Genomic DNA, 72,089 nt, shown 5'->3' with positions numbered 1-72,089 from the left:
GATTGACTTCAACATGGAGACCAATTGATCTTCTATCACGGAGAACAGACACGGTGACTATGGATTTTATTACTCTATCGGCTTCTCTAATAGCCTGACATATATTGACCAACTTATTTTGGATGAGAAATCACTATCTTTACCACAGACGAACGCTCCTCAGCTGGAGATCTATGGCTATCACATACAGACCAACAGATTGAATCTCATTTCACATTGGAGAGTTCTCTGTGTGATCGGGTATCAGTAAGTAACCACCATGTAAATTTATTATTACAATTGCTTTGATGGTATACCTACATGCTGTGGGAACCTTGGCCTTTGGTTACACTGACGGTGCCTATGTGATCGTTCCTTCCTGTGCTATATACCTGACAAGGTTGGGATTGAAGTGTTTAGTGATCCATCCATCCGTAAACAGTGTCTGTCATCATTTAAACCACATGTTTGTTACCAATCAAGATTATACAGCAAGACTTTCCACACATTTGAGGATACAATAACAATTTTTCTTTTTTTCTTTGTGAGGAGAATTTCTCTCCCCTATTTTTCTTTAATTGTTGGATTATCCATCATCCCAGTGTGTCCCCCTTCTATGATCATTCCATCTTTGACTGACTGTGTGACCGACTGTGGTATGACTTTACATTTCGTCTTTGGTCGTTTAACTGTATCATTTCTGGAATGTAACAGTGTGGAACACTTCTATGATTACGGAATCACACTGTTCCCTTCAGGAATTATCCAGCTTATTCCCTCGCCCCAGGTGGCTTGGGGTACTGCTAGGTGCTTATAGGGGGTGTTTTATATTGGGGGAGGGAGGGATATACCCACTGCATTTATTCCTTTCAATAGTTGTAGAGATATTTTTCAGTCACCCATTTATCTTTGGGGAATTGTTTGTATTATTAGTAGTTTACCCCTTTGTAGGGGCTCTTTAGGGATTTAGGGATTTAGGGATTTAGTATTGGTGTTGTTTGTATTTTGCTCTTTCTTAGCGAATTAAAGATTTTTGTAGTACAACTCTTCAGGGTGTGTGTTTTTATCACTCTGTTTTTTTTTGTGTTCTTTGCATGCTGTGGGCATGGCCTGTCACTGGCTGTGTCCACCTGGCACAGTGGATTACTGATCGGTGTACAGGTCCACTGCCATTACCATGTGATTGCGGTGACCAATCACAGCAGATCACATGACAGTTGTAAAAACAATGAATGGCTTCCTTTCATGGCAATCATTGTTACAATTGTGTTGTTAGCTGTGATTGGTCACAGTAATTACATGGTACACACAGGGCCAATCACAGCCTATCTGTACCATGTGATTAGCTGTGGCCAATTACAGCTAATCACAACAAAAGAAACTGAATTACTCTATTTTATTCAGTAAAATGCTTGCTTATAGCAATGAAATTCACTGCTATAAACAACCATAGTTTGTAAAATAAAAAAAAATCCTGATCACTTCCCCTGAGTAGTACAATGTTACTATGGTCACATTATATTGCTCTGGTCACAGCATGTTAAAAAAACAATATTAAAAAAGAAAAAAATGTAATAAAAAAATATATATTTTTGATACTGTCACTAGTCAGTGTCCCTTTACAACCGACACGCCAGTTATATGATGACACAGTACTGCACTGGTAACAATATTTTTTTTTAAAAATTGATACCATTTTTTTTTTAATTTCTTCATTTTCCAAAAAAATATGACAAGAAATTAAAACTGCCATGCCTCTTACTTAATGCCTTGGACTGTCTACTTTCCAAAAAGGAGTCATTTGGAGGATATCTATACTGTCCTGCAAACAAAGAAAGACATGTCAGGGTAAAAGTGCCTGATATTGAAGTGATTAAAATGTAGAAAAAATATCTGTTGAACCTTCCAGAAATATAGTAAACTGATATATTCCTATATGCCCTATCTCAAACAGCATTATCAGCCATGTCCAGATTTCTTATAGCGCTGCTCCTCCATAGATTCAGTACAGTGCCATCACCATAGGATGGAAAGGGTGTTCTTGGCAGGATCACTAGGTGAAAATAAAGGAAAGAAGTCTGAAATAAAGAAAACAAATGGAGCCACTACATAGAAGTACTGTTAAAGAACAATATATTACATTTTTGTTCTTTGGTCTGGATACACTTATAGGGCGTACACACGGTCGGATTTTCCGATGCAAAATGTCCGATCGGAGCGTGTTGTCGGAAATTCCGACCGTGTGTGGGCTCCATCGGACATTTTCCATCGGATTTTCCGACACACAAAGTTGGAGAGCAGGAGATAAAATTTTCTGACAACAAAATGCGATCGCGTCAATTCCGACCATGTGTGGCCTGTTCCGACGCACAAAGTGCCACGCATGCTCAGAAGAAATTCCAAGACGGAACAGCTCGTTCTGGTAAACTTAGCGTTCGCAATGGATACAGCACTTTCGTCACGCTGCAATGTTAAAAATGGTTTAATACAGCGCACTCTCTTCTTCTTTATAATGTGACAAGAATAAAGTAGTTTTGCTGTTCATATTCACACACCCTTTAACAAACTTATTTCGTTACTATTTATCTGGATTCCCTCAATATATTTTGATTTCTCACATCTGACAACATATTTTTGTATACTTTTTATTTTTTTTGGCTTTAATGTAGATTATTTTTTTGTGTTTGTATTTTTTTTTTTTTACTTTTTTTTGGGGATTTTGATTTGTACTCCCCGAAAATGTTTGTGTGTGTTTTTTGTGACAAGTTCCCACAACACCATTGATATGTTGTTCTATTTAATCTGTAAGAGATTGTTTGGTGTTGTTGTCCCTTGTTAATTTCACATTTTATGTTAGAAATGTACCTGAATCCTCACCAACAAACTGTCTTTTTTGGATGAAAACACACACAGGAGAGTAGAATTTACCCAAAAAATTTTGATAAAGGGCTCACAAATAAACAAAGAGGGAGGCAACGCTGGAGAAACTGCAGAAGTGGGCGAAGCCTTGGACCCCCAGGGCAAACATCAACTATTTTTAAGCAAAATTGGTGGCCTGAGGAGTCCATATCTAAGGGAGGGCAGTCTGGTCCAGAAGTCCCAGAGATCCGGAAAGCAGCAGATGACATCTATGTCCCCAGGCTGTGGTCATACGAGAGACTGCATCTTCTGTCAGACCAGACTGAACCCAGGTCAATCACTCTCAGGTCTTCCTTCCACGCTTCCTTGACACGCGGTGGCTGTGGTGGTGGAGTTGTGGCAGCAGGAGGAAGAGGAGGATGGTCCAACTCAACCACGTCGGTCTGGGGTGTTAGTTCCCCACTCACCCCCTTACGTAGGACTTTGTACATAAGGTCCTCACAGAGCCTGCGTTGACCCTCCTGCATGCCCTGCAATTTGGTGGCAAACATGCAGGCAAAGGCCTCTTCAGGAGTTGGTAAGGCTCGTAGGGACGCCGAAGCCTCCTGGATCAGCCTGAATGCTGAATCCTGCATGGGACTCGGAGTGGCCTTCCTGGCTCGTTTATATGGCAGACGGAGGGGAGGGACCTGAGACTCAGTCAGGCTGCGACTGGTCCCAGGCTTCTCCTGGCTGCCACTTAGCCCCGCCTCCTCCTGGCTGCCACTAATCCCTGCCTCCTCCTGGCTGCCACATTCCACAGCCTCCTCCTGGCTGAGGTCTTCCTGTGTATGAAAAAGGGACATAGTTTTAGTATTTTTTTCATCAATCACACACAATTTTCACCTCCTGACTGCTGCAAATTGAATGTTAACAAATATAACAGACTATCCTTCTGAGCCCAGCAGTTTTCATTCTTGTCCCAATTTTGGGTGCCCACTACTGTCTATTGATATGTAAAACACTTTCAAGCAGCAAAGAGTGATCAATAATAACATCTAGTAAACATCATTTATTTATTGACCAGAAAAATGTTGAACAATGCTATACCTGACTCCAGCTGGGCTCCTCCACTTCTTCCTGGCTGGAAGGCCCAGGTTGGACCTCGGAAGCCTCAGCTGGTATGGAAGGAAGCGTGGAAGGAAGAGTAGAGAGTGATTCCCTGACTTCAGTGTGGTCTGACAGAAATCGCAGTCTCTCATAGTACCACAGCCTGGGTGCATAAACGTCATCTGCTGCTGCTCCGGACCTCTGGGAATCTGTGACCTTCTTGCGCTCCCTCAGATATGTGCTCCTCAGGCCACCAATTTTGGCTTTTAAATAAGGGATGGTTGCTGTGGGGACCACCGGCTTCACCAACTCCAGCAGTTTCTCCAGCGCTGCCTGCCTCTTCTGTTTGTGATTATAGTGGGGTAGTCTGACCTGCCACAGACAGGGCAGCTCCCTGTACTTGTCAATGAACAGGGGCAGGAAATTGTGGTCGTTGAACCCATCCATTTTCTCTGCAAGACACAACACAAGACAAACCCTAATGTCAGGCCAAACTCCCCTAATCTTGTTACAATATAGGCTTCCATTTCGAAGCAGTATAGGCGCAAGTTTAGATCTTACCTTCGTTAGCACGATTGACGTCTCCGATGCTCCTTCCTCCGCTCACAGATCGTACGTAATACGCACGTGTGTTACGCTTTATACACACTGCGCATGCGTATAACTCTGCCCGCCCCTGACGTTCTTTCTAGTCTATTCCCCGCCCCTTTTCGTTCGGCGCAGTGGGGGAAGAGCACATGGCGGATAGACAGCAGGTGCGTGCTAATTGTAGCAACGAGGAGCAGGAGGAGGAAAGGCCGGAGCCAGAAACGTCCCGATCCAGAAGGAGATTTAAGGACTCAAATATGTCCTTTGGGGAGATGTTGGATATGGTGGACATCCTGAAGAAGGCCGACTATGATGGGAAGTATGGACCTTACCCCAACCCCAATGTCAGAAAGGCCAAGATCATGGCGAAAGTGGTCAGGAGTCAGGGGTATGTCGATCGAAAGATCAGCTCAGGAAACGGTGGTCGGACCTCAAATTACGAGAACATGAGCAGTACAGAAAGATCCGGAGAGTGCTGCAAAAAAGTAAGTAGTTGTGCTGTGTTACTATTCTTTATGTTTATTACGTTCGTGCTGCTCCATGTGCTTTTAGGAACTGTTGTAGTTTAAAATGGCAACTTTCATGTTCATAAGCACATTATTCATTCGGATGCAACATTTTTCTTTCCAACTATAAAATACCATTGTTTAGCCCTTATGCATTTGGCCACCATTTTGACGCCCTATACTTGTCTGAAAAGAATTGGGTTGTGTAGATGGCTTTGTTACTAGAATGAAATGCTAAATAGATTCTGTGTAAGGAGAGGGCACTCAGCAGCTGTTTACACATCTGGACACTGGAGCACTAGTGTGGGACACAAGAACACCATTTTTATTAGGGGGCCACACAGGTGCTCCAGTGTATACTATAGGGGGGGGGGGGGCTACATCTGTGAAGCTTGTACAAAACAGGTAAAGTATTGCATGTTGACAAAGGACACTAAAAAAGCTACATCTTGGAACTCTGCTAAAATTGACAATTTTACCCCACTTCCAAGCAATGTTTCATCTTTATAGTTCTGCCATCAAATATCTGTGTGCTAATTATACCATTTTGTTTTACATAGGGGAGAAAAGACACGGAGGACACCCCTCATCTGAGGAGAACAGAGCCCCCCCCCTCTGGAAGAAGGGGAAATCCCCCCAACACAATCTGAGCAGGAGGAAGAAGACGTGGTGAAAATAGTCACCACAACAGGTGAGTGTCTGCGACCACAGGCTCAGATAAGAGATGGATTGCAGCATTTTTTTGAAACATAATTTATTTTGGGGTTCCTCTCTTTTTAGGTGATCGTGAGGGTGTGGATCCAGATCCTTTCACATCCGAAAGTGCCCAGATCCTGATCGGGGAGATCATGGGGTGTAATTTACAATTGGAAATCATCAAGCAAAACATTAATGATGTTATTCCAAAAAATAAAAACATCATTGATGTTTTGGGGCGAGTTTAAAGCCCCTCCAAATCACTTTCTTCTTTTGTGTGCTACAATGTGCTAAATGTTTTTGTGATTTTTCCCAAAGCCAAATTTGGAGGATGCACACAGTGTGCCAACATGTGCTATCTGCCATCACGGGAGATCAATGGACGCGTTTTGGGGGTGCAACCCCTTCCTCAATAATAAAGTAGCAGTGAGGAAGGGCTTGCTCCCCCAAAACACATCCCTTGATCCCCGTGATGGCAGGTCGCACATGTTGACATTGTTAAATTGGTGTGCATCTTCCAAATTTGGCTTTTCCTGGGGTGACTTCACCCCATCTGAACGCAATATCAAACACAGTTCCTAAATACTCATGTCTGATATTGCCTTCAAGTTCTACCAAATGTGACGTTTGTAAGTTCAAGATTTGTGTCTTTTCTTGCTGGTTTTACACAGGCCTGTTTTATCTAAAATGGAAATTTTGAGTTTTGATAATGCCACCACAAAAATTGGTATACAACAAACATGTTGGTTTTTTGGAAAAACCTTTGGTAAATGCACATGTGAATGTGCAGGTATTAAAAAGATTGTTAATCAAGAATGTGTGGATTATTGTCTCAAGCTACAACACTTTTGGGGTGATGTAATTGTTGTTTTCTGAGAAAATGGGGGTTATTTCCTAAGGGCAAATCCTCTGGGCACTACAAGTGCAGTTGCAGTGCAGTTGCAACTGCACTTGTAGTGAAATGTGTTTTTGCATTTTATTAAATAACAGCCAACAGTGCTTTGTATAAGGTTACCCAATCACGACATTTTCTGGATTCTACACATTTCTGTCAGGGTCAGCTAAAACAAACACAAGCAGTAAATGTCCACAAAGAATTTCTTTTTTGGTTTTATTATAAAAAGGCTTCACATATTTGCTGGCATATTGATGGCCCCCCTACCCGCAAAGAACTCCTGGTATCGTAACCAGACATCACGGGCACTCAGGGAGGGCAAGCCAGGACGGCCGCTTTCAAGCGCTGTCAGTGTGGTTTGATGTATCATTCCGGCCTCAGGCCCAACTGAGCCAGCATAGTTGGCCGAATGTTTCCTTAAAAAGTTATGGAGAACACAGCACGCAAGTATAATATGGTTTAGTTTATACTCCGCCATATGGATGGGTGTCAGAAATAGGCGGAACCGGCTGGCCAGGATTCCAAATGTGTTCTCCACCACTCTTCGGGCTCTGGCCAGCCGGTAATTAAAAACCCTCTGTTCCGGTGTGAGGGTCCTCATTGGGAATGGCCGCATCAGGTGGTCCCCCAGCGCAAACGCTTCATCAGCAACGAACACAAATGGGAGTCCTTCAACATTGTCCTCTGGAGCTGGCCAAGCTGCCATTCTGGAGACGCCTGTAAAACTCCGTCTGGGCGATGACTCCACCATCGGACATCCGGCCATTCTTCCCCACGTCCACATACAGGAAGTCGTAATTAGCCGACACCACCGCCAACATCACTATACTATTGAACCCCTTGTAATTATAATAGTACGACCCCGAGTTGGGTGGTGGGACGATGTGGACGTGTTTCCCATCAATTGCCCCTCCGCAGTTAGGAAAGTCCCACCGCTGGGCAAAGTGCGAGGCCACAGTCTGCCATTCCTGTGGCGTGGAAGGAAACTGTTGAGGAAAAAACAATAAACATTACTATTTTTTCACAGAAACATGGCAAGCAGATTAGACACAAACATTATGGGGCAACCTCCAGATAGCATTTAGTAAGGGGAATTTAACAAGGCCAAAGTATAAGGTACACCTATCATATTCCCCCCCTCCCTCTCATGGGCCATTTCTAACATTATAGGGGGGAACTCTTGGACAGGTAACCCTCTTCACTTCATTGAGAGATGAATGCCTAAATAATGGGTATTACTTGGAACAGCCCCTCCTTAGTTACACTATTGCAGACCACTGGACAGGTAGATAGTGTCATAATACAAAGATATAAATACACACTGTACACATTTGAGGACATTTGGACATTCTGCTATGACCTATCAAGAGAATAATAGGATACAAAAACTGGAAACAGTACCATTTGAAAGTATACAGGCAGGCCCTTGCACTACATGCTTTGGGGAATTCATCCATAAATCTGACCAGTAAAGAGATGGGTATAGTGTGTATGGGTTTGGCAAAGTCAGCAGATAGATGATTGAGGATACATAGAGAATTGGGATCAGCTGACTTAGCCGTTGGGGGAGGGAGGGTTACTAAAAAAGATTTGGGGACACCACCAAAAAAAAGCCTCTGGCACTCTGCCTGAATTTAAATCAAAAATAACATTTCCAAACATTTTAGGGGGTGTGTGGGGTAAAGCACTACTATGGAGCAGATAAAATACATTGTTAAGTGACTACATGAGGTGAATATAGGGCCAGGAGACACCATGCTGGGGAGGTTATTGAAGGGCAAATATGTATGAAGGACCTAAAATAATAATTATCTAAAAATCCAGCATGCATGAGGGCAAAGGGGACATTCACAGCATATTACAATCATGGTAATTAGGGAATGAGGAAAGAAATACAATATATTAGCAAACATTCAATACAATAAAATGTGATATAAAAGGATCAAAATCTTACATTCATATACTCCTTCTGCAGGACCTGGATGATGGCAGAACAGGTCTCTGGGATAATGATCCCCAGAGCCTGGGGGGAGATGCCTGTCGAGAACTTGAGGTCCTGCAGGCTTCTCCCTGTTGCCAAATACCGCAGGGTAGCGACCAACCTCTGCTCCGGAGTGATGGCTTGCCTCATGCAGGTATCCTGCCTGCTAATATAAGGGGTCAGCGAAGCCAACAGACGGTGAAACACGGGGTCCGTCATCCTGAGAAAGTTCCTGAAATCATCAGGATTATTCTCACGGATCTCACGGAGCAAAGGCATATGACAGAACTGGTCACGCTGGAGCAACCAATTCTTGGTCCATGAACTCCTCCCCACCCTGTTCATGGACTGGACTTGTGTCAAGGTCAGGACCCCAACACCAAGCCCCCGCACAGCATGAACTCTACGAGGAGTACGCATACGAAACATGGCTAGAAAACGGTCGGCTGCTCAGAACGAAGTAACAGAACGCACTGAAGAACAGCAAGGCCTGTGAAGAGCGACCTGAAAAACAGTAACGAACGAACAAGAATACAATGACTACTTAAAGTCACGCGGAACTTGCTGCACGCACTGAAGAGCAGATACAAACCCACAAGCACAAACTGAATGGCAGAAAACGATCTGAAAGCCACGAGTCTGAAAAAGCGCGAATCGTCTCTCACCAAACTTTTACTAACACGAGATTAGCAAAAGGAGCCCAAAGGGTGCCGCGCTTGGTTCTGAACCGGCCTAGTCTCGTCGTACGTGGTGTACGTGACCGCGTGGTTGGCGATCAGAAATTCCGACAACTTTGTGAGACCGCGTGTAGACAAAACAAGTTTGAGCCAACATCCGTCGGAAAAAATCCTAGGATTTTGTTGTCGGAATGTCCGAACAAAGTCCGACCGTGTGTACGCCCTATTAAAGTGATGAATATAGCTTTCCTAGGTAGGTTTACTCAAAATAGGTTGACTTAAAAATTGTGATGAACATCAATCAGATTAATTCCCTGAGCTAGCCTTTACCACTATTTAATTAAATCTCAGGTTGCTACTAGGAAAGAAAATAGGTACATTTAACATATGTAGCTTATCTTGCAGTACCTGCCACCACAAAGGATACTAGGCTCTTTTCATAAACTTAACACACAAGGATGAGGGTCCCTATTAAAAATGACAGCTATTTTAACCACTTCAGCTCCAGAAGATATCCCCCCCTTCATGACCAGGCCATTTTTTGTGAAGAGACACTGTGTTAATTTAACTGACAATTGCGTGGCCGTGCGGCACTGTACCCAAATAAAATGTATATCATTTTTCCCCCACAAATAGAGCTTTCTTTTGGTGGTAATAAATCACCTTTGTGTTTTTTTTATTTTTTGCGTTATAAACAAAAAACTATATTTATTACTTTCTGCTATAAAACACATTGAATAAAAAAATTGAAAAAAAAATCATATTTCTTCATAAATTTAGGCCAATATGTCTTCTGATACAGATTTTTGGTAACAATAATCCCAATAAACGTATATTGATTGGTTTGCGCAAAATTGATAGCATCTACAAACTTTGGGATAGATTTGTGTATTTTTTTTGTTTTACTAGTAATGGTGGCGATCAGCGACCTATAGCGGGACAAATCGGACACTAAGTGACACTTTTTGGGGACCAGTGACACAGATACCTTGATCAGTGCTAAAAATATGCACTGTCACTGTACTAATGACACTGGCTGGGCAGAGGTTTACATCAGGGGTGATCAAAGGGTTAACTGTGTGCATAACCTGTGCTTGTGTAGTCTGTGTGGGAGGTGCTTGTACTATGGAAAGGCAGAGTTCTGTGTTCCTGCTTTGCAGGAACACAGGATCACAACCTTCCCGCCTCACAGAATGGTGATCTGCCTTGTTTACATAGGAGACCGCCATTCTGCCTGTGTCCCGAATGATCGGCAAGTCTGCTGATATGCGACGTCCACTGGACCTGCTGACTGGCTCCCGCTGTGTCCAATCACAGCGGAAGCGGGTCGCTGATGGCACGTGCGCGCTCCAGACCCGGAAGTGCAGGATCACATACAGGTACATGATCCTGCCCAGGAGAGCCGCTGTATATATACAGTATGCGGTCGGCAAGCGATTAAGTTAAGCAGAATCAAACCCTTCTATCTCTTTTTCATCTTAGCCTCTGTTTGATCTGCAGCTGCCATGATGCTGCACATGTGATTAGTTATGAAAACAGCTATGTGATGTTAGACAGTTTTGTTGAGAACACAAGCAAATCTGATAGTTAGCAATCCTGGCATGCTGGGAATGTTACAGCTTTTTAAAAACAGTTAAATTAATGGGTTTAGCTCTGATTTAAGTCCAATGAGATTTTAAAATTACAGTCACATGGATATTACAAAGATCTTAAATCTAAACTGTTGTGACCTGAGCCTCATATATTCAAAAACATTGTTTTTTTTAACCACTTGATGTTCTTAGGTTGTATATAACATACTAGACTTCATATGGTTAAAGCAAGCTCATGGCTCATATCTGGATTTTGCAAAAGCATTTGACACAGTTCCCCATAAACGTTTACTGTACAAAATAAGGTCCGTTGGCATGGACCATAGGGTGAGTACATGGATTGAAACCTGGCTACAAGGGTGAGTTCAGAGGGTGGTGATAAATGGGGAGTACTCGGAATGGTCAGGGGTGGGTAATGGGATCCCCCAGGGTTCTGTGCTGGGACCAATCTTATTTAATTTATTCATAAACGACCTGGAGGATGGGGTAAACAGTTCAAAACTCTGTATTTGCAGACGATACTAAGATAAGCAGGGCAATAACTTCTCCGCAGGATGTGGAAAATTTGCAAGAAAATCTGAACAAATTAATGGGCATCTACATGGCAAATGAGGTTTAACCATTTCAGCCCCGGAAAGATTTACCCCCTTCCTGACCTGTCATTTTTTGCGATACGGCGCTGCATCTCTTTAACTGACAATTGCGCGGTCATGCGACGCTGTACCCATACAAAATTGATGTCCTTTTTTTCCCACAAATAGAGCTTTCTTTTGGTGCTATTTGATCATCTCTGCTGTATTTATTTTTTGTGCTTTAACCCTTTCATGACTAAGCCTATTTTTGAAATTTGGTGTTTACAAGTTAAAATCCGTATTTTTTGCTAGAAAATTACTTAGAACCCCCAAACATTATATATATTTTTTTTAGCAGAGAATCTAGAGAATAAAATGGCGATTGTTGCAATATTTTTTATCACACGGTATTTGTGCAGCAGTGTTTTAAACGCAAATTTTTGGAAAAGTGACACTTTCATGAATTTTAAAAAATCCAAACAGTAAAGTTACCCCAATTTTTTTGTATAATGTGAAAGATGATGTTACACCGAGTAAATAGATACCAAACATGTCACCCTTTATAATTGCACGCACTCGTGGAATGGCGACGAACTATGGTACCTATGAATTTCCATAGGCGACGCTTTAAAAATTTTTTACGGTTACCAGGTTTGAGCTACAGAGGAGGTCTAGGGCTAGAATTATTGCTGTTGCTCTGACGATCGCGGCGATACCTCACATGTGTGCTTTCAACACCGTTTACATATGCGGGCGCGACTTCCGTATGCGTTTTCTTCGCTGCGCGAGCTCGCGGGGACAGGGGCACTTTAAAAAATTTTTTTTTTTTTTTAATTTATTTTATTTATTTTTGTACTTTATAAATTGTGTTTAAAATTTTTTTTTTTTTTTTTTTACTTTTATTGCTGTCACAAGCAATGTAAACATCCCTTGTGACAGTAATAGGTGGTGACAGGTACTCTTTATGGAGGGATGGGGGGTCTAAAAGACCCCCCATCCCTCCTTTACACTTCAAAGTATTCAGATCGCCGAAAACGGTGATTCTGAATACTGTGTACTTTTTTAAATTCGGCGCCATTGACAGCCGAGTAAACGGGAAGTGACGTCATGACGTCACTTCCGCGTTTACAACGAGGAGGCTGTAACGAAGCCGCTCGCAGCTTCGTTCCAGCCCGCCCCCAGCCGCCGAAGGCAGCCGAATGGACACCGGGCCTCCCGATCGCACGGGAGGCCCGGTAACAGCGGCGGGAGGCGGCGGGAGGGGGGGGATGTCCCTTCCTGCTCCTCCGGTATAACAGCCGAGCGGCTTTTAGCCGCATCGGTTGTTATACACAGGTAGCCGATCGCCCGCTGTAAACAACGGTACTGGGATGATGCCTGCAGCTGCGGGCATCATCCCGGTATAATCCCGGAAAGCCGAGTACGCATATATGCGTACGGTCGGCGGGAAGGGGATAAACAATAAAAGACAGACTATTTTGAAAAAAAAAATAGCAATATTTTTTATTTTTTGCTATTATAAATATCCCCAAAAAATATATCAGAAATACTAATTTCTTCCTCAGTTTAGGCCGATATGTATTCTTCTACATATTTTTGGTAAAAAATCGCAATAAGCATATATTGATTGGTTTGCGCAAAAGTTATAGGGTCTACAAAATAGGGGATAGATTTATGGCATTGTTATTCAAATTTTTTTTTTTACTAGTAATTGCAGCTATCTGCGATTTTTATCAGGACTGCGACATTACGGAGGACAGATCGGACACTATTGACACTTCTTTGGGACCTTTGACATGTATACAGCGATCAGTGCTATTAATAGCCACTGATTACTGTATAAATTTCATTGGCAGGGAAGGGGTTAACACTGTAGGGTGGCGATTAAGTGGTTAAATGTGTTACCTAGGGAGTGATTCTAACGGGGGGATGGGACTGCCTGGGTGAGGAGACTGATCGTTGTTCCTAAGCATTAGGAACAACAGATCGCTCTCCCCACCCCTGACAGAACGGAGATCTGCCTGTTTACATTGACAGATCTCCATTCTCTCCTTCTCAGGAGCAATCGACTGCAGCTGGTCGGCAAGCGGTTAATGTAGAAAAATAGAAATAGAAATAGAAAAATGTAAAATAATGCATTTGGGTGGCAAAAATATGAATGCAATCTATACACTAGGGGAAGAACCTCTGGGGGAATCTATAATGGAAAAGGGCCTGGGGGTCCTAGTAGATGATAGGCTCAGCAATGGCATGCAATGCCAAGCTGCTGCTAACAAAGCAAACTGAATATTGGCATGCAATAAAAAATGGATTAACTCCAGGGATAAAGCGATAATTCTCCCACTCTACAAGATTCTGGTCCGGCCGCACCTGGAGTATGCTGTCCAGTTCTGGGCACCAATCCCCAGGAAGGATGTGCTGGAAATGGAGTGACAATAAAGAAGGCCAACAAAGCTAATGAAGGGTCTGGAGGATATTAGTTATGAGGAAAGGTTGCGAGCACTGATCTTATTCTCTCTGGAGAAGAGACGCTTGAGAGGGGATATGATTTCAATTTACAAATACCGTACTGGTGATCCTACAATACAAATAAAACTTTTTTGCAGAAGGGAGTTTAACAAGACACATGGCTTAAAATGAGAAGAAAAGAGATTTAACCATAAACTGCGTAGAGGGTTCTTTACTGTAAGAGCGGCCAGGATGTGGTCTCAGCGGGGGGGGCAACTATTAGATAAGCACCTGAACAACCACAACATACAGAGATATATAAGCTAATACTGACATATAATCACACACATAGTTTGGACTTGATGGACTTGTGTCTTTTTTCAACCTCACCTACTATGTAACTATATAACAATGGCTCAATGGCTGCAGCGGTGAGGTTGGTCTTATTTTTTTCAGCCAGCAATAGGCTGTGTAGTTAAAGTGATCACTTTTACAGTAGCGAGAAGATGGATGCCCCCCCACCCAGGCCACTGCACAGTGGTTTCTGGGCTCTCCCGTTCCTCTGAGGAGCCTGGGATTGCTGAAAAAAGAAATCAAGGAATATTCGCTCCCAATACCCCCCCGCGCAAGTAATGCAGTTGTATAGCTGGGACGAGATAGTTTAGACACTTCCAGTTTCAGAAAAACCCCTTATGTCTCCATTAACAGAATGTGTCACCTGCCGATGCTATCACATAGGGGGGTTGTTACCCCCTTATAATAGCAAAGAAAATAAATTAAAAATAAAATGTTATTCAGTATTGTGTGCATAGTCTGGCTCCCATTAACTCTCTGAAAAAGTATGTTCATCAAATACACCATTAACGCAGTCCAAGCCCAATCCCAGCCTAGACTGATATATTAGTCTGGTTCATGTATACCACCAGACCATTGACAGCTTCTTTGGGAAACTGTTGTTTTATATGTATTTCAGATTCTTATACGCATTCTCTTTGACCCAACCACAGCCAAGTTAATGGCTAAAGCAGTATCAATCAACCTACTTTACTTAGGCTGGCCATACATGGCTCCATATTTTCCATTCAGCTATACATGGAACAGCCACCCATGGATCAAAATTTGGATGGTTCCCTCTGAACCAGCTGAATTTTGATCCATGTATCAACAACTTTATGGGTCCTCAAGTGTGGCCTCTGACCAGGGCTGGACTGGGTATGAAAACCAGCCCTGGAAAAAATGTCATACCAGCCCCATAGCATTATAATACCAGCCCAACAGCATAACGTCATTATTTTCTTGTTCATAAAATGGAAAACCATGCATTTTAAAGCACATTTAAAGAGTGCATTATATATAGATAAGACACATATAAAAGCACATATGGCTATATATATATATATATATATATATATATATATATATATATACACTGCTGTGCGTTCGCTGCTTACACAGTGCTGTGTTAGGAAATCAAATAAATCGCTTCCCTAACACTGACCCGCCTCTCAGCCAATCAGGTGCACTGGGTCTGGTTACCTGTCACCTGATTGACTGCGACAAGCGCTGTGATCGGAGGGAGCGTGGAGCAACGCGCTGACCTGAGACAGGTAAGTGCCGGGCGGGGGGGACACTGGCAGGAATTGATGGGGCAAACTGGCGGCAATTGATGGGGCAAACTGGCGGCAATTGATGGTTACAGTGGCTGCGTTTGATGGCATAGTGGCTGCGTTTGATGGGCACAGTGGCTGCGTTTGATGGGCACAGTGGCAGCATTTAATGAGCACAGTGGTGGCGCTTGATGGGCACAGTGGCTGCGCTTGATGGCACAGTGGTTGTGTTTAATGGGCACAGTGGCTGCAATTGATGGGTACAGTGGCTGCGTTTGATGGCTCAGTGGCTGCGTTTGATGGGCACAGTGGCGGGAATTTATGGGCACAGTGGCTGCGTTTAATGGGCACAGTGGTGGCAATTTATGGGTACAGTTGCTGCTTTGATGGGCACAGTGGCTGTGTTTGATGGGCACAGTGGTGGGAATTTATGGGCACAGTGGTTGCGTTTAATGGGCACAGTGGCTGCAATTTATGGGTACAGTGGCTGCGTTTAATGGGCACAGTGGTGGCAATTTATGGGTACAGTGGCTGCGTTTGATGGGCACAGTGGCTGTGTTTGATGGGCACAGTGGTGGGAATTTATGGGCACAGTGGCTGTGTTTGATGGGCACAGTGGTGGGAATTTACGGGCACAGTGGCTGCGTTTAATGGGCACAGTGGTGGCAATTTATGGGTACAGTGGCTGCGCTTGATGGCACAGTGGCTGTGTTTAATGGGCACAGTGGCTGCAATTGATGGGTACAGTGGCTGCGTTTGATGGCTCAGTGGCTGCGTTTGATGGGCACAGTGGCGGGAATTTATGGGCACAGTGGCTGCGTTTAATGGGCACAGTGGTGGGAATTTATGGGTACAGTGGCTGCATTTGATGGGCACAGTGGCTGTGTTTAATGGGCACAGTGGTGGCAATTTATGGGTACAGTGGCTGGGCTTGATGGCCCAGTGGCTGCGTTTAATGGGCACAGTGGCTGTAATTTATGGGCACAGTGGTGGCAATTTATGGGTACAGTGGCTGCGTTTGATGGCACAGTGGCTGCGTTTAATGGGCACAGTGGTGGCAATTTATGGGTACAGTGGTGGCGCTTGATGGGCACAGTGGTTGTGTTTAATGGGCACAGTGGCTGTAATTGATGGGTACGGTGGCTGCGTTTGATGGGCACAGTGGCGGGAATTTATGGGCACAGTGGCTGCGTTTGATGGGCACAGTGGCTGTGTTTAATGGGCACAGTGGTGGCAATTTATGGGTACAGTGGCTGGGCTTGATGGCCCAGTGGCTGCGTTTAATGGGCACAGTGGCTGTAATTTATGGGCACAGTGGCTGTGTTTAATGGGCACAGTGGTGGCAATTTATGGGTACAGTGGCTGCGTTTGATGGCACAGTGGCTGCGTTTAATGAGCACAGTGGTGGCAATTTATGGGTACAGTGGCTGCGCTTGATGGCACAGTGGCTGTGTTTAATGTGCACAGCGGCTGCAATTGATGGGTACAGTGTCTGCGTTTGATGGCATAGTGGCTGCGTTTGATGGGCACAGTGGTGGCAATTTATGGGTACAGTGGCTGCGCTTGATGGCACAGTGGCTGTGTTTAATGGGCACAGTGGCTGCAATTGATGGGCACAGTGGCTGCGTTTGATGGCTCAGTGGCTGCGTTTAATGGGCACAGTGGTGGGAATTTATGGGTACAGTGGCTGCGTTTGATGGTACAGTGGCTGCGTTTGATGGTACAGTGGCAGCGTTTAATGGGCACAGTGGTGGCAATTTATGGGTACAGTGGCTGCGTTTGATGGTACAGTGGCTGCGTTTGATGGGCACAGTGGCTGTGTTTAATGGGCACAGTGGTGGCAATTTATGGGTACAGTGGCTGCGTTTGATGGTACAGTGGCTGCGTTTGATGGTACAGTGGCAGCATTTAATGGGCACAGTGGTGGCAATTTATGGGTACAGTGGGCGGCTGTGTTTGATGGTACAGTGGTGGCAATTGATGGGTACAGTGGCTGCGTTTAATGGGCAGGGCACAGAGCTGGCAAACTATGGGCATAGTGGCAGCGTTTGATGGTATACAGCTTTTCAAAGTTATCTGGCACTTGAACAAAACATGGGGGGGGGGGAGGAGAGAGAGAGAGAGAGAGAGAGAGAGAGAGAGAAATACCTTGACACTGAAATTCTCTCCTCGTGCAGTCAGATAGTGGGCGGTGCTGGCTGGCGCCGCACGGGACGAGGCAAAATGGAGCAGCACGGCGTTCTCCTGCTCCTCCCCCTCAGGCACACAGACAGAGCGAGGCTGAGGCATGATGATGAGTGTGGTGGGCGGCGCGAACGGAGGAGACAGTGAGTGGCTGAGTGACACACAGGCAGCCATGGCGGCGGCCACCGCTGCTGATCTTTAGGTCAGGAGTCAGTCAGGACACAGCCACACAGGCAGTGAGCGGCCCCGGAGAGTGGAGACACACACAGAGAGTGAGTGAGTGACACACAGCTGGCATAGTGCAGCGGAGTTTTTTTTGTTTCATTTCTCCCTGCCAGAAGTTTTATTTGATTTCATGCCTTTTAAATAAACTAGTGAGATTGTCCTACACTATCGGAGCTCTCTTTTTTCCTTTTTGGGGCATTTTTGATTCAATCCCTATTGCATCCGGAGGGAAACACTTGCTACACCTTGTCTGGAGGCCCCCCTTGGCTTCCCATAGGAATACCTGGAGAACATCGGGAAGCATGGGTGAGGACACTATCTGGATTTGTACATCTCTACAGAGCCTGTTTTGACCCCCCTGAATAAGGGTGGTCGCAGGCTGTCCGGTAAGCCTCCAATTTGTCCTTTGGTGGTGGGCAACAGCTGCGGTGGAATATCGAACTGGATTTTGTGTTGGAGTGTTGTCACGTTTTGGGACTTTCGGTTCATTATTTATTGGGATTTTTATTATAATCATTCACCTTAATTTTTCACTTCCATTGTGATCACCAAGCACGAAGGACTAATTAATAATATATAACTGAAATAAGTTCCTTATCACATGTCGACGAAATTTTAATTTTTTTGTTGTCACATCAGATTTATATGATTCATTTTAAGTCTATTATATATTAATTTTCGTTTTGGATACATATAGGTGCACTTGATCCAATTACACGTATATAGACACTTAATTGTTGCAGATTAAGTGGCACATGGTTTTTTTATATTCACTCACAAATATTTGGATCTTGGCTCTTTCGCATATATTATTATATGCGTATTTTTATTAGTCCAGCGCTACACTGTTGTATATATTGTTTTGAATGATATACAATGCATGGAACAACTGACCTTTTCCCCTGGAACAAATTCGAGAAACACAAGACCAGGTGGCTCTATTAGGACCTAGTCTACTGCTCTGATAATTACACTTAAGATGGCCTGTATGACCTTCCAACCTACTTGACGCTGTGGTTTTTGCTTCCAACGCCTTCCACCTGAGGCTCCTTCCCTGGTCCTTACCACTCCCTGTCACATCTTCATCCCCTTCTTTTCTCCTCCTCCTTCCTTTTTTGTTTTCTAAAGACCTTTCCTTACCCCTTCTTTCTTTGATATCTCTTCCTCCACACTTCTGTATTATAAATTGTAAAATTTGGTTTGCTCTGACAAATTTAAATTACTAATGGAACATTCCTCTTGCAAGAAACAGCTTACTATAGCTCAGTTTCTCTCTTTGTGCGTGATTCCGCACATGCTAGGCTTTATGTTTTATGCAATTGTCTTTAGTATTTTGTTTAATATACAATTTGTTCACTAATCTGGGTGACTTGACCATTTTGACCTGTACTTCCCGATATTTGGAACCTACCTTTACATGTGCCTTTATATCACACCTCCCCAGTTGCCTGTCTATTAAGATACTTTATTTTTGTCAATGTATCATAAGCTGTGCTGTTTTCTGTCACACTGTGAATCCCAGATGTAAGCCTTTAAATAAAGGATAGAAAAAAAAATAAAAATAAAAAGGCACTTGTGTTCTAAAAATATCCTCTAGTGCTACTGTAACAATACAGACCAGAAACTGTTGTTCAGAGAAAATTTAATTTATCAGTCCATTGGCTGTACTGTTAGAGGGTGGAATTTAGTTTTGCTTTCTCAAACCCACAAGTTTCCGGTTAAAATAGATATAAGGACAGTGCAGTGTACATACAGAGATATAAAAAGTATCTTAAAAATCTCTTCTGGAAAGTTCAGATGTCTGTCTTCAATGTTCTCTTTTTTTCTGGAGGTAACAAAATACCTTTAATCATATTTTTTGTAAAAATTACATTACTTATGCTTAGAATTGATTAAAGTACTTGTAGTTTTGTTTTCATCTTCAATTGTCACAGATTTTCTATTATTTTGTGATATGATAAAGGAATAACTATAGAAGTTGATTGTAGCATTTTTTTTTACACATACGTATACAAAAATAATTTGCACACTAGTTAAATTGCATAACATTTATGTAACTAAACAGTTGGGATGTTGAGTTACGACACTGTTTAAAAATAAATACATTTAATTTAAAATTAATAAATACATTTACCATTCCACATATACAAAGGTATCTGACAGAAGGAAAATAAAAGATCATGTAATTGTATTACTCTTTCATATGAGCAGCTGCTGTTCTGTTATCTGGCAAGAAAAAGCTTTTCTCCAAGCAAATCTTAGAAATCTTAAAGTTATTTGTAACAAAATATTACATTTTTCAGAGTGAAAAACATATGTACTGTGCTTTTACGTAAACAAAGCCATGTGCCATTATATACTTGAGAAATATGCAATATGAATATACAAGTGTTATTAAAAGCTTTGTTATTTTATGCTGTTTGTAAAATGCTTAAAGGGGATTTTTACTATCAAGAAAGAAAAGTAGAAAGCCTATGTGATGATATATGATTTATGTTATTAAATTATATTGATGTATTTAATTATACATATATTTATTTTATTAATAATTATTATATAGAGTATATTTCAGTATTCTTACTTTGACTAATTTACAGTATTTATTTTACAACTTGTTTCTTATTTATCTTTAGTCAACCTTTATTTTATTATTTATTTTCTCATTCTGTGCTAAAAAAAAAAAAAAAAAAAAAAAAAAAAGATTTAAACGTTTATTAACCTAACAAGTCTGTATGTTTTTAGCAGTTGTTAATCATCCAATCATGTGTAGGGAAATAAATCGACCTTGTATATAATTAAATGATTAAAGTGATTAAATGAACATATCTCATGTTTTAGTAAAACAAATATTAGAATAATGTTACAGTTAGAGTACAGAATTTGTCACATTGCTACTTACCGAATAAAAGAATAGATATAATTGACGTAGACTGGATTGTACGAATCTTTGAGAATGCTGTATTCCAGTTACTACAATGAACCTCTGAGATTCCGTTCTATGTATTTTTAAATGGAGACTCCATTCTAAAGGACTGAATTTGTTTAGTAAATATTATTTAAGTTGATTTTATTAATATTGTATTATAAGTATTTTTAAGTTAAGTATTTTAAATATTTTTTATATTTTTGTAGGTTTTAAATATATATTTTATTTGCCTTCGTTTTAACTTACTTTTATCCTCTCTTTAAAAGTAGGGAAGGGGCAGCTGCAAATAAATCCTTAAATTAGAAATGTTTTTTGCTGACAAGGGGAGGTGTATTAGGACCCATTCACATCTCACAATTCCAAATTGTGTGGCAATCACTGCACAATGTGCAGCATGCCTTTGGGTGCCATTATCTCTTAGGAGCAGATGCTTTTTTTTGGGTGACAAACACATGTAGGGCAGCTTATTGACCTTCACTATGTGACATGCAGAATCATATGAAAAATGTGTATTGGGAACGCTCATTCCGGCTACATGATAATATGAACATGGCCTAATGCATTGATAAAGATTCTACAAGTTGCTGCATGCATTGTGAGAATACAATCACTGTAATCCCACAGTTTCCTGACTTTCTGGCAAGAGTAGAATTAAAGAGTGTTATACCAACAGGCTCTCTTTAAATGCACTGACTACACTGGAGGCAAAACAGGGAATCCCGGGTTACAAGTGATCCTAAGGTTCAGGCAAGACAAACTCTGTGTTTTTTTAAATTAAACTCACAATAGCTGTTCAATTTATTTGGGTCTATTTTGAATAAGTTGTAATTCCTCTAACCATGTATTCACATATCTGCTAGGAATTTTTTTAATCTATTTATTTTTGTATAATGCAATTTTGGATATTTATTTGTGCCTTTACTGGTTTTGTTTACGCAATGGAGATTCAGATATTTTATAGCTGATATACTTCATGAAAGTTTTATCATTTCAGTTTAAAGTTTCTCTTTTTTTATATTAAACAAAAAAACACAACTGAATATCCACTGCTTAAATCTCAGTAGCTGCTGCTAAAGGAATTGTAGGCGTTTAAAAAAATCTTTAAGGTTTGTTGCAATTTATATGTAGTTGCTTTATGCTATAAGTTAACCTTGTATCAATAAGTATGGATTTGCTTTAATGCCTAAATTTTTTTACAATATATTATACTGTATGTGTTGTTAAGTTATATTATATTTCATATATTATTTTAAATTGTAATGTGATTGTATATTATATTGTTATTTTATATTATATTGTATAATATATTGTATTATATTGGCTTATATGTCACTTTTCATTGTTTTATAGTGTTGGTTGTTGGAGAAGTTCTACACCAGCCTCAAGATGTCCTGTATGTTCCAGTTGGTGGTACAGCAAGAATTTCCTGTATATCGGAAAAGCTGGATGATGCAAAGAATTACATTGCTTGGTACAGAAGACCCCATGGAGCGGACAAAGCTCCTATATTTGTTAGAGAATGTGTATGGAAAGATAATACCCATAAATACGATTGTGAATCGGGTTATATGGCAAGAAATGTGAATCTGTTGATATACAACTTTCAGAAAAATGATTCTGGAAAATATTTCTGCAAAACAAATTATAAAGCAGCCAGTGCCAAGCAAGTGATGTCTGTGAATGGGACAACCCTAATTGTTGGAGGTATGAAAAACATGCTCCTATGAGTCATATATACACATGAATGCTTTATAGATTGGAACAATATTTATTCTCAAATGTTTTGCCTTTGTGTTAGCTTTAGATACCTGTATTTGACATTATTATTTTCTGGCATAGAGCTTCCAGCACAGATAACAGGACCCTGCCTGAAGTTTGCCCTCACCATAGACTTCTACTCCTTACACTATCCTCCTATATATACATTTAGCTACTTGCTTTCCTACAAATGTCCTCTACCGCTGGCCCAAAATCTAACAGCCTTTTGTTTAAATACCAAGATTTCAGCACTGAGAGCCCAATCAAGAAATTCATGATTTGCAAAATACGAGTGTTCCATTCACCTGTAATCCCCATTGGAAGGCTTACCAGAACTCTTGTCCTATGGCTCCTTACCTTTGTATAGTAGATTATTATGGTTGCTGTGAAAAAGAAAGATGGCTTTGTATGGTTTGCCATTTTTTATCCAGTATTATTAATATTATTATACAGGATTTACATAGCGCCAAAAGTTTACACAGTGCTTTACAATATAAAAGGGAGACAGTACATTTACAAAACAATAAAATACAAGAGGGTTAAAAGGGCCCTGCTCATAGGAGCTTACAATCTAATAGCGTGGGGCAAGTGGTACAAAAGGTTGTAACTGTGGGGGGTGAGCTGATGGAAGTAATAAAACATCAATTGAATGCATGCTAGGCTATCATGAAAGATGAGTTTTCATGGCCTAAAGGCAGCCAGAGTAGGATATAACTGGATAGATTGAGATAGAGAGTTCCAGAGGATGGGAGAAGTTCTTTAGAAGTCCTGGAGATGAGCATGGGAAAAGTAGAGCTTGAGAGCACGAGGTCTTGAGAGGAGCAGAGGCTGTGGATGGATTTATATGTTGTTGTTAGTATTTTGAATTTAATTCACTGGGCAATCAGAAGCCAGTGTAGGGATTGGCGGAGAGGGGTGGCAGACACTGAGCGGTTGGTAAGGTAGATGAGTCTGGCAGCAGGGATAGGGATAGCCTATGAAGAGGTAAGCCTATGAGAAGGGAGTTGTAAGGCAAGGTGAGAGATGATGAGGGAGTGAATGAGTAGCTTGGTGGTTTCATTAATTAAAAAAAGGGGGGATTTTAGATGTATATTTTTTGTGGCAATGGACTTAAATCATCCACCATTTTTATCCTGCCAACTGGAAGAATGAGCTTTGATAGCAGATAATACAACTCAGGAGGCTGTGATTTTTGGTCACAGATATTAGGCAGAAAGTTGGTTTACTGGTGTAACCATTGCCCTTCAATCTTATATTAAGCAAGTTGAGTAATAAAAGGCAACTCTATAAAACTATAACTTCGATTCTTTAGATGCACTATTCAGTGAAGTGTTTAACAAGAAGCTTTTATTGCTGTTTTAGCATTCAGGGACTGACCCAGGGTCCAACCTCTACACTTTTAGGTCTGACATGGAGGAATCAGATTGCTTATATTCTATATTTTATTTTCACATCTGCAGAGAGAGTGTAACATTCAGCAAACTAATCAACGTGTGGCCTTCAAAGTGTATCCAAATTAAAAAAAAAAATGTATTTACAACCTAGATGTGGTGACTGAACAATGTGACAATGCTCAGTCCTCCACTGCTTGTATGGAGGACCAGAAGAAGAGTCTTAGGGGTGGCATCAATGGAGGGGACCATCAGGGACCTTTTGGCACAGGCACATCCATGGCAATTGATTTTCATTCCCTCACACACAGAAATGCCACCAGCAAGGGGCCTCAATGATGGGCTTGAGTAATTAAGAGGTTTTAACATCTGACTAATATGTCACAAGGGAAAAATTATCTTTGTGAAGCAATCCAGTGGAAACTGGACTTCCCAAAAACTCCTCTAACTTTCCTGAACTGAAATTCACTAACGTTAAATATTTGGTAGACTTTCTATAAAATGATACCTAATATCTAGCTTTTACTGTAGTGTCAGTATTTAGGGACACACTGCTAGATATTTACAGCTCTCAGCTTGTGTTTCATGTGGATTACAGTACTAACGTATATTGTATTACCTTGTTATTCATTCACAGACAATTATACAACCATCATTTCTATCAATCTTTTGGCTGCTTCTCAATTTCTTGCTTCCAACAATGCCATCCAGCTGACTTGTATAGTTAGCGCTTCTCATCCTACAGTTCAGATTACCTGGAACATCTCTGGAACGCATCACAAGGGCAGAATCATTTCTAGGGAGGAAACTGGTGGCACTTGGACTTTTCAAAGCCTTCTCTCACTTCAAAAGGATATTGTGCACTACGGATGTCATGTGATCTGCGAAGTCTGGCTCAGTTCCTCTCCTGTCCAGATACACTGGACAATAAAAGGCAGAGGTACGTGTATAGCCTTTTAAGGGTGGCATTCCTTCACTCTACATCAATGCATTGCTGAAATTGCTACATGCATGATTTTTGTCAGGTGTGGTGCATTGGGCATTCAAATGAATTGGCTGCCCTCCGCAACTTGCATTAACATGCATGTGTTTAAAGCATTGCAGCAGATTGGGCTGAAATGAATGGGTCTTTTTACTATGTCTATATTGTTATTGTGTCCCATTCTGATTACAGGCTTGACCCCTGTTTTTAACAACCAATTTAAATTTCAGCCAGAGGGTCATAGCAGACAGTAGTCAGGGTTTTAACTCTGCCTAGGTGCTTACTCATAATTAGTGATAGTGAAGGAAATGATTCATTAAATAGTCTTCTGCTTCATAAAAGATTTGGTTTATTTTTTTGCCCTTTCTTTCATTTTCTGTGCTTCCCATTCTCTTTTTCCACTTTATGTATTTTTTTCTTCTGTCCTTCATAATAAACCTTACTATGAAGAATATGAGATGTGGATACAGTAATTTGTAAAGCGCTATAGGTCACACTGATCTATAAAGGGACTGAAATGTCAGTGATCTCATTCAGTGTCAAGTCACTGTCTGCAGTCTCTAACCATCTTTTGCAGCATGCCCGTTGTCTCTGACATTTTTTTGTAGCATTACATGCAATAAATAATAGATTGCTCATATGGTAATGTTAGGGGCCATACTTTTGGCCCCTTATATCAAGCAATGAGTCTACCACTGCCCTTGACCCTTGAATGCTGATTCTGACCAATGAACTGATAAGCCTTTATTTCCATCTGGTAATGATTCCAGTAACATACTTTTTATAATAGGGTGACAACGCTCACTCACTGCTACGATGGAGGAACAGTATTGTGACTCTGGTATGCCCTACAGATTTGGATTAAGATTATGTTGGGTGACTAACATTTGATCCGTGGGAGTAGTGTTGGGCGAATGGTTTGGGCCAAGCAAAAGTTCGGCCCAAACATCGCCTGTTCGCCCTTTCGGCAAACACCCAAATTTGCAGGGCGCTCGGCGGGATGTTTGATCTGTCGAGTGCCCCGCAATGCACTGCGCACTGCTCGACGCATTCTAGGCCCCTAATTGGATAAAGCCTTGCACCTGACCTCTGGCACAGAGCACTGTTAGAGCCCTGATTGGACAAAGCGATGATGATTTTTTCCAATCATGGCTCGGTGCTCATAGTGCCACCCCACACTATAAAAGGGTTCCTTCCCATAGGAAGCTTTTGCAGTGTGTTGTTGGAGTGGAGATAGATAGAACAGGGCTCAGTTTTCTACTAGCGAGTTAGTGTGTTCACTTATTGTAGAGTGTTAGTGTAGTGTTAGTATAGTGTGTCAGTATAGTGTGAGTCTAATTTGAGTGTAGTGTGTCAGTATAGTGTAGTGTCAGTATAGTGTGTCAATATAGTGTAGTATCCATTTAGTGCAGCGTTTAACATAGCGTTACATAACATTTAGTGCTATATATATAGTGCTGTATACCTCCCTTTTTTTATTGCTGCATTTTTTTTTACTTTTTTTGCTTTTTTGCTTTTTGTTTTCTTTTTTGTCTTTTTTTTGTCTCCTGCCTGCCCCTTTTTTGCCAGCCACAGTTTTTCTGACAGCGATGCTGGTGTTCCTCTTCTTTTTTTTTCATAGTTTTTACATTTCTGACAGCGTCAGTCCTCAAATTAAAGTGCACCAAACACCACTTTTCATTCAATAAAGTGCATTTAATCACACATTTCCCAGTTTCTATAAATTTGGGTAATAAGCCCCCCATCATGCCTAGGAGGCCAACAAGGAGAGGCAGATGTTTCCATGCCACCATGAGAGGGCCAACAGCGTCTGTGTCCACAGGCAATGGTGGACTTGGTACATGCTCAGGCAGGGCACATTTGTCTCTACTTAGTGATGTTGCCCGTGCTATCCAGCCACAGTATGCAGATGAGGTGGTGGACTGGCTTACTAAACCATCCTCATCTTCCTCATCCTTTATGACCCGAGCTGACACTAGTAGTGCGCAGTCCACTGCAGCTGCCAGAGTGGATTTTTCTGCCTCTAGAAGGTTACGGGGTGAAGGCACCACCAACACCCAAAGACCATTTTTTCCCATTCCTGTTACTTGTAACCAAAGTCTGTGAAAGATACACCAGACTTTAACCACTTGCCGACCGCCTCACGACGATGTACATTGGCAGAATGGCACGGGCTGGCAGAATCACGTACCTGTACGTGATCTGCCTCCCGCGGGCGGGTGGTCCGATCGGACCCCCCCCCGGTGCCCGAGGCGGTCGGCTTCTGTCTGGCAGCGATCAGACGTGAGGGGGAGGCCATCCATTCATGGCCCCCCCTCGCGATCGCTCCCAGCCAATGAGAATCTTCCTCTGCCTCTGTAATGTAAACTGAGGCAGAGGAAGTGATGTCATCACTCCTCGAGCCGGTCTTTTTCGTCCCAGCGCCGAAGAGAGAAGACATCAAGTAAGTGCACCAACACTACACTTACAGTAGAACACGCAGGCACACTTTTCACCCCCCAGTCACCCCCCGATCACCCCCCGATCACCCCCCTGTACCCCCTGTCACACTGACACCAATAGCAGTTTTTTTTTTGCATTGGTGTCAGTTTGTGACAGTTATAAGTGTTAGGGCAGTTAGGGTTAGCCCCCTTTAGGTCTGGGGTATCCCCCTTTAGGTCCAGGGTACCCCCTTAACCCCCCCTAATAAAGGTTAACCCCTTGATCATCCCCCATCGCCAGTGTCACTAAGCGATCATTTTTCTGATTGCTGTATTAGTGTCACTGGTGACGCTAGTTAGGGAGGTAAGTATATAGGTTCGCTGTCAGTGTTTTATAGCGACAGGAACCCCCATATACTACCTACTAAAGTTTTTAACCCCCTGATTGCCCCCTAGTTAACCCTTTCACCAGCGATCACCGTATAACTGTTATGGGTGACGCTGGTTAGTTAGTTTGTTTTTTATAGTTTATTATAGTTTTAGGGCACCCGCCGTTTATTTCCTTATAAAGGTTTAACCCCCTAATTGCCTGGTGGTGATATAAGTTACGTTTTTAGGGTCAGATAAGGTCTGCGTCACCCCAGGCAGCGTCAGTTTAGCGCCAGTACCGCTAACACCCACGCACGCAGCATACACCTCCCTTAGTGCTATAGTATCTGAACGGATCGATATTTGATCCGATCACATCTATACTAGCATCCCCAGCAGTTTAGGGTTCCCATAAACACAGTGTTAGCAGGATCAGCCCAGATACCTGCTAGCACCTGCGTTTTGCCCCTCGGCCCAGCCCTGCCCAGCCCACCCAAGTGCAGTATCGATCGATCACTGACACTTACAAAACACTAAGCACACATAACTGCAGCGTTCGCAGAGTCAGGCCTGATCCCTGCGATCGCTAACAGTTTTTTGTTGCGTTTTGAATCAGTCGCTAACAGTCAGGAGCTTTTTTGCCTGTGAGCCTCACTAGTGTACCCCTAAATTTAGAGCCCAAAATGGCAAATCGAAGGTACACTAGTGAAGAGGCCTACACGTTTCTGAGCATGACAGATAGAGAAGAGGAAGTCACTCATCTGTCAGATTCAGGTTTAGAATACAAACCTGTAGAGGACAGGGGCTCCATGACAGATAGCTCTGACGACGGAGTTGTGGTCCCTGCTAAGGTCAGGCGTACCAGACCCCAATCTTCTTCTTCTGTCCTTGAGGTGCAAGAACCGCAGGTCCCTTGTATGGAGCAGAGAAGTACTAGCGCCGCTATTCCTTCTGGTGAACTGGCAAGCACCAGCAGCCTAGTACACCCTGGTCGTACATCCAGCACTGCAGTATCACTTGGTGACAAGGCGAGTCCCATAAGTGCAGTTCAAGCTGGAGAGGTGGCAAGCACTAGTAGTGTCCCGCTGCCACCAAGAAGACGAACACAGGCCCGTCGCGCCCATAGTGCCCTTCCTGCTGCATTCGCCAATCCGAATTGGGAACCCACCACTTCTGCAGCACCCGTACTTCCCCCATTCACTGGCCAACCTGGAATTCAGTTGGAAACAGTTGATTTTACGCCACTGGATTTTTATTCGCTGTTTTTCACCGAAGATCTCTATAGATCTATTGTGGACCAAACCAATTTATACGCTGGTCAACACATCGCCGCTAATCCCCAGTCCTCCCTTGCCAGAGATTGGAGACTATATACGGTCTCTGAATTTAAGATCTTTCTGGGCCTTTCCCTCAACATGGGCATAAATAAAAAGAGTGAGTTGCGGTCATATTGGCCCACTGACCCAATTTACCATATGCCCGTGTTCTCTGCTTCCATGGCCAGGGCAAGATACAAGCAGATTTTGCGGTTCATGCACTTCAATGACAATGAATTCTGTCGTCCTCGTGGAGACCCTGGATACGATCGGCTCTACAAAATTCGGCCCCTCATAAACCAGTTCAACCAGCGTTTTGCAGACTTGTTTACTCCCCATCAAGTTGTCTGCCTTGATGTGTCCCTGATTACATTTTCTGGCCTCTTGTCATTCAAACAGTACCTTCCCAGCAAGCGTGCCAGATACGGGGTCAAGATGTATAAGCTCTGTGACAGGGCCACAGGCTATACATGTAGATTTATGGTTTACGAGGGGAAAGATAGTCACGTAGGGCCGACGAACTGCCCTGACTACATAGGAAGCGCTGGCAAGATAGTGTGGGACTTGGTGTCACCCTTATTCGGACAGGGGTACCACTTGTACGTGGACGATTTTTACACAAGCGTGCCACTTTTTAGTCACCTTTTTGATCAACAGATTGGAGCATGTGGCACCGTGCGACCTAATCGCCGGGGCTTTCCCCAGCGGATTGTAGATTCCCGTCTTAGGCTGGGGGAGAGAGCCTGCTTGCAGTGTAATAATTTGCTCTCTATGAAGTGGAGGGACAATAAGAATGTTTTCATTCTTACCTCCCTTCATGCAGACACGACGGCCCAAATTACTATGGCGACTGGTGTTGTGGAGAAACCCCTCTGTGTCCATGAATATAACCAAAATATGGGAGGGGTGGACCTCAACGACCAGTTGTTGGCGCCGTACCTAGTTGCCCGTAAGGCCAGACGCTGGTACAAAAAAGTGTCTGTTTATTTATTTCAATTGGCTTTGCTGAATGCTCATGTGCTATACAGAGCTACAGGACGGACTGGATCCTTTCTTAAATTCCAGGAAGAGATCGTCAGAGCCCTTCTGTTTCCAGACGGTGCTCCACCTCACCTTCCCCAACCAAATGCAGTAAGCCGGGTGCATGAGAGGCATTTTCCTTATTTCCTTTCGAGTACCCCTACCCAACGAGCCCCCCAAAGAAGATGTCGTGTCTGTAACAAGCGCGGATTTAGGCGTGACACCCGGTATTATTGTCCCTCCTGTCCTGACAATCCTGGTCTATGCATTGGTGAATGTTTTGAACGCTACCATACACTAGTTGAGTTTTAGCGTAGGGTACAGCATTGCACAGACTAGGACACACTTTCACAGGGTCTCCCAGGATGCCATCGCATTTTGAGAGACCCAAACCTGGTACCAGTTACAAAAGTTAAAGTTACTAAAAAAAGTGTAAAAAAAAATAAAAATAAATAAAAATAAAAAAAATAAGAACACAAAAAAATATAAAATAAAAAAAACAAAAATAGTTGTCGTTTTATTGTTCTCTCTCTCTCTCTATTCTTTCTCTATTGTTCTGCTCTTTTTTACTGTATTCTATTCTGCAATGTTTTATTGTTATTATGTTTTACCATGTTTGCTTTTCAGATATGCAATTTTTTTATACTTTACTGTTTACTGTGTTTTGTTGGTAACCATTTTTTTGTTTTCAGGTATGCCATTCAGTTGCAGCGGGGATTTATTTATCTTGACAGCAACAGCGTTTGCTCCCACGATATATAAAGCCGTGAGTCCAGCGCTGTCGGAGGTGATTTCACCACCACAGTTACATACTTCATCATATATGCCGAAGCATGGGGGCAGCAGTGGGTGGAGGAGCGATTTGCTCCTGCCTTTTGTGGGAGGGTGCCCCCATGCTTTGGCATATATATATTTTAGGCACAGGTTGCGTTAAATGTTTTATTTTTTACTATTTTTTTTTTTGTATTTGCTTTGCAGGTATGGTAAGTCTTACTGTTATACTGTAACGTTACTTTGTTTTAGTGTTAACCATCATTTGCTTAGCAGGTACGCCATTCAGTTGCAGCGCGGATTTATTTATCTTGACAGCAACAGCGTTTGCTCCCACAATACATAAAGCCGTGACTCCAGCGCTGTCGGAGGTGATTTTCACCACCACAGTTACATACTTCAGCATATATGCCGAAGCGTAAGGGCAGCAGAGGGCGGAGGAGCAATTTGCTCCTAACTTTTGTGGGAGGATGCCCCCATGCTTCGGCATATATATACGGTGCATGTATGCCCATCATTAGAAGTGGGTGGATGAAGGGAGGTATTCTAATGGTGGGCATACCCACCGATCAATCTCTTTTTTTCGTTCAGCCCACAGGCTGCATGAAAAAAAAGTTTACAATATATGCCCAACAAGGACCAGCAACGTACTGGTATGTTGCTGGACTTTAAGTGGTTATACCAGAATAATGCCTGCAGGTTTAGGTATCATCTTGGCATCATTCTTTTCAGCCAGCGGTCGGCTTTCATGTAAAAGCAATCCTTGCGGCTAATTAGCCTCTAGACTGCTTTTACAAGCAGTGGGAGGGAACTCCTTCCCCACCGTCTTCCATGTTTATCTCTGGCTCTCCTGTCCCAACAGGGAACCTGAGAATGCAGCCGGTGATTCAGCTAGATGACCATAGAGGTGATCAGAGACCAGAGTGGCTCCAAACATCTCTATGGCCTAAGAAACCGGAAGCTACGAGCATTTCATGACTTAGATTTCGCCAGATGTAAACAGCGCCATTGGGAAATTGGGAAAGCATTTTATCACACTGATCTTGGTGTGGTCAGATGCTTTGAGGGCAGAGGAGAGATCTAGGGTCTAATAGACGCCAGTTTTTTCAAAAAAGAGTACCTGTCACTACCTATTGCTATCATAGGGGATATTTACATTCCCTGAGATAACAATAAAAATGATTAAAAAAAAAAATAAAAATGAAAGGAACAGTTTAAAAATAAGATAAAAGAGCAAATAAAAAAAAAAAAAAAAAAAAAAGCACCCCTGCCCCCCCTGCTCTCGCGCAAAGTCGAACGCAAGCATCAGTCTGGCATCAAATGTAAACAGCAATTGCACCATGCATGTGAGGTAGGTCAGATCGAGGGCAGTAATTAGCAGTAGACCTCCTCTGTAAATCTAAAGTGGTATTTCATCAAACATTCATCAAACATTTGGGCAATATAGTGTGTTTTAGTGCATTAACATTTAAAAAAGTGTGTTTTTTCCCAAAAAAATGCTTTTGAAAAATCGCTGCGCAAATACTGTGTGAAAAAAAAAATTAAACACCCACCATTTTAATCTGTAGGGCATTTGCTTTAAAAAAGTATATAATGTTTGGGGGTTCAAAGTAATTTTTTTGCAAAAAAAAATATTTTTTCATGTAAACAAAAAGTGTCAGAAAGGGCTTTGTCTTCAAGTGGTTAGAAGAGTGGGTGATGTGTGACATAAGCTTCTAAATGTTGTACATAAAATGCCAGGACAGTTCAAACCCCCCCAAATGACCCCATTTTGGAAAGTAGACACCCCAAGATATTTGCTGAGAGGCATGTAAAGTCCATGGAATATTTTATATTGTGACACAAGTTGCGGGAAAAAGACAAATTTTTTTTTTTGCACAAAGTTGTCACTAAATGATATATTGCTCAAACATGCCATGGGAATATGTGAAATTACACCCCAAAATACATTCTGTTGCTTCTCCTGAGTACGGGGATACCACATGTGTGAGACTTTTTGGGAGACTAGCCGCGTACGGGACCCCGAAAACCAAGCACCACCTTCAGGCTTTCTAAGGGCGTAAATTTTTGATTTCACTCTTCACTGCCTATCACAGTTTCGGAGGCCATGGAATGCCCAGATGGCACAAACCCCCCCCCCAAATGACCCCATTTTGGAAAGTAGACACCCCAAGCTATTTGCTGAGAGGTATAGTGAGTATTTTGCAGACCTCGCTTTTTGTCACAAAGTTTTGAAAATTGAAAAAAGAAAAAAAAAAATTTTTTTCTTGTCTTTCTTCATTTTCAAAAACAAATGAGAGCTGCAAAATACTTACCATGCCTCTCAGCAAATAGCTTGGGGTATCTACTTTCCAAAATGGGGTCATTTGGGGGGGGGGGCTTGTGCTTGTGCTAAATTTACGCCCTTAGAAATCCTGAAGGCGGTGCTTTGTTTTCGGGGCCCCGTGCATGGCTAGGCTCCCAAAAAGTCCCACACATGTGGTATCCCTGTACTCAGGAGAATCAGCAGAATGTATTTTGGGGTGCAATTCCACATATGCCCATGGCCTGTGTGAGCAATATATCATTTAGTGATAACTTTGTGCAAAAAAAAAAAATTGGTCACATTCCCGCAACTTGTGTCAAAATATAAAATATTTCATGGACTCAACATGCCTCTCAGCAAATAGCTTGGGGTGTCTACTTTCCAAAATGGGGTCATTTGGGGGGGGTTTGTACTTCCCTGCCATTTTAGCACCTCAAGAAATGACATAGGCAGTCATAAATTAAAGGCTGTGTAAATTCCAGAAAAATGTACCCTAGTTTGTAGGCGCTATAACTTTTGCGCAAACCAATAAATATACACTTATTGATATTTTTTTTACCAAAGACATGTGGCCGAATACATTTGGCCTAAATGTATGACTAAAATTGAGTTTATTGGATTTTTATTATAACAAAAAGTAGAAAATATCTTTTTTGTATATCCCTGTATGTTGCGGTCGTTTAGGCGCTCTTACAGTAAAGGACCCTCTACGTATTTTAAGGTTAAACCGATTTTCTTCTAATTTTAGTGAATGGCCACGTGTCTTATTAAATTCCCTTTCTCGGAAAAGCTTTATCCCTATTGTGGGGTCACCAGTACGGTATTTGTACATTGAAATCATATCCCCTCTCAAGCGTCTCCTCTCCAGAGAGAACAAGTTCAGTGCTCGTAACCTTTCCTCATAACTAAGGTCCTCCAGTCCCTTTATTAGTTTTGTAGCCCTTTTTTTACTTGCTCCATTTCCAGTACATCCTTCCTGAGGACTGGTGCTCTGAACTGGACAGCATACTCCAGGTGCGGCCGGACCAGAGTCTTGTAGAGTGGGAGAATTATTGTTTTATCTCTGGATTTAATCCCCTTCTTAACCACTTGCCGACCGCCTCACGCATATATACGTGAACAGAGCGGCACGGGCAGGCAAAATCACGTACCTGGTACGTGATTGCCTTCCTGCGGGCGGGGGGTCCGATCGGACCCCCCCCCGGTGCCAGCGGCGGTCGGCATTTGTCTGGCAGCGATCAGAGATGAGAGGGAGGCCATCCGATCATGGCCCCCCCCTCGCGATCGCTCCCAGCCAATGAGAAACATCCCCTGCCTGTGTATAGTACACACAGGCAGAGGATGTGATGTCATCTCTCCTTGGCTCGGCAGTTTCCGTTCCGACGCCGAGGAGAGAAGACATCCAAGTAAGTGTAAAACACAAACACACACAGTAGAACATGCCAGGCACACTAAACACCCCCGATCCCCCCCCGATCGCCCCCCCCAATCACCCCCCCCCCCGTCACAAACTGACACCAAGCTGTTTTTTTTTTTTTTCCTGATTACTGATTGGTGTCAGTTTGTGACAGTTAGAAGTGTTAGGTCAGTTAGTATTAGCCCCCTGTAGGTCTAGGGTACCCCCCTAACCCCCCCTAATAAAGTTTTAACCCCTTGATCACCCCCTGTCACCAGTGTCGCTAAGCGATCATTTTTCTGATCGCTGTATTAGTGTCGCTGGTGACGCTAGTTAGGGACGTAAATATTTAGGTTCGCCGTCAGCGTTTTATAGCGACAGGGACCCCCATATACTACCTAATAAATGTTTTAACCCCTTGATTACCCCCTAGTTAACCCTTTCACCACTGATCACTGTATAACCGTTACGGGTGACGCTGGTTAGTTTGTTTATTTTTTATAGTGTCAGGGCACCCGCCGTTTATTACCGAATAAAGGTTTAGCCCCCCGATCGCCCGGCGGTGATATGCGTCCCCCCAAGCAGCGTTAGATTAGCGCCAGTAGCGCTAACACCCACGCACGCAGCATACGCCTCCCTTAGTGGTATAGTATCTGAACGGATCAATATCTGAACCGATCAGATCTATACTAGTGTCCCCAGCAGTTTAGGGTTCCCAAAAACGCAGTGTTAGCGGGATCAGCCCAGATACCTGCTAGCACCTGCATTTTGCCCCTCCGCCCGGCTCGGCCCAGCCCACCCAAGTGCAGTATCGATCGATCACTGTCACTTACAAAACACTAAACGCATAACTGCAGCGTTCGCAGAGGCAGGCCTGATCCCTGCGATCGCTAACAGTTTTTTTGGTAGCGTTTTGGTGAAATGGCAAGCACCAGCCCCAGGCAGCGTCAGGTTAGTGCCAGTAGCGCTAACACCCACGCACGCACGGTACACCTCCCTTAGTGGTATAGTATCTGAACGCATCAATATCTGATCCGATCAGATCTATACTAGCGTCCCCAGCAGTTTAGGATTCCCAAAAACGCAGTGTTAGCGGGATCAGCCCAGATACCTGCTAGCACCTGCATTTTGCCCCTCCGCCCGGCCCAGCCCAGCCCATCCAAGTGCAGTATCGATCGATCACTGTCACTTACAAAACACTAAATGCATAACTGCAGCGTTCGCAGAGTCAGGCCTGATCCCTGCGATCGCTAACAGTTTTTTTTTGTAGCATTTTGGTGAACTGGCAAGCGCCAGCGGCCTAGTACACCCCGGTCGTAGTCAAACCAGCACTGCAGTAACACTTGGTGACATGGCGAGTCCCATAAGTGCAGTTCAAGCTGGTGAGGTGGCAAGCACAAGTAGTGTCCCGCTGCCACCAAGAAGACAAACACAGGCCCGTCGTGCCCATAGTGCCCTTCCTGCTGCATTCGCCAATCCTAATTGGGAACCCACTACTTCTGCAGCACCCGTACTTCCCCCATTCACATACCCAACCAAATGCAGTCGGCTGCATGAGAGGCATTTTCTTTATGTCCTCCCGAGTACCCCTACCCAACGAACCCCCCAAAAAAGATGTCGTGTCTGCAGCAAGCGCGGATATAGGCGTGACACCCGCTATTATTGTCCCTCCTGTCCTGACAATCCTGGTCTTTGCATTGGTGAATGTTTTGAACGCTACCATTCACTAGTTGAGTATTAGCGTAGGGTACAGCATTGCACAGACTAGGACACACTTTCACAGGGTCTCCCAAGATGCCATCGCATTTTGAGAGACCCGAACCTGGAACCGGTTACAGTTATAAAAGTTACAGTTACAAAAAAAAGTGTAAAAAAAAATAAAAAAAACACAAACAAAAATAAAAAAAAATAAATAGTTGTCGTTTTATTGTTCTCTCTCTCTCTATTCTCTCTCTCTATTGTTCTGCTCTTTTTTACTGTATTCTATTCTGCAATGTTTTATTGTTATTATGTTTTATCATGTTTGCTTTTCAGGTATGTAATTTTTTATACTTTACTGTTCACTGTGCTTTATTGTTAACCATTTTTTTGTCTTCAGGTACGCCATTCACAACTTTGAGTGGTTATACCAGAATGATGCCTGCAGGTTTAGGTATCATCTTGGTATCATTCTTTTCAGCCAGCGGTCAGCTTTCATGTAAAAGCAATCCTAGTGGCTAATTAGCCTCTAGACTGCTTTTACAAGCAGTGGGAGGGAATGCCCCCCCCACCATCTTCCGTGTTTTTCTCTGGCTCTCCTGTCTCAACAGGGAACCTGAGAATGCAGCCGGTGATTCAGCCAGCTGACCATAGAGCTGATCAGAGACCAGAGTGGCTCCAAACATCTCTATGGCCTAGGAAACCGGAAGCTACGAGCATTTTATGACTTAGATTTCGCCGGATGTAAACAGCGCCATTGGGAAATTGGGGAAGCATTTTTTCACACCGATCTTGGTGTGGTCAGATGCTTTGAGGGCAGAGGAGAGATCTAGGGTCTAATAGACCCCAATTTTTTCAAAAAAGAGTACCTGTCACTACCTATTGCTATCATAGGGGATATTTACATTCCCTGAGATAACAATAAAAATGATTAAAAAAAAATGAAAGAAACAGTTTAAAAATAAGATAAAAAAGAAAAAAAATAATAAAGAAAAAAAAAAAAAAAAAAAAAAAGCACCCCTGTCCCCCCTGCTCTCGCGCTAAGGCGAACGCAAGCGTTGGTCTGGCGTCAAATGTAAACAGCAATTGCACCATGCATGTGAGGTATCACCGCGAACGTCAGATCGAGGGCAGTAGTTTTAGCAGTAGACCTCCTCTGTAAATCTAAAGTGGTAACCTGTAAAGGCTTTTAAAGGCTTTTAAAAATGTATTAATTTTGTTGCCACTGCACGTTTGTGCGCAATTTTAAAGTGTCATGTTTGGTATCCATGTACTCGGCCTAAGATCATCTTTTTTATTTCATCAAACATTTGGGCAATATAGTGTGTTTTAGTGCATTAAAATTCAAAAAAGTGTGTTTTTTCCACAAAAAATGCGTTTGAAAAATCGCTGCGCAAATACTGTGTGAAAAAAAAAATGAAACACCCACCATTTTAATCTGTAGGGCATTTGCTTTAAAAAAAAATATATAATGTTTGGGGGTTCAAAGTAATTTTCTTGCAAAAAAAAATAATTTTTTCATGTAATCAAAAAGTGTCAGAAAGGGCTTTGTCTTCAAGTGGTTAGAAGAGTGGGTGATGTGTGACATAAGCTTCTAAATGTTATGCATAAAATGCCAAGACAGTTCAAGACCCCCCCAAATGACCCCATTTTGGAAAGTAGACACCCCAAGCTATTTGCTGAGAGGCATGTCGAGTCCATGGAATATTTTATATTGTGACACAAGTTGCAGGAAAGAGACAAATTTTTTTTTTTTTTTTTTGCACAAAGTTGTCACTAAATGATATATTGCTCAAACATGCCATGGGAATATGTGAAATTACACCCCAAAATAAATTCTGTTGCTTCTCCTGAGTACGGGGATACCACATGTGTGAGACTTTTTGGGAGCCTAGCCGCGCACGGGACCCCGAAAACCAAGCACCGCCTTCAGGCTTTCTAAGGGCGTAAATTTTTGAATTCACTCTTCACTGCCTATCACAGTTTCGGAGGCCATGGAATGCCCAGGTGGCGCAAAACCCCCCCAAATGACCCCATTTTGGAAAGTAGACACCCAAAGCTATTTGCTGAGAGGTATAGTGAGTATTTTGCAGACCTCACTTTTTGTCACAAAGTTTTGAAAATTGAAAAAAAAAAAAAAAAAAAAATTTTCTGGTCTTTCTTCATTTTCAAAAACAAATGAGAGCTGCAAAATACTCACCATGCCTCTTAGCAAATAGCTTGGGGTGTCTACTACTTTCCACAATGGGGTCATTTGGGGGGGGGTTTGTGCCATCATGGCATTTTATGGCCTTCAAAACTGTGATAGGCAGCGAGGAGTGAAATCAAAAATTTATGCCCTTAGAAATCCTGAAGGCGGTGCTTGGTTTTTGGGGCCCCGTACGCGGCTAGGCTCCCAAAAAGTCCCACACATGTGGTATCCCTGTACTCAGGAGAGGCAGCTGAATGTATTTTGGGGTGCAATTCCACATATGCCCATGGCCTGTGTGAGCAATATATCATTTAGTGACAACTTTTTGTAAAATTTTTTTTTTTTTTTGTCATTATTCAATCACTTGGGACAAAAAAAATAAATATTCAATGGGCTCAACATGCCTCTCAGCAATTTCCTTGGGGTGTCTACTTTCCAAAATGGGGTCATTTGGGGGGGTTTTGTACTGCCCTGCCATTTTAGCACCTCAAGAAATGACATAGGCAGTCATAAACTAAAAGCTGTGCAAATTCCAGAAAATGTACCCTAGTTTGTAGACGCTATAACTTTTGCGCAAACCAATAAATATACACTTATTGGCATTTTTTTTACCAAAGACATGTGGCCGAATACATTTTGGCCTAAATGTATGACTAAAATTGAGTTTATTGGATTTTTTTTTTATAACAAAAAGTAGAAAATGTCATTTTTTTTCAAAATTTTCGGTCTTTTTCCGTTTATAGCGCAAAAAATAAAAATGGCAGAGGTGATCAAATACCATCAAAAGAAAGCTCTATTTGTGGGAAGAAAAGGATGCAAATTAGCAGTTAAAGCGACACAGTGCCGAATTGTAAAAAGTGCTCTGGTCAGGAAGGGAGTAAAACCTTCCGGGGCTGAAGTGGTTAATGCATGCCAATATTCTGTTTGCTTTGCTTGCAGCAGCTTGGTATTGCATGCCATTGGTGAGCCTATCATCTACTAGAACCCCCAGGTCCTTTTTCAGACCTTGCAAAGTTTCCACATCCTGCGGAGAAGTTATTGCCCTGCTTAGCTTAGTATCGTCCGTAAATACAGAGATTGGGCTGTTTATCCCTTCCTCCAGGTCAATTATGAATAAATTAAATAGGATTGGTCCCAGGACAGAACCCTGGGGGTCCCCACTTTCCACCCGGACCATTCTGGGGTGGAACCATCAACGATCTCAATGCAAATATAATAATAAACCAGCTCTAGTTACCCCATTTTGTTAAAAGTTCTATCAAATTAGGGATGTAGTCAATAGATACCTGCCACTTTTGTTTTAAGATGAGTCATTGATGGCGATTTTACATGAGGGGATTCATTTTATACTCAATAAAGCTAGGTCTCTAGGTACCAGTGGCGGCCTGTGCATTGTAGGTGCACTGGCGCCACCCCCCGACCCTCCCTATACATGTGCCTGGCCCCTTTCAGGATTCCAGACACATGAATTACTATGGCAGGGATGGGCAGGGGTGTGTATTTTGAAGCACGTGATTAGAGCCAGAGGCTCTAATAGGCTTCAAAATAGGATGGGCTCGGGGCGCAGAGAATTGCGTCCCGATCCCACCCTGTTGTGTGGCATAGCGAATGAATTTCTGCTATATTCACACTAACATTCCTCCCTGCCAATCAGCAGGTCAGTGAGACCTGTCTCCTGATTGGCCAAAGCATTAGGTGATCTAATTGGATGCCCAACGGTTTGGCGGAAGAGGACACACAGCGGAGGAAGAGAGCCGCCGAGCAAGAGAGCCGCCGAGGAGGAGAGCCGCTGAGCAAGCGGGCCGCGGAGCCACCTAGGAGGAGAGCCGCCGAGCCACCGAGCAAGACAGCCGCTGAGCCACCGAGGAGGAGAGGCACAAGTGGCTGCATATGATGGGCACAGTGGCTGCATTTACTGGACACAAGTGGCTGCATTTATTGGGCACAAGTGGCTGCATATGATGGGCACAGTGGCTACATTTACTGGGCACAAGTGGCTGCATTTATTGGGCACAAGTGGCTGTATTTGACGGGCACAAGTGGCTGTGTATGATGGACACAAGTGGCTGCGTATGACAGACACAGTGGCTGCATTTGATGGGCACAGTGGCTGTATTTGATGGGCACAATTTATTTATTTTATTACAATGGCTGCATTTGATGGGCACAGTGAGGCTGCAATTGATGGGGGGACAGTATTTTTCAGTTTGTTTGTGCCACCCCCAAAAAAAATTTTGAGCACCAGCCGCCACTGCTAGGTACCTCCCTTTCCCCTAGTCTTTTTTCTTCTACACCAAAATAATCTACTACTTGGTTACATTTCAAAGGTAACTTTAAATGTGGGGCAAGGGATTGTCCTTGCTGCCCACATATTTTTGGAGGACATGATTTGACATCAAGTAGCAATAATAAGACTTTCCAACTAAAAACAATTTTCAACTGTAACACCACATATGTTGTATATTCTATCACGTAAGTCCCGCAATGTCCAATATGTGGGACATACTACCCATAGGTTACGGAATCGATTCAATGAACATCTGAGTGACATCAGAGTAGGTAAATCTACCAATGTAGCGAGACATTTCAATAACCATCACAACGGGGATGTTAATTTACTTGTTCACGTTATAGAGAATACTTGTTCAGGTTATAGAGAATGTTAAACTTCCAGCTAGAGGTGGAGATTTGTTTAGACTTTTATGCAAGAGGGAGTTTTTTTGGATTTTTCATTTACAGTGGGGCAAAAAAGTATTTAGTCAGCCACCAATTGTGCAAGTTCTTCCACTTAAAAAGATGAAAGAGGCCTGTAATTGTCATCATAGGTATACCTCAACTATGAGAGACAAAATGTGGAAACAAATCCAGACAATCACATTGTCTGGTTTTTGAAAGAATTTATTTGCAAATTATTGTGGAAAATAAGTATTTGATCAATATCAAAAGTTCAACTCAATACTTTGTTATATATCCTTTGATGGCAATGACAGAGGTCAATTGTTTTCTGTAAGTCTTCGCAAGGTTGTCACACACTGTTGCTGGTATGTTGGCCCATTCCTCCATGCAGATCTCCTCTAGAGCAGTGATGTTTTGGGGCTGTCTCTGGGCAACACGAACTTGCAACTCCCTCCAAAGGTTTTCTATGGGGTTGAGATCTGGAGACTGGCTAGGCCACTCCAGGACCTTGAAATGCTTCTTACGAAGCCACTTCTTCGTTGCCCGGGCGGTGTGTTTGGGATCATTGTCATGCTGAAAGACCCAGCCACATTTCATCTTCAATGCCCTTGCTGATGGGAGGAGGTTTGCACCCAAAATCTCACGATACATGGCCCCATTCATTCTTTCATGTACACGGATCAGTAGTCCTGTTGCCTTTGCAGAGAAACAGCCCCAAAGCATGATGTTGCCACCCCCATGCTTCACAGTAGGTATGGTGTTTTTTGGTTGCGTTCTTTGGTTGCAACTCGGCATTCTCTCTCCTCCAAACACGACAAGTTTTGTTTCTATCAAACAGTTTTACTTTGGTTTCATCTGACCATATGACATTCTCCCAATCCTCTTCTGGATCATCCAAATGCTCTCTAGCAAACCTCAGATGGGCCCGGACATGTACTGGCTTAAGCAGGGGGACATGTCTGGCACTGCAGGATCTGAGTCCCTGGCGGCGTAGTGTGTTACTGATGGTAGCCTATGATGCGTTGATCCCAGCTCTCTGCAGGTCATTCACTAGGTCTCCCCGTGTGGTTCTGGGATTTTTGCTCACCGTTCTTGTGATCTTTTTGAGCCCACGGGGTGAGATCTTGCGTGGAGCCCCAGATCGAGGGAGATTATTGGTGGTCTTGTATGTCTTCCATTTTCTAATTATTGCTCCCACAGTTGATTTCTTCACACCAAGCTGCTTGCCTATTGGTGCAGGTCTACAATTTTGTTTCTGGTGTCCTTGCCAGCTCTTTGGTCTTCACCATAGTGGAGTTTGGAGTGTGACTGTTTGAGGTTGTGAACAGGTGTCTTTTATACTGATTACAAGTTCAAGCAGGTACAATTAATACAGGTAATGAGTGGAGGACAGAGGAGCCTCTTAAAGAAGAAGATACAAGTCTGTGAGAGCCAGAAATCGTGCTTGTTTGTAGGTGACCAAATACTTATTTTCCACCATAATTTGCAAATAAATTCTATCAAAAATCAGACAATGTGATTGTCTGGATTTGTTTCCACATTTTGTCTCTCATAGTTGAGGTATACCTATGATGACAATTACAGGTCTCTCTCATCTTTTTAAGTGGGAGAACTTGCACAATTGGTGGCTGACTAAATACTTTTTTGCCCCACTGTAGGTACTCGTATTTCATCTGGGTTGAATTATGAATAGGATGTTTCCCATTATTTTGAATAGGTATAGCCCAATGAATGGTAACATATATATATATTGTTATTATATTGTTTATATTGATTGCATTTATTTTTTGGGTTTGATTATTTACCTTGTTGGTGAATAACCTTAAGTATTTGTTGGGTTTATACTTCTGCTTGTTTGTGTCGCCTTTTGTTCTTTTCCTTTGTTTTCTTTTTTGTTTACGAGACTGATTAGGCATGTATAGGTTAGTATGGTGGATAATGTTTTTCGTGACTTTTTTTGGGCATCATCATGATTACAAAGTATATATTTTTGCTTTTCATTGATATATTTATTGCCCTTTGACATTTTGATATTCTGATATGTATAGTCACATGTGGACACTCATTTTTGAGAGCATATGTGTGTAGGCATATATACCCATTTTGTTGTCACACAATATTTTTTTTCTAGGGTACGTTTTTTTATTTTTACCGAACTTTATGATGGGTAATTTTTTCAGGGATGGCTCATGTCACATTCTATTTCATTTCATTGTATTTCTGTTGTTTGAATATTTTTTTCTTGGGTGTTGTTTTTTAGCCCCTAATACTTTCTTTCTTTCTTTTTTCTATAATTGGTTTATATCTATTCTGCTGTATATATTTACATATTTTTTCCATGCATATATTTTATTATATATATTTCTCCTTCATGTATATTTATATATTATTTTTTTATTATTTTTTGATACATGAATGTAATGGTTCGATATATATAGATATATACTGTATAGATATCTATATAGATATCTATATAGATACATATATATCTATATATCTATAGATATATAGATATATATGTATTTGTGTACATGTGTTTTTTCACTCTGTTCATCTTTGTGTGTGTGTGGAGGGTGTCCTTTCATTAAAGGTGAGTGTTTTTCTACCTCACCTAGTCTTGATTGGTCCCACCCACATACACTTGGCTACAAATTAACATGCACGCCTGGAGTTATTTAGTAATGTGTAAGCACTTTTGTGTGAAACATGTCTGCTGAGCACCTTGGATTGTTTGTGTATCATGTTTTCTTATTTTATGGATCTTTAATAAACATCATTGCTTTTATCTCCGGATGTGCCTCCCCTGCACTTTGCTCTTCATGGACTTCTTGGTTGCAGACCTAGGCAGGCACCCGGACTCACACAGCAGTACCTGAGATCCTGCAGATAGTTTGGGAGCGGTGTGCACCCATCTTTTTCTTTCATTACTCCAGACTTTATTTAACAAAAAATGTTAACCTTGGCCTAGGTGTACTATTATTTGGCTTCTTCACAAAAGGCTTGCTCACTGTGGTGCAAAACTTTTTTTTTTTGTTGTTGACATTGACTAAACTCTATTTCCCAGATATGCAGGTAAATATGTGTGCTGTGTGATCAAATTGTCAGTTGTCCCTTTAATTACTGAAATTGTGCCTAGCTAATGTATCTTCTTATCATAGTTAGGGTTATTTCTAATGTGACCTTGTACTTCTTTTTTTCATATAGTTTCACTTTGCGATTAGTGAAAGACACTAAAAGTACTCTTATCTTCCTAAACTTACACTGGTTATCCAAACAGATTTAACCAGTCTAAACATTGTTTTTTCTTAATAAAATTTTATTGAATAGATAAAGAAATTGTAACAGTGGTACAATTAAATGACTATAACATATACAGTATATATATATATATAAATGAATACAAAGCTCACATAAGTGACAGCTAAGATAGAATCGTTGTATAGTGAGTTTGTCGAATCAGACAGTAATGCCGCGTACACACGAGCGGACTTTACGGCAGACTTTGTCCGGTGTACTTTTCAAAGGACTTTATGACAGACTTTCCAAATGAACGGACTTACCTACACACAATCAACCAAAGTCCGAAGGATTAGTACGTGATGACGTACGACCGAACTAAAACAAGGAAGTTCATAGCCAGTAGCCAATAGCTGCCCTAGCGTTGGTTTTTGTTCGTCGGCCGGACTCGAGTCCGTTGGACAGATTTGAAACATGTTTAATTTCTAGATCCGTCAAACTTTTGAGAAAAAACGTCCGCTGGAGCCCACACATGATCGAATTGTCCGACGGACTCCGGTTCGCTGGACCAAGTATGCCGTAAAGTCCGGTCGTGTGTACGAGGCATAAGAACTTCCTCCATGACTCTAACAAAATATGGTTAATCACCAGTAATACATTTCAGATTTTACTGTGTACAACTGTAGCTCAAAACTTTATTTCCATCCAACTCTGCCAAGGAGACACCAGAATACATCCAAAAGATCTCTAATCTTTTTACAAGTGCACTAAATTGTGGCCCCAAGCCATTGTTTTCTAAATAAAGAAAGCTTGCAGCGAAAATATATTTAAATGTCATTTTATTTCTTTATAAATGTCAGTTTTGCTGCAGCAGGTTCTATACATGGTACAGATCTGCCACTTTATAGGCATACTAATAGGACCCCCCAAGCACGATATTTAAAGGAATTTTTCATTTTTATTGTTTCACTTTAAGCATCATTAAAATCACTGCTCCTTTAAAAACATAGTTTGCATTGTTACATGTCCCCCAGCTCAAGTTCGGGTCCCATAGACTTTAGTAGGGTTTGCGGTTCGGGTACGAACTTTTGCGTTGTTTGAGAGTTCTGGTGCGAACTGAATCGGGGGGGGGGGGGGTGTTCGGCCCATCTCTATATGGGAGCTGGATAATAAACATTTAAGAAAATATCCCAACATCCATGTTATGTCAGGTTTCAGTGAATAGTGAATAGTGAAAGTACTCCATGAATTAAAAAGAGACTTGAAAATAAAATGTACCTGTTTCTTGGGTTGTTTTACTCAAGGTTGCTCATCTGCACCCTCTACGACCAGGAACAAAGACCTAGGATTAAATCTTATGGATAAAACATTGTTTGCAGCACAGCCATGTAATTATCAGTTCAAATCCCAACCATGCCACTTCCTGCATTGAGTTTGCATGTTCTCCCTGTGCTTACGTACACTGACACACACACCAAAGACATGCTGGTAAGTAATGGGCTCCTGTCTAAACATGGATGCATGTGAGATAGTTAACCTAGATTTTAAGCTTCTTGAGGACAAGGACTGATGTGAATGTACAATATATGGGGGATTTACTATAACTGGAACGCTCACAATCTGGTGCATCTGTGCATGGTAGCCAGTCAGCTTCTAACTTCAGCTTTTTCAATTAAGCTATGTCAAAAAACTGGAAGCTGATTGGTTTCTATGCAGAGTTGAAGAGGATCTGTTTGTTTTACTATATTTGTTTCAGCATGTTATCATTCTCAACATTCCTCCCTAGGTGCAAAGAATGGTGGATATATCTCGGCGTGTTCAAATTTCCTTATATCTGTCCTGACTGGAACAATTCTGCTGCTGTTGGTCCTTTGCGCTCATATTGTTTGGACTTGCAACTATCAGGGTAAAGTAGTAGTATAAGTTCTTAAACCAAAACAATGAGGTTGACTTACTAAAGGAGTAGAGCATTTTCACTTTCAAAGTGAATTTTCACTTATCCCAATGAACGAATTGTGTTGACTTAAAACATCCAATCATGCAAAAGATTATTTTTTTTAATTTTCCTTGCAGATGATTGGAAATTCTTTGCAAGGCGAATTTTCACTTTGTTTCACTTTATTCCCTAAGATGAGATAAAATTCACTTTACAAAATGAAAATTCACATTCAAAGTGAAAACAGTCTACCAATTCTGGAAATGAGGATCAATTTCAGGAACTCAAGGAAGGTTACATAGTTTTATAGTTGGTGAGGTTGAAAAAAGACACCAGTCCATTCAGGTGAAGGGATAGTGTTTAGGAGCCACAAATAAAGTCACTAATAAAATATATAAAATGTTCAAATGTCTGTTTAAATAAATACCTGAAATGATTCTGCCCGCTTTCCCCCCTCAGTTCCAGCCACATGACCATTGCTTTAACATTGGCCATATCATCTCTGAAGCTTTCTCTTATGCCCCGTACACACGATCGGACTTTCCGACAACAAAACCGTGGAAATTTGTTCGAAGGTTGTTTGCTCCAACTTGTCTTGCATACACACGGTCACACAAATGTTGGCCAACAATTACGAACGTAGTGTCATACAAGACATACGGCGAGACAATAAAAAGAAGGTTCAATAGTCATGCGCCACCCTTTGGGCTCCTTCTTCTAATGTTGTGTTTGGTGAGCATTGATTCCGAGCATGTGTGTTTAAACTTTGGACTTTTATCCGACGGACTTGTGTCCACACGATCGGAAAGTCTAACAACACACATTGGTTGGCGGAAATTTTGAGAACATGATAGCCAACATTTTTTGGCGGAAAGTCCGACAACAAATGTCCGATGGAGCATACACACGGTCGGAATTTCCGCCAACAAGCTCACATCCAACATTTGTTGTCTGAAAATCCGATCGTGTGTACGGGGCATAAGTCCTTTGGCAGAAATCATGCAACCAGTGGGGCAGTATCAATTATGTTATTGGTGCCAGAAGGCAGAGCTCCAGGAATTCAAATGCTAAACTTGGGCAAACATTTTAGTCCGAGGAATGATCGTATGATTTTCAGATAGTGTGTACACAACTTTCAACAGCCGTTTCCGACCTTCTGAATGAAAATTTTTGAAGGGACAAACTCCCAAATTTTTCTTGTACGGGAACAGAACAAAATATTTTCGTTTAATGCATACTGTTTTCGTATGATTTTCATATGAGGAATATCAAAGACTGCACATGATCAGAAACAACAAATAATAATAAAGAAAAAAAAGCCTTTGTCGTACGAGAATTTTTGTACATTATTTTTATCCTCGGTTCCAACTTGCGGGGAAAACCCGCCAATCGTTCCCCTGATTTTATCATAGTGTGTACAGCGCTTTACTGTGTTACTGACCGCTGCTGTTCACACAAGAAGGCCAAAACTGGCCTGTTGTATGATCACTAATTACTTATACCACAGCGCTGTCATGGAATCAAACCAAATATATTCATAATGTTATTCAGTGCAATATTCACTGCCAATTTATTGCACTGAATAACATTTTGAATATATTTAGTTTGATTCCATGACAGGGCTGTGGTATAGGTAATTATTTTTAAAAATTGTGCAGCTTTGTAAAATATTATAAATTTTATTGTCATAACTGTAGGCCATTTGGGCCCCCCTGGAAGCCTGTTGAAAAAAGCCCAGCAAGCAATCCCAACATCCTGCATAGATTGCTGCTAGCATGCAAATCATTCCTGTAATGCTAGGAGTGTCTACAGTTTTCATGTCCTAGCAACAAGGCAATATTTGGGGATTTCTAACTGAGTTTTTCAGCCAGGCTTCGAAGGTGCCCCAAGTGGTCTAAACTTATGACAATAAAATGAATGAACATTTTACAAAGTTGCACAGTTTTTTTGGCCCCTTGACTGCATGGGTTAGTTTTCTGAAAAAGGTGAACTTAGCCTTTAAAGACACAATTATTTATTGGAGACTCCATCAGTGATATTTCCTGCTTTAGTCCTGGATTTCTTACTGACCATCTCAGTGTTTTGGGCATTCATAGTATAAAATAATTAAAAATCCAGTAGTGAGAGTAGGACATTGCAATGGCTATGACAGTGCTGAAGGCTTGGCAACCCAGATACAGAGTGCCCAAAACATTTAAAAACAGTAATGGAAAATATCACTTTTGGATGGATTGACAGTTGTAAGTGTAATTTCTGAGCAATACTGTAAGTGCTGCAAACCTTACAGAGGAAACAGCAAACGGGCAGCGATGTGGCTAAGTGGTTAGCATTTCTGCCTAGCAGCACTAGGGTTGTCATTTCAAATCCCAACCACAGCTCTACCTGTCTGAAGTTTCCATGTTCTCACTGTGCCTATGTGGGTTTCCTTCCACACTACATTGACATGCTGGTAGGTTAAATGGCTCCTAACTAAATTTGCCCTAGTATGTGTATGAATGTGAGCTAGGGACCTTGGATTGCTTCTTGAGAGTAGGAACTAATGTGATCATACAATGTACACTATATTACCAAAAGTATTAGGACGCCTGCCTTTACACACACATGAACTTTAATGGCATCCCAGTCTTATGCCGCATACACACGGTCGGACTTTCTAGAAAGCTAGGTCCGACGTACTTGCCGCCAGACTTCCGGCGGACTACCGCCGGACTTTCTGAACGGCTGGACTTGCCTACACACGGCCGGACTTTCCGGAATCCGGTCTTCCCGACGGACTTCCGCCGGACTTTCAGAATGAACGGACTTTCCCACACACGGACAAGTCCGTTCATTTTGAACGTGACTTGGGTACGACGGGACTAGAAAAGGAATTCAATCTCGCCGCTTTTTTTGGCGAGATTGAAACCTTGCGAGCCCCGTCGCAGGCCCTTAGGTCTGGTATGGAACTTTAAGGGGAACCCCTACGCCGAAAAACCGGCGTGGGGGTCCCCCCAAAATCCATACCAGACCCCGATCCGAGCACGCAGCCCGGCCGGTCAGGAAAGGGGGTGGGGACGAACGAGCGCCCCCCCCCTCCTGAACCGTACCAGGCCGCATGCCCTCAACATGGGGGGGTGCTTTGGGGGAGGGGGCGCCTTGCGGTGCCCCCCCACCACAAAGCACCTTGTCCCCATGTTGATGAGGACAAGGGCCTCTTCCCGACAACCCTGGCCGTTGGTTGTCGGGGTCTGCGGGCGGGGGGCTTATCGGAATCCGGGAGCCCCCTATAATAAGAGGGCCCCCAGATCCCGGCCCCCCCACCCTATGTGAATGAGTATGGGGTACATGGTACCCCTACCCATTCACCTAGGTAAAAAGTGTCAATAATAAAACACAACACAGGTTTTTAAAATAATTTATTAAACAGCTCCGGGGGGGTCTTCTTCCGTCTTCGGGGGTCCCTCTGGTTCATCTTCTCCCAGTGTCCAGTTGGTTCTTCTCCGCTCTCCGGCCTCTTCTCCCGGTGTCCCAGGTCTTCGGCCGGCCCCTCCGCTGTCTTCAGGTAGCTCTATTGCCAGCGGAGGTCCGGACTTCTTGGCTTCTTGGCTTCTTGTGTTCTCTTCTCTTCTCTTCCCCCAGATGTTGACACGACGCTCTCTCCGGCTGGACTGGTCTCTGAGGACTGCGTTGTGACTTATATAGGCGGAGACCCCGCCCCCATATGATGTCACAGTCCCTGGGCATGCTGGGACTGTGACGTTTTAGGGGGCGTGGTCGACCACGCCCCCTAAAACGTCACAGTCCCAGCATGCCCAGGGACTGTGACATCATATGGGGGCGGGGTCTCCGCCTATATAAGTCACAACGCAGCCCTCAGAGACCAGTCCAGCCGGAGAGAGCGTCGTGTCAACATCTGGGGGAAGAGAAGAGAAGAGAACACAAGAAGCCAAGAAGCCAAGAAGTCCGGACCTCCGCTGGCAATAGAGCTACCTGAAGACAGCGGAGGGGCCGGCCGAAGACCTGGGACACCGGGAGAAGAGGCCGGAGAGCGGAGAAGAACCAACCGGACGCCGGGAGAAGATGAACCAGAGGGACCCCCGAAGACGGAAGAAGACCCCCCCCCGGAGCTGTTTAATAAATTATTTTAAAAACCTGTGTTGTGTTTTATTATTGACACTTTTTACCTAGGTGAATGGGTAGGGGTACCATGTACCCCATACTCATTCACATAGGGTGGGGGGGCCGGGATCTGGGGGCCCTCTTATTATAGGGGGCTCCCGGATTTCGATAAGCCCCCCGCCCGCAGACCCCGACAACCAACGGCCAGGGTTGTCGGGAAGAGGCCCTTGTCCTCATCAACATGGGGACAAGGTGCTTTGTGGTGGGGGGGCACCGCAAGGCGCCCCCTCCCCCAAAGCACCCCCCCATGTTGAGGGCATGCGGCCTGGTACGGTTCAGGAGGGAGGGGGCGCTCGTTCGTCCCCACCCCCTTTCCTGACCGGCCGGGCTGCGTGCTCGGATCGGGGTCTGGTATGGATTTTGGGGGGACCCCCACGCCGGTTTTTCGGCGTAGGGGGTTCTCCTTAAAGTTCCAGACCTAAGGGCCTGGGATGCCCCCCGCGCTCGCCGCAATGGGAAAATTAGTTTTTCCTATTGCAGCGAGCGCGAGATGCAGTAACCTGCTCCCCCGTCGTATCTGGTCCTTCGGACTAGCATACAGACGAACGGGCTTTCCGTCAGGAACTGAGTCCGGCGGAGGTACGACGTAAAGATTTGAAGCAGGCTTCAAATCTAAAGTACGTCGGATTTCCGCCCGAAACGGTCCGTCGGAAGTCCGATGGAGACCACACACGGTCGGATTGTCCGCCGGACTTGGTCCGGCGGCGTCCGTCGGACTTTTGCAGGTGAAAAGTCCGACCGTGTGTACGCGGCATTAGTCTGTACGGCTAAATATTGAGTTGGCCAACCCTTTGCAGCTATAATAGCTTCACCTCTTCTGGGAAGGCTGTCCACAGTGTGTCTATGGGAATGTTTGACCATTCTTCCAGAAGCACATTTGTGAGGTCAAGCACTGATGTGGACGAGAAGGCCTGGCTCACAGTCTCCACTCTAATTCATCCCAAAGGTGTTCTATCGGGTTGAGGTCAGGACTCTGTGCAGGCCAGTCAAGTTCCTCCACCCCAAACTCACTCATCCTTGTCTTTATGGACCTTGCTTTGTGCAAAATCATTTGGTGGAGGGGGGATTATGGTGTGGGGTTGTTTCACGGGGTTTGGGCTTGGCCCTTAATTCCAGTAAAAGGAACTCTAAGGGCTCATTTACACTTGATTTGGCTTCAACGTACATTAAAGCTCCTAGTGCTTCAACAAGCTTTTATGATGTGTTTTTGAGGCTCTGGTGGTGCTTCGATTAGGCTTCGGTGGTGCTTCAGTAATGCTCTTTTGAAGCTTTGTTGAAGCTTGGCAGATGCCCTGTGTGTTTGTTGATATGTCACATCTGCAATTTCTCCAAAAAAAAGCGAAGCTAAAGCTGAATTAAAGCCTCTCAAAAGCAGCAGTTGCTTCAAACAAGCTTTGTCATAGGCTTCTATTGAGGCTTTGAAGATGCTTCAAAGCACCACTAAAGCTACATGGGGTATAATTTTTGAAGCAAAGCCGAAGCAAAGCAAACACAAGGTATAAACAGAACTGTAAGCTAATAATTTTATTTAGTGACATGAGCTTTGACTGATGTTAAGAGAGCTTTAACAAAGCTTGGCTCACAGTCTACTCTCTAATTCATCCCAAAGGTGTTCTATCGGGTTGAGGTCTGGACTCTGTGCAGGCCATTCAAATACCTAAACCCCAAACTCACTCATCCATGTCACTCATCCATTTGGTGGAGGGGGGATTATGGTGTGGGATTGTTTTTCAGGACTTGGGCTTGGCCCCTTAGTTCCAGTGAAGGGAACTCTTCAGGTGTCAGCATACCAAGACATTTTGGACAATTTCATGCTCCCAACTTTGTGGGAACAGTTTGAGGATGGCCCCTTCCTGTTCCAAAATGACTGCACACCAGTGCACAAAACAAGGTCCATAAAGACATGGATGAGCGAGTTTGGGGTGGAGGAACTTGAATGAAGAAGGAGGAGGAACTTGAAGCAATGTGTAAATTTACAATGCTATGATGCAATGATCAATGCAATGATACCATAAAGAATGTAACCAAACAAAACATTCCATTAATTAAAAAATAGTTTGTATGTAATTTATGCTGGGACCAACAAGAAGATGTCTAATATATATAATTATAAGTTTATTGATTTTGCTCTTTTGCAGGAAAAGAAGCAAATATATCAAGGAACAATGACACCAATGATGAGGTAAAATCGGTTTGCTAAAGAAAATTCCCTTTGATTAGTTCTGATTCACGTAAATAATAATCTGTGGACCAGCTGTGAATCTTTAAACTGTGGGTTTTTTTTATTCCTGAATTAGCAGAAACGTATGCAATTTAGGAATCCAAGCAACAGTGATTCATGAATTGTGTAAATTACTACAGACCAAAAATATCTACATCAAGTATTAAGTAGGATCAAGTGCTGAATTGTCTTGATTTGTTCATCACCAGGGCCTTTTTTCAGAGGGTCTATTTTTTCTGGCAAGGTCTATTGTTGCTGAGGAATCTATTGTTGAGGGAGTGGTCTATTAATGCTGGCTGCTAGGAGATCTGTTGTTGCTGCCAGGTGTTTCTTATTGCTGGGGTGTTTTTTTTTGTTGTGAGGGTCCAGTGTTGCTGGGGGGTCTATTGTTGCTAGTGGAATCTACTGTTGCAGGGGGGGGGCTATTGCTGCTGGCTGCAGGGGATCATTAACAAATTCCATACAAATTACTTAGCACCTCAAAATAATACTTGGCTGTGTGGCGGTATTGAGATGTAGGTAGGGGGTGGAACCAAGGGACGGTGCTCGGAGGTAGGTAGGGGGGAGTTCCTGCACCTATTTCCTGAAAAAAATAGCCCTGTTCATCCCTTTACATAGACATCCATTACTGCTATTTAATTCAGCTTTCCAATGGCCCATTTACCCCTCTATTGGATGTTGATTTAACACCTTAAAGATATAGAGCCTTAAGGTGTCAAACTCAATTTCTTCACGGACCGCATCAGCATTATAATTCCCCTGTTGTATCTGTAGGGCAAACAAATGTATCTACTCTTTATCATAGTAAATAATTGCCTCTGACGAGAAGGCCTGGCTCACCGTCTCTGCTCTAATTCATCCCAAAGGTGTTCTATCGGGTTGAGGTCAGTACTCTGTGCAGGCCAATCTAGTTTCTCCACCCCAAACTCACTCATCTATGTCTTTATGGACCTTGCTTTGTGCACTGGTCCAAATCATTTGGTGGAGGGGGGATTATGGTGTGGGGTTGTCTTTCAGGAGTTGGGCTTAGCCCCTTAGTTCCAGAAAAGGGAACGCTTAAGGAGTCAGCATACCAAGACATTTTGGACAGTTTCATGTTCCTAACTTTGTGGGAACAGTTTGGGGATGGACCCTTCCTGTTCCAACATGACTGCGCATCAGTGCACAAAGCAAGGTCCATAAAGACATGGATGCGTGAGTTTGGGGTTGAGGAACTTGACTGGCCTGCACAGAATCGTGACCTCAACCCAATAGAACATCTTTGGGAGGAATTAGAGAGGAGACTGTGAGCCAGGCATCCCAATACTTTTTGATAATATAGTGTAAAATGAAGTGAATCCATGTGGACTTCAAAAATCCAATCATTTGTAAGTAAATTTAAAACATTTCCTGCACTTGATCGGATCTTTGATGTTCTCATACGTTCTCTTCATTACCCTTCAATGATTTTCAGTTCACCTCATATCATTGCAATTCCTATTGGAAGACAGGGTCTTATGTCTACAATATTTAAAGCCTCTGTAGGCATTATTTCCAGCATTTGGTAAAACTGGTACTGGGCCTCAACCTACCTCAATAATCATCCTAGCTGCACCTTTTTCAAGTTAGAGTGAACCTGAGCTAAAAAGTGAAGATTTGTCGTCTTGAATCTTCTAAGGATCATCTAGAAATGTTAATTGTGCAAAAGCAGTACCCGTTCCAATTATCGAGATTGGGATGGGATTGAGATGGGAGATCCATAGCCATGTAGAAAATGATGTTAGGAGCATCCCCATTCCTTTGTATACTTACAGCTGTCTGGTGCACAATCTCCTGCCTGCACCCTATTGGGTCAGCAATTCAGCTATCCTCTGGGTTCAGAATGAACGTAGGCTCATCCCTGATTGTATTGCAGTGTGCTACTATTCCTATGAGATTTGGAGTGAGATTTGGCAATGTCACCATTGTGCTGTTCACGGCTCTCCTTGTTGGAGAGAAAGCTGCAGTAGTGTATGTAGGTCTTGTGCTGCCCTAGGCCTGACTAAACTGGTGCACCACCTAAATATGACCCACTCCTTCCTGTCAAGGCCACACCCCTTGCTGTTTAAGACCCGCCCTGAAATTTTTGAGTGCAGTCACTAGTTCTGAGGGCCTGGGGGGGGCAATGGATTCCCTTAATTTGCATAAATGTCCTCTCACTTCCTGTTTGGCTATGGGGCAGGAAATGAAGGGAAATCTCTGCAATGGGACAGGGATGGTAAAAAATAAACAGCGCAAGCCGACGGGGACTCTTTCTGTGCTGCCCCCCTGCAAAGTGCTGCCCTAGGCCTGGGCCTTGTCGGCCTAGGCCAGGATACAGCGTTGGTAAGCTGAAGTGCAAAAATCTCCCTGCTTCTTCATTTATTTTGTGGTTCTGAATTGTTTTGAACTTTCTCTGCTGCTTGATTATTTTTTCATCTGTCATAAGATTAGCAGGCATCGGGGGCAGCTCTACAAGAGGAAGAAAGAAAGGACACACCAACCTAGTGCATATCCTTAAAACCGTTCTTTTTAGTGATAAAAAGTGGTACATCCCATGATACCATTTTAGACAGTCTGACTAATACTGTATCATGTGATGTATTTTGATGGTGGACCATATGACAAGCTTTTACCCAACTGTAATCTTGTGAGCATAATACTTACCACTTTTTATCAATAAAAACAATGGTTTTAAGGATAATGCACTAGGTTGCTGTGCCCTTCTTTCTTCCGCTTGTGGTTTCAGAATACCAGACTCCCCAGTCTTTAGAGGGTATCAAGACATGGCTTATCCTTATTAAACCAAGATGGAAATAGAACACACTTACTTTGGTGGGTTTCACTCCCAAGCGCAGGATCATTTGTGTCTGTGTCTATCGGGAATAGCGCAAACATGAGGAAACAAAGTCCTGCATTTAAAAAAAAAGGCAAGAAATGCAAGCAACAAAAAACAGGAAATTGCCCCGGGACTTTAAATGAGGTGAATGCATTTAGCCAACAATTGTAAATGCAGTCTCAAAATTTATTAAAATGGTCATGCAAACATAGACATGAATCTTAGCCAAGCCACTGAAATGATACATACAGTAGAAAATGTAATTACATGTATCAAGGTATAAAATGTAAATTGCAGAGTACACATGCATAAAAAGTATCCCAACGGGTTTTGCAAGACCATGCTCGCTTCATCAGGGGTAGATTCGTGTAGTACATCTGTAGGGGGTATAATGAATCAAATAAGTATCAACACAGACATGGTATCATGACAATTAGTCAAGAAGTCCCAAAAACACATGGCGCTATACTCACCAAAGGCTGGATCAGTCTACCAATTGCTTGATACCCAGAGGTGGCAGTGATGAGTGTCTGGCTCAGGAGCTGAGGAGGCAGAGGAAAAACCAACCCAACAGAGTACAAACGGGAGGTAGACATGGCCGGGATGGGGGAATGTGTCACCAAAGATCTCCCAGTATCCATTAATAAATAAACGCAAACATGACTTTTCAGTCCTGGGGAAAAGATCCACTGCCTGGTGACCACAAACAAAACTGGTTCCCAGACCTTTGCTCTTTACCTGCCTTTTTTGGGTACAGCTTTCAGAGTTCAGGTCTTTTTTAAATTCTCTCCATTCAGGCTCTAAATGGGACAGTCCATTCATACCAGAGACATTGGGCAACTACTATATATGATATGGTTTGCACCTTCTTTCTGTCATTTCAATGTTATTTTTATTCATATAGGATGGAATCAATTATGCAGAACTGCGGATACATCACTGGAATCGCAAAAAATAATAACAAGACCCCATCAGCTTTGCACCTGATTTCAGTGGAACCCGAAGATACATTTCTGTGCACTTTTGCTTCTGCTGCTTATTTTTTCATGTGATGCTTTATAGGAAAGCAAAAATAGGCAATACAGTGTAGAACATTGATTAATTAATAAATCATGAGATGAGGTACCTTGTATCTGTGTTTTTTTCTTGAATGCACTGTTTTGTAAGAAGACCTTTTTTTTATAGCCTAACTCCAGATTTCATTTCACTTTAACCCCTTCACACCTAAGGATAAAACAAATCTACCGTAAATGATTATGCTTAATTTTGCAATTTTGACATATGTTAGTAAAAACGTACATATCATCACAACTACTTTGTGCATCCAGATAAATGATACTACCAAATGAAATTGGGATTTCATTTGGTAGTACATAGTTATGGATAACTCCTGATTTATTTTATTTTTTTAATTATTATTATCAAAGGAAAACTGGTGCAAAATAGTAAAACAAATATATAAATATATATATATATAAATATATATATATATATATATATATATATATATATATATATATATATATATATATATATATATATATATTTTTTTTTTTTTAAATTTAGCTGTATATTTCTTATTTCTTGTTACTACCATAACCTACCACCAAAGAACAATCAAAAACAATTCTTCTGCTCCTGGCAATCAACAATATCTCAAATGTGTATGTTATTTGTTGTTTGTACCCGTAGTACAGCCCCAAAAGCAATAGTGCATATTTTGCTTTTCTTTTTTTTTTGTCCTACCTAAAACACACCGACACTGATGCCAAGTTAATAAAAATATATATTTATACGGTCAAAAATATGCTGACCCTGTCCTTTGACCCTGACTTTTGACCCTGACCGTTGACTCAAACACTAACCCTGGCACTGACCTAGATCAACCTTTAGCATAAAGAGAAGGTTTGGGACCTTATATGAAGTATGCGACCGAATTGTGAACATGGAGTTGCTGGTGAGTATGAAATATAAAATTAACCTAGTAACATTGTGTCATCTCATATATACAATGGCATAACATAAACATTTGCTTGATCCAAGGATCCTTGGTTTACCTGCATATCTGCATAGAACTTGGGTGTCACTTGAGGCTCACTATCAAGTTTTAACTACTGGTCACTTGGCTAGTCCTCGGTGTGATTGTATGTATGCCTGTGAGCCTGGGTTGTTTTTTTTTTCTAATTTTCCTGACAACGTTGTTATGAAGTTTTTAATATGGATTGGTGAAGGTTTATATGTGTTCATTGGCAATTCTGCCATATTTTGCTATTTGTATCAATAAAGTTTGCACCTATGCCGCATAGTGTTTCTAATTGAAGCCCCTGTTTAACCTTTCTGGTTCAATCCAATTGTATATATGGTATTTTTGGCTTCTGAAACCCCACCCTATCGGTTGAATCGGCGGTGCTTTATCTATTTATATAAATTTTGTCAGCGTTGATTATCCCCTATTTTTATATCTATATTTCAACACAGAATAAAACTTGGATTGGACTCAGAGAAACTAGTGACTTCACAGATTTATATTAGAACCTCATGGAGGGACCACCTAAAATAAGTTGCTGAGCAGCAATGGTGCTTATTGGTGCTCAGCAACTGCTGTCAGGTTGGTATAGAGTAGAGGAAAAAAAGGTCTAAGCCACATAGATACAAATTAAGTGTTGTAGACCCCCCTGTCAGTGTTGTATGGTTTCTCCTGACCCTTTGAATTGTCACTTTTACTGGATACCTGTGCCTACTGCACAAGGTGGAAAATGTTTTATTGTCTTTTGATCCTACCTATAGCTCTTTTACTGTGTTATAAAGGGATGCAACCTTAACAACTGCTATGCTAATATTATTGACCTACTGTATGATATGGGTCTTTTTTTATTCTGCCCTTAGTTATAATTTAAATGTTGGCTCTGCTCAACCATCAATACCTTCCTTAACTGGCAATCTCCCAATAGAGTACCAGGAACTTGCTTTGGATAGAAAGTTGTGTTACTAGTGTGAGAATATTAGCGTTACTTAAGCAACATTATATGCCCCTTTCTTGTCAGCATTACATCTCTGTGCCACATAGTAGTTACATAGTAGGTGAGGTCGAAAAAAGACACAAGTCCATTAAGTCCAACCTATGTGTGTGATTATAAAATCACACATGACCAACATACTTATGTATAAATAACACAATAAGACATTTACACCGTGACTTTGGTGTGTGGTTCGAGACCAACAAAATGTAGTAAAGGAACATCTGAGAGTACTAAATGTTTAAACCGTACTGTAGGAAAATAGTTGGAGCTACAAAAAAACTATTCTAAGTCTTTTATAAAAAAGGCAAACCATTTCACATATGGATTTAAAAACCACTGCAAATTAACCTGGTCATAAGAAAATTTTCTGGGCACAAAAATGTCCAGTAGCCCCCACTTATATCCACAATCACTTCAAGCCCCTTTCTTCCAATAACCATATTATTGCTCACCACTAGAAACAAAGACAAATTCTAGGATTTCTCATTATGGGGGAGCACGTATCTCATTCCACTCCCATGTGACAGCACTTGCACTTGAGGATTAGCCACTCAGGCACCCAGAATTGTCTCATAAGGAGGGTGGAAATAGTGAAAATGTATAACCCAAATATGATTGGTCAAGTGTGCCCTGGTTCTTCTCCCAAAAAAGGGAAAGCACAGGTTCATTTTTATTGTAAAACTTTTGAATGTCCATCTCCAGCTTTAAGTTTTGGTTTTAATACTATTTGATCAACCCACTACACTGTATTAAAAAAAAAGCTTTATTTTTTCCTGCACTGCTGTCCACTGGACCAAGTTAAATGTTGTCCAGCATCATTAAACACACTTTCTGTTAACCTAGAGCAGTGATGGAGAACCTTGGCACCCCAGATCTTTTGGAATTACATTTCCTATGATGTTCAACTACACTGCAGAATGCAAGAGCGTTATGGGAAATGTAGTTCCAAAACATCTGGGGTGCCAAGGTTCGCCATCACTGACCTAGAGTGTCAAAAAGAAAAAGAACATGAATGCAGCCTCTACACTAAGAACAAATGACCTGAAATATTACATTTTTGGTTTTGGGTTTGGATACACTTTAACCCAAGACACGTTCAAAGGTTAAAAGTTTAGCACTTGATTTGAAAAAAAAGTTTGTTCTAGTTTCTAGAAATTACAGGCTATTTTTTCAACTTTGTCCCTCAGACTGAGGAAGATGTTGACAAGAGGAGTGTTTTATGGGTAGTATGTATTATCTTCAAATCTTTCACGGCAAACCACAAGCAATATTGGAGGCAAGCGAACATGAAACGTATTGACTTACTCCTGTTTTCTAAAGGTAAGCAACTTATTTTTATTTATTTTTTTGTTAAATACATGCATACCTTAACACATTAAAACCAAATTAGAAATTAATAAAATATAAGAGAAATACATTTTACCATGCTTTTTGATAAAGTTTCAAAACTTACTCTAGTTGTATAGTACATTAAACATTATGCACTATATACATTAAACATTTAACTACATTAAAAGATAAAAAAAAATTTGAGATGGAAAACCAAAAAAAAAAACGATTGTATAGAATATTTAATTATTCAATATAGGGGGTAAAAGATACAAGTAACATTTTAGTTTAAATAATTATTTTTTGCATTTCCCTTCTAAGACTTAAAGACCACCCAGAACGTCCAACTGTTTCTTATTTCTATCATTCTATCATATTACAAACAATTAACATTACTGGGCTATCTTAACTTCAAAGTCTCTTCTATGTCAAACAACCCCTTTTAACCCAGTTATGTAGTCCCTAACTCTATTTCTCTCCTTCTTAACTCTGAGCCAAATATTAAACTAAAAAAAAGTTTGGGTTATGGATACACTTTAACCAACTCTGTATCATCATTTACTGATATCTAGCTTAAACTGGCCATATACTGTAATCTATGAATTCCTCCACCCACGCTAAACAGCATGGATGGAGGAATCTCCCCTGCTGCTATTGTATTGAAAAAATTAGAAAATCTGTAAATTTGAAAATTCAGAATTTCGAAAGTCTAAAATCCGAAAATTAAAAAACCCCAAAATTTGAAAATCTGAAATAATAACTAACTAACTAATAATAACTATTACTAACTATTAAATTATAAGTATTGGAATTTTCTTTCAAATTTGGCTGTTAGTAAACGTAACGAATATGAATTTATCCGAAGTTACGAATTATCCGAAATAACGAATGCCGCATCTAAACAAATGGAACGTATCAAATTAATAATAATAAATAGTAATAATTACTGTATTTATTGGCGTATAACACTCACTTTTTCACCCTAAAAATTGGGTGCAAATAGCACGTGCGTGTTATACGCCAATACTTCAATTTTAGATGCCTCGGAGGGGACAGGGAGGGGGGCGGGATGAGCACTGTCAGATTACATACAGTGAGAATCTCCTGTTTACTTGGCGGCCTCTGTAATAGGAAGTCCCGTCTCCTGGGCCACCATTGGACCACTGTTCTGTCTATCATAGGAGATTCTCACTGTATATAATCTTTCGGCGCTTGTCCCGCCTCCCGGTCCCCTCTAGGCTGCAAATGGGCATCGATCAGGCTGCACTGATGGCAATGGTGAGGCTGCTGCATTGATGGCAATGGTGAGGCTCCTGCATTGATGTGGACTGATGAGGTCGCATTGATGGCACTTGTGAGACTGCCGATGGGCATTGATGGGGCTGCATTGGTGGCAAAGGTGAGACTGCAGATGGGCACTGACCCTTATTTTGCTTCAAAGTTCCTCATTTAAAATTAAATTTTTTTTCCCTGAAACTTCCCTCTTAAAATTAATGTGCGTGTTATACACCTGTGCGTGTTATACGCCGATAAATACGGTACTTATTTCTGCAGTATGAACACTCATACTCAGACACTGGAGTACACAAGCTGCTCTCACTATTTAAGAGTGGGTAGCCAAATTGAACCAATTAAAGTGAATGGAGGAAATAACGGCGAGTATACTGGGACACTACCATAAGTACATGGCTTTGTGGACACTCTGGAACTCATTTTTGAGTTCTGACATGCTGAGATCCTATCTGTGAAAAGTCACTACTTATTTTTTTATTTTTTTTTTAAAGTCACTATTAGGGATGAGCCGAACACCCCCCCAGTTCGGTTCGTAGCAGAACTTGCGAACAGGCAAAAAATGTGTTCGAACACGCGAACACCGTTAAAGTCTATGGGACACAAGCATGAATAATCAAAAGTGCTCAATTTAAAGGCTTATATGCAAGTTATTGTCATAAAAAGTGTTTGTGGACCTGGGTCCTGCCCCAGGGGACATGTATCAATGCAAAAAGAATTTTTAAAAACGGCTGTTTTTTCGGGAGCAAATTAATAAAGGACTTGTCAAAAACCGTCTCTTGTGTTTTTTAACCTTTTTGACACTTTGTTTGTGAAATGGTAGGGGTACATTTGTACCCCATTACCAATTCACACAGGGGGGGTCAGGATCTGGGGGTCCCCTTGTTAAAGGGGGCTTCCAGCTTCCGATAAGCCCCCTGCCCGCAGACCCCCGCAACCACAGGCCAAGGGTTGTGGGGATGAGGCCCTTCTCCTCATCAACATGGGGACAAGGTGCTTTGGGGGCTACCTCAAAGCACCCTCCTAATGTTGAGGGCATGTGGCCTGGTACAGTTCAGGAGGGAGGGCGCTCTCTCATCCCCCCCTCTTTTCCTGCCAGGTTGCGTGCTCGGAAAAGGGTCTGGTATGAATTTTTGGGGTGGACCCCATGCCATTTTTTAAAAAATTTTGGCGTGGGGTTTCCCTTAAAATCCATACCGGACCTGAAGGACCTGGTATGGAATTTAGGGGGACCCCACACCATTTTTTTTAAAGTTTGGTTTGGGGTTCCCCTGTGGGGAAATCCCATGCCGTTTTTATCAATGAACTTTTATGTGTATTGTCGGACCGACAATTCATTAAAGCCACAAGTAGTTTTAAATGACTTTTTTACCTTTGAAATGTAATTTTGCTGTCAGACTGTTCTAAACACGGGAAACATGCGCCCCTTTACAGGCATACTACAGACACCCCCCAAGTACGAAATTTAAAGGAATATTACACTTTTATTGTTTCACTTTAAGCATTATTAAAATCACTGCTCCCGAAAAAACGTCCATTTTTAAAAATTCTTTTTGCATTGATACATGTCCCCTGGGGCAGGACCCAGGTCAGCAAACACTTTTTATGACAATACCATGCATATAAGCCTTTAAAATTAGCACTTATGATTTCTCCCATAGACTTTTAAAGGGTGTTCCGCGGCTTTCAAATTTGCCGCGAACACCCCAAATTGTTTACTGTTTGGCGAACTGGTGAACAGCCGATGTTCGAGTCGAACATAAGTTCGACTCGAACTCGAAGCTCATCCCTAGTCACTACTTATACGTGTGGTGGGGACCTAGGTTGATGGCTTTATGGTCGTGAAGGCGGCTTTCCCAGATATCTGTTCTGTCTGTTTGTGTATGTTTGTTTTGTTTTTTATTAATTAATTAATTAATTTATTTATTTCTGCTCTTTTCTGCTTTCTCTCATTCTTTACTTTCTTGGGGCAGTTCTTAACCCATGGGGAACACTTAATAGCACAATATAAAGGCTATGGAAGAACAGATAAAAATACACACATATACTGATTCTATTTCAAGCTTGTATGAATTGATTTAGAGGTTTTATTTAATCCCTATTATTTTAACATAAGGATAAATGGGAATATGTTGTTCCTGGCTATGTGCTTTGTGTGAAACCCTTTCAAAATATCGAATAAAATCAAATTAAAATAAATAAATAAATAATACTAATAATAATAAAAAACATTTTATTATTAATTTGTCACGTTCCATTCGTTTAAATGCGGAATTTGTTATTTTGGATAAGTCAAAACTTCGGATGAATTCGTATTCATTACATTCACTAATGGCCAAATTTAAAAGAAAATTCCAATACCTATAATTTAATAGTTTGTTATTATTAGTTAGTTAGTTAGTTAGTTAGTTATTATTTTGGATTTTCGAATTTTTGGACTTTCGTTTTTATTTTCGGATTTTTGTTCTTTTGAATTTTAGGATTTTCGTCCCTATTTTCAGATTTTTGAATTTCCAAACTTCTGAACTGGGGGCGGGACCAAGTCCTGCTATCTGTGTCAATGGATGCAGCAGCAGGACTCTGGAGCATGCCCGCACAAGTGCCCCCATGGAAAACGGCTCTCCGTGGGGGCACTCGAGAAGAGGAGGATCCAGGAGCGCTGCCGAGTGACTCCAGAAAAGGAGGATCGGGGCCGCTCTGTACCAAACCCTTGCAAAAGCAGGTAAGTATGACATGTTTGTTTTTTTCAAAAAAGATCACTTTAAATTATGCATTATTAGGAATGTATATACAGTAGGTGTCAGAAGAGGACATAGGGAGATGAAGAGAAGTGCAGGGATGGGGTGTAAAGAGAGATGGGTATAGGGTAGGGGGCACAAAGAGGTTGAGAGAAGTGCAAGGTAGGTGTGCAGAGACAAGGAGAGAAGTGCAAGGAGGGGTCACAAAGGGAGATGGAATGTGAGAAATGGGGTAGGAAGGCTGCTAATGTCCTCTACCAGCTATATTTAGTCCTACATAGTTAGTCTGGTTGAAAAATATACATACAGTAAGTCCATCCAGTTACCAACCAGTAAAAGGGGAGAAAAATGATTTGATAAATAACATTATAATAAGGAAGGAAATTAGTCATTTTTTAATACATTCCTCAATATTGTTTATTCAGCACTCATCCATTAAGGGATTTCTTAAAAGTATATATTGGACCTTTATGTGTAATTGTAAAACCAGATACGTGTTTGGAACTGTCCACAGTGTCTATCCTGTAACTGTAAAACTTCAATACAACACATTGAACAAGACAGGGAGTAGATATAAGTGCAGGGAGGTGGCATCAATGAAGATGGGGTGTAGGGCAAATGGTGAAGAGAAATACAGGGAGGCAGCACAGAGAGGTGAAGAGAAGAGTGGGAAAGGGACACGCAGGGAGATGGGGTGTAGGGAAGGGGGCTCTGAGAAGTGCAGGGAGTTGTGTAGAGCAGTGAAGAGAAGTGCAGGAACAGGACACAAAGGGAGATAAAGGTTCTGGAAAGAGGGCAGAAAGAGATGGAGAGAACTGGAGGCAGAGGAATCAGAAAGGTAGATTCATGGCACCTGGCAGTATGGCTTACTTTATTTCAATAAAGAGTGGAATAAAATTGGGAAATAAGGGCTTTCCTAGTATCACCGCTCTGAAGTATAGACAAAATAGTGAACCTGCTATATTGCAATGAATGAGCATGAGTTTGAGACTGGATGGCATGTCTTAACTGGAGGTACTGAAAAAAAACTGACATGGGAGGTCAACTTCCCAACACAGTTGATCAAATAATTTAAGAAAAAGGAAGAGCCCCCTATGTGGGATTTTTAAGACAACAACACTACTGGTATACAATAAAAAAGTGTTTATTCATACATATAAACTTGGATCACTCCTACTTGTGATGATCAGTTAAAACTATGACATGACAAAAAGAATACATTATGCATACAAAATGTATTCAAATAGTAGTACTCTCCAAATTCTGAAAAAAATCTCTGGTACCCCACGCGTTTCTGGTTCAAGCCCTTCGTCAGGAGATTTGGATAGGAGAATGTGTAGTCATATATGTTTCAAAAGGTAAGCAAAGAGTTGGTGCAATGTATACTGAGCTATGCAAGCAGGAATAACAGCGGAACACTGCGGAAGATGGCGTCAATGGAGGCCTCCTGACACTGCCCCCCCAAGATGAAAAGGTGGAGTATCTTACAAGATCCCTCCACGCACTAGTTAGTCACAGATCAGGATGATATACAAAGTACAGTGAAGTAGTTATGTGAACATATGTTCAATGTGATGAATATCAAAGGTGTCTGAGCCTTGATGCGGCCCTTCTTGATCCATTAGATGTGCAGTCAACAAAGGTAAATGACCTGCCCCCTCTTCCTGCGATCTCCCGTTTTTAAGTTCCTCTCTGTTCGGATGCCATCCTCCCTGGCCATCCTCCCTGACGAGCACTGCCAGGGAGGATGGCATCCCAACAGAGGTTTAGGAATTAATATTATCATTGCTTCCAACATTGAAACAGAGAGTTTATGTTGTTGATTAGCCTCCTCAAATACTCGCAAAAATTCAGGCAGAAGAATCTGCCAATATCATTTGTAAATCTCACCTGGGAGACCATCTGGTCCGGGGCCTTATTACTATGTATTTGTGAGGCTGCCAATTCTAACTCTTCCAAGCACAGAGGGGGAACCAGCATTGGTCTATCTGTATGTTTTAATTTTGAGAACTTAAGGGTTGCTAAAAATTGAGCAGAGAAGTTTGATATTGCAGTTCTTTTGGAACTGTATAATGAGGTATAAAAATCAGCAAACATTTGCACGAGTTATTGTTGCCAAAAGGTGACCCATCCACTCTCCTTCCTCAAAATATCTCTGTTTTTAAAAAAATGCTTTTTTTTCCCGCTTTTCTTAAGGATAAATATCTATACATTTTCTGTGCCTTCTGCCATACCGTCTGAGTAATCTCTGATGGATTTAATAAAAACACATCTTCTGCTGTTTTTACCACCTGCATAATATCTTTTTCCCATTTTTGCAATGCTTCCTTAATTTTAGAGATCTCCTTAATAAGGTTCCCCCCTAAATAGGCTTTCATTGCATCCAAGACTAAAAGTGGGGATGCCGTACCTCTATTATATAAAAAATATTCAAAAAGAGCATTGTCAATGGCATCTTTGCGCGTAATTAAATTCAACGAGTAAGGGTTGACCCTCCAAGGCGGTGTCCCCAAAATAAAAAAAGTCCGGAAATTAATCCGCAAGGGCGAGTGATCAGACAAGCCTCTGGGTGCATATGAAACTGATTCGAGAAAAACAGTTATACCAAGGGTAAGGTCTATCCTAGACAATGTTGGATTTGTGCTAGAACAACAGGAATATTCCCACATATTGGGATGTCTAATGCCGCATACACACGGTCGGACTTTTAGTCTACAAAAGTCCGACGGACGCCGACGGACCAAATCCGGCGGACAATCCGATCGTGTGTGGGCTTCCCCGGACTTTCAGCGGACTTTTCCAGCCACAAATCTGACAGACTTTAGATTTGGAACATGCTTCAAATCTTTACGTCGTAACTCCGCCGGACCCAGAAATCCGCTCGTCTGTATGCTAGTCCGACGGACAAAAACCCACGCTAGGGCAGCTATTGGTTACTGGCTATCAACTTCCTTATTTTAGTCCGGTGTACGTCATCACGTACAAATCCATCGGACTTTTGTGTGATCGTATGTAGGCAAGTCCGTTCGTTAGAAAGTCCGCCGCAAGTCCGCCAAAAGTCAGTTGAAAGTCTGTCGGAAGGGCTGTCGAACTTTTGTAGCCGAAAAGTCCGATCGTGTGTACGTGGCATAAGTTTCCATATGTCTACCAGACCAAGCTCCTGAAGCTGCTTTGCAAACTGACTAACAGTAGGTCCGTCAACATTTCCTAGAAGGGGACCTCTATCCTCATATGGATCCAGCACATTATTAAAGTCATCTACTATTAATACTGGTATAGATGGAATACTGGGCAAAAATTTTGCAAATAGTTTCAGCACAGAGTCATTATATGGTGGAGGTACATATATATTTGCCAAAAGAAAACATCTATTTTCAAGCGTACAAACCATAAAAAATAAACCGCAACCAACCATGAAGGGGGTAAGGGGAGACAGTAAACAAATCATCTCCCTCAGTACCCCAACAGGTGTCGCATGTTGACTAAATAAGTACAGTACACTACATGTCAGGCATACTGTATACTCAAGAGAGGGAGATTATTTCCTAAGTTGTTACCATTTAAATAACCCATGGCTGAGTCTATATACAATAAAGGCAGGCACTGAAAAATAAAGCCACACCATATTCTAAAAAAGTTTTGCTGGACATAAAAAAAACAAACAAAGCAAAACAAAAAGAACCATTGTCTGCACTGGACGCACACCTAGGGGTTGTTTATTGACTAAGTTGGAATAGTGGTCAACCACAAAAAAGTGAGTCGTCATAATGATCATAAAGACCAAAAAAAATAAAATAATAATAATTAAAATAAAAACAGATGAGTGTTTTTTCATTTTTTTCAGCTTGGCCTGGCCGGATACATCATAGAATAAGAAACTTGTGAAGATCGCAGTCTATTTTTAACATCTGTAAATTCGGCCCTTTGTTTTTGCACCTCCAAAGAAAATTTTTTATGGCATACTTTTAATGGGTTTAATGGACTGCTGATGGTATGCTTGCATTGCAATCTGATTGATGATTCTGTCAGCCACACAGGTGAACTATGTACCTGCACTGGTACATGCCACCCCCTTTGGTCATTGTTTGGTCATTGTTAGATGCAAGGATAACTGTTGGTTCTTGGACAGGGTGGCTTCCTTGGCCCATATAACCCCCCTAGTGCTGCTCTTGTTTGGCAGTTGAGACAAAATATTGCTAGAACTCCCCCACATTTATATGTTATTATAAATGTTATGGTTTTTGTCACAGTTTTATTAGTTTGGTTGGTCATTCTTCCAAGAAAGAATGATAATAGTTCTTCAAATAATATTTGTGTTTTGGTTATGTTGGCCCGTGATTCAAAAGTAGAATTGGACGAATGGTTTGGCCCAAGCATGAGTTCAAGAAACACCCGATTTGTCGGGGCATTCGACAGTTTGGTTGGTCCGCTGAACAACCACAATGCACAGTGCGTTGGAAGCCCTGATTGGCTAAAGCAATGAAAGCTTTGCCAAATCAGGGCACAGAGCACTGTCAGAGCCATGATTGGAGAAAGTAATGATGACTGTGCCCAATCGTGCCTCATTGCTCCCCACACTATAAAAATATTCTCCCCATATCGGTCATTTGCAGTGTGATATTTTCATGGAGAGAGATAGAACAGGGCTCTGTTCAGTGCTACAAGAGAGTTGGTGTGCTATAGTGTGCTATTGTGATTATATTGTCAGTGTAGAATATCACCCCCAATGCACCTTGTCCCCATTTTGATGGGGACAAGGGCCTCATCCCCGCAGCCCTTGCCCGGTGGTTGTGGGGGTCTACAGGTGGGGGCTTATCAGAGTCTGCAGCCCCAGATCCCACCCCCCCATCTGAATTGGTAACAGGTGCATTGTACCCCTACCAATTCACAAAAAAAGTGTCAAAAATTGTAAAAATGACAGGAGACACTTTGGGGCAAGTCCTTTACTAAAAAAAAAAAAAGTGCTGTGATGTAGATCCATCTCACGCCGTCTGATGGACCGAAAAAAAAAAAGCCGCAACAGCTCCGCCTCCATGGAAGGCTCCCGCCGAGTGAAGCTTCTTCTCGTTGACAGCTGTTATATATCTGAGGGCAGGGCCACCCGGTGACAAAAATGGGTGCCCCCTGCCCCCTCTAACGCCACGTGACATCAGAGGAAGGCGAAGTCACCTGTTTACGTCACCGGGTGGCCCCGCCCTCAGCTATAATATAATATATTTTTTTTCGATCCATCAGGTGGCGTGAGATAGATCTACATCGTGGGACATTTTTATTTTTTCATTTCTAAATAAAGGATTTGTCCCAAAGTGTCATTACAAGTTACCAATTCAGATAGGGGGGGCTGGGATCTGGGGGTCCCCTTGTTAAACGGGACTTACAGATTCCAATAAGCCCCTCGCCTGCAGACCCCCACAACCACCGGGCATGGGTTGTGGGGATGAGGCCCTTGTCCCCATCAAAATGGGGATAAGGTGCTTTGGGGGTGATATTCTACACTGACAATATAATCACAATAGCACACTATAGCACACCAACTCTCTTGTAGCACTGAACAGAGCCCTGACAAGGTGCTATGGGGGTGACTCAAAGCATCCCCCCATGTTGAGGGCAAGTGTCCTGGTATGGTTCAGGAGAAGGGGCGCTCTCTTGTCCCCCCTCTTAATATTCATACTAGACCCAAAGGACCTGGTAATGGACTGGTGGGGGACCCATGCCATTTTTTTCAATGAGTTTTATCTATATTGCTAAGACCTGACAATTTATTACAGCCGCGAGCAGTTTTAAATCTCTCTCGTCCCCCCTCTTTTCCTGAAGCCTGCCAGGTTGCGTGCTCAGATAAGGGTCTGGTATGGATTTTGGAGGGACCCCTACGTCATTTTTTTTTACTTCGGCGCAGGGTTCCCCTCAAACCCATACAGTATGGTTTGGATTTTAGGGGGACCCCTACAGCATTAAAAAAAATGGTGCAAGGTTCCCCTTAATATCCACACCAGACCTGAAGGGCCTGGTATGGATTTTGGGGGGACCCCCAAAATTTTTTAAAATTTTGGTTCGGGGTTCCCCTTAATATACATACTAGACCCAAAGGGCCTAGTAATGGACTAGTGGGGGACCCATGCCATTTTTTTCAATGAGTTTTATCTATATTGCTAAGACCTGACAATTTATTACAGCCGCGAGCAGTTTTAAATTACTTTTTTTCCTTTAGAAATGTAATTTTGCTGTAGTATTGTTCTAAACATGGGAAAACTGCGCCACTTTACAGGCATACTATAGACACCAACCAGGCACGATGGTTAAAGGAATATTGCATCTTTATTATTTTACTTTAAGATTATTAAAATCACTGCTCCCGAATAAACAGCCATTTTTAAAACTTTGTTTGCATTGATACATGTCCCCTGGGGCAGGACCCAGGTTCCCAAACACTTTTTATGGCAATAACTTGCATATAGGTGTTTAAAATGAGCACTTTTTGATTTTTCATGTTCGTGTCCCATAGGCTTTAATGGTGTTCGTGTGTTCATCCAAATGTTTTGCCTGTTCGCAAGTTCTGGTGCGAACCTGGGGGGGGGTGTTCGGCTCATCCTTAGTGTACAGTGCCATAATGGCAGATAGTATTGGGCCCTGAAATCCAAACTTTTATAGTATAGCTCTAAGGTACCCCAGTGCACTCGGTCGAAAGCCTTTTCCATATGAAGAGCTAGGTAAAGTGCCAGTATTTTATGAAGCTCAATGTATTTGAGCATGTGAAGCATGCGTCTAGTGGCATCCGGTGCTTGTTGTCATCCTTTGACGAAACCCACCTGGTTTGGGTGGAATAGAGAGGGTAGTAAATTTAGGAGTCTAAGAGCTAGTGCTTTTGCATATATTTTTAGGTCTGAAATTAAAAAGAGATATTGGTCTGTAGTTGCCGGAGAGGGATGAATCTTTATCTGGTTTGGGGATGTGGAAATTAAAGCCTGGAGCATTTCCTTCGGAAATTGGCCCCCTTTCAGCACTTCGTTAAAAATATTCACTAAGTGTGGGGCAAGGGAGCTTCCAAATTGTTTGTAATATTCATTGGAACTTTATGTACTTCTGTGAGTGTGAAAGGGCAAGATATAGTTAAATGTTGTTCGGTGGATAGAGAAGGGAGGGATAGATTGAAAAGAAATGGATTGATTTAACTGTACTTCTGTTTCAGTCTGATTCATGGTTTCTGACAACAGACTAGCTCCCCAAGTCGTTGTTTATAAACTAAAGAAAGCTTGAATGGAAAATTGTTTCAATTTAAGCATCCGTAAATCGCTGCTCATTTAAAAATTATGTTTTTTACAAACTTTTTGTTCATTGATACATGTCCCTCAGGGCAGTACCCGGACCCCATAACCATTGTATGCCCAATTATTTGCATATAAGCCTTCAAAATTGGCACTTTTGATTTTTCCAATTTGGGTCCTGTAGACTTCACTGGGGTTCATTATTTGGTTCCGAACATTTGCGATCTTCAAAAGTTCTGCCGCAAACTGAACAGGGGGTCGTTCGGCCCATCTCTATTCAAAAGCAAAGCCTATCATGGTGGTCATCATAATGTTATAGTTTGGATATATATAGTATACTAGAAGGTAACCCTTAATAAATACCACAGTTTTTTCTACCCTTTTATTGTTATTATTGGTGTTAAGATTAGATATTATTATATATAGAAATCCATATACCAACTTAGACTTTGCACAATATTTCCTAGCAGATGTCTAGATAAGTGTACTTAGTATTAAACTTTTGCTTGGAAAGTCAGTTAATTGAACCATTTCACTATGATTATACTGCCTATCTTTTATGACTTTAGTTAATGTAAACACCTGTAATTTATACATTTTTAGCTGTGTTGATTTATTATTACTAATTTATATAAATCAGCTTGAAAACATTTCCTTAATGGCTATTTTAACATTGTCATTGTTGTTTTACAGAAACAGATCGTAGTGTGACCACTGCTCAGTTTTCCTTCTATGTGAGATTGGCTGTGATTCTAATCTATCTATTTATACCCATCCTCGCAATACATCTCTCTTGGAATTACTACTAACATGTCCACAAAATAATTAAAACCAGAAAGCTGGATAATGCTAAAGCCTCACTATTTAAGGCTGGGTTCACATATGAGCAGCGGCTCACAGCAGGAGTCCAGTGCGGCTCTGTTTACAGTTTCCGGTCAGATTTCA

General features: G+C 42.0%; 1 long non-coding RNA gene across 1 annotated transcript; it reads left to right on the top strand.

Annotated features, from left to right (window-relative positions):
* Positions 1-24,614: 24,614 nt before the first annotated feature.
* Positions 24,615-56,635, top strand: LOC141117429 (uncharacterized). Its single transcript, XR_012237149.1, has 4 exons — positions 24,615-24,913; positions 46,141-46,260; positions 52,587-52,630; positions 56,410-56,635. It is a non-coding gene; the product is annotated as an uncharacterized lncRNA (long non-coding RNA).
* Positions 56,636-72,089: the final 15,454 nt, after the last annotated feature.

This window comes from Aquarana catesbeiana, linkage group LG13, assembly GCF_042186555.1.
Source record: "Aquarana catesbeiana isolate 2022-GZ linkage group LG13, ASM4218655v1, whole genome shotgun sequence".
Lineage (NCBI taxonomy): Eukaryota > Metazoa > Chordata > Amphibia > Anura > Ranidae > Aquarana > Aquarana catesbeiana.
This window is presented reverse-complemented; position numbering and strand designations above follow the sequence as displayed.